The following is a 72,089-nucleotide window of genomic DNA, read 5'->3' as shown; positions in this document are numbered from 1 at the left end:
ACCATAGGGTGAGACAGAGTTACATACCCAGTTGAGTGTGTATGTTACTCCATTCTTAAGCCAATTCCATGGGAAGTAAAGTTAACTCATTCCCTCTCACCTCCCCTCCATTGTAAAAGTTTTTTCTGCCTCTTTTATGTGAGATAATTTACCCCATTCTACCTCTCCCTTTCTCCTTCTCCCAGTATATTCCTCTCTCACACCTTAATTTTATTTTTTAAGTATCTTCCCTTCATGTTCAACTCATCTTGTGCCCTCTGTCTGCTACCCTAATATTGAGAAAGGTCTCATGAGTTATAAATATTGTTATTTCCATGTAGAAATATAAACAGTTCAACTTAATAAGTCCCTTATGATTTCTATTTCCTGTTTATCTTTTCATGCTTCTCTTGATTCTTGTATTTGAAGGTCAGATTTTCTATTCAGCTCTGGTCTTTTCATCAAGAATGCTTGAAAGTCCTCTATTTCATTGAAGATTCATTTTTTCCTCTGAAGCATTATACTCAATTTTGCCGGGTAAGTGATTCTTAGTTTTAATCCTAGCTCCTTTGACCTCGGGAATATCATATTCCAGCCCCTCCAGTCCCTCAATGTAGGAGCCACTAAATCTTGTGCATCCTGAGTGTGTTTCCACAATACTTAAGTTATTTCTTTCTAAGTGCTTGCAAAATTTTCTCCTTAACTCGGAAACTCTGGAATTTGGCTACAATATTCCTAGGAGTTTTCCTTTTAAGATCTCTTTCAGGAGGTGATTGGTGGATTCTTCCCATTTTTCTTTTACCCTCTGATTCTAGAATATCAGGGTAGTTTTTATTGATAATTTCTTGAAAGATGATGTCTAGGCCCTTCTTTTTTTTAATCATGGCTTTCAAGTAGTCCCATAATTTTAAAATTTTCTCTCCTGGATCTATTTTCCAGGTCAGTTGTTTTTCCAATCAGGTATTTCACATTGTCTTCCATTTTTTCATTCTTTTGGTTTTGTTTTATAATTTCTTGATTTCTCATAGAGTTGTTAGCTTCCATTTGCTCCATTCTAATTTTTAAGGAATGATTTTCTTCGATGAGCTTTTGGATCTCTTTTTCCATTTGGCCAATTGCTTTTTAAGGCATTCTTCTCCTCATTGGCTTTTTGGACCTCTTTTGCCATTTGGATTAGTCTATTTTTAAGGTGTTATTTTCTTCAGTATTTTTGGGGTCTCCTTTAGCAAACTGTTGATTTGTTTTTCATGATTTTCTTGCATCACTCTCATTTCTCTTCCCAATTTCCCCTCTGCTTCTCTTACTTGATTTTCAAAATCCTTTTTGAGCTCTTCCATGATCTGAGACCAAATCAAATTTTTCTTGGAGGCTTTGGATGTAAAAGCTTTGACTTTGGTGTCTTCTTCCGGTTGTATGTTTTGATCTTCCTTGTCACCAAAGTAAAATTCTACAGTGTGATTTTTTTCCCACTGTTTGCTCATTTTTCTAGTCAATTATTTGAGTTGTTAGCTCTTTGTTAGGGTAAGACTCTGCTTCTAGCATGGAGGGTGTACTGTATCAAGCTTCATAGTTTTTGTGGAGTTGTTTTCAGAGATATTTCTAGGGACCTGTAAATTTTCAGTTCTTCCAAGGTTGTATGATCAAAAGAGAGGTGCTTACTCCTCTCCTGGCCTGTGCTCTGGTCTGTGAGTAACCATAAGCACTATTTTCTGCCTTGAAACTGTGAGGAGGATTCCCTCTCCCCTGCCACCACAAGCTCCCCCATGCCCATGCTCCTCCTTGCCCTAGGACTGCCACCCAGGATTGTGACCCAGATCCATGCTTGGGCAAAGTAAGAGAATCCTGCCCCAGTGTCAGCAAAGAGATTCCTGCAATCCCCTTCAAATCAGCTGCTCAATCCTTTCACCATTTGTGGGCTGTGCACTACAGAAGCAGCAGCTGCTGCTGCCACCATCACTACCTCTGCCTCCCCTGGACTGGGACGTGGACTTCGCTCCTTTCCTGCCCAGGTCCAACAGACCTTTCCTAATGACCTTCTAAGTTGTCTTTGGCATTTGTGGGTTTATAAGTCTGGAAAATGTCACAGCTGCCAGTGATTCAGTCCCCTGAGGCCTGCTCTGGCCCATCTGTGCCAGGATTGTGCTCTTTTCTCAGACTGGAGTACCAGACATTTCCTGTCGACCTTCTGGGTTGTTTTGGGCTGGGGACTTGTTTTGCTCTGTCATTTTTTGGGTTCTGTTGCTCTAGAATTTGTTTAGAGTAATATTTTATGGGTATTTGGAGGGGCTTGGCGGAGAGCTCAAGCAAGTCCCTGGTTTTTCTTCACCATCTTTGCTCTGCCCCCTAGACTGAGTCTCTTGATTCTGAGTCTAGCACTGTACTGTTGTCCCCTGTTGCTCCTTCTCTGAGATTTCTTTAAGGTTCTGGAACTGAGAGGAGCAGACTTACACATGCTCAGAGATATTGTTAACCTGACCATTGAGACTTGAATTTTAAAATGTCGTGGTCAATTGACTGCCTTCATGAGACAAACATTTTGTCTTGATTGTGCTCATACTTCCATGAAAATGTTCCTCCATATACACACAATTCAGTTCAATGATCATTCATTGAGCCCCTAGAAAAATTGAATAATAATACCTAACATTTAGATAGGCCTTTAAGGTTTATAAATCATTTTACAAATATTATCTCATTTTAGCTTCCCAACAAGTCTCTGAGGTGGATTCTATTATTATGCCCATCTTACAGTTGAGGAAACTGAGGCAAACAGAGATTAAGCGACTTGCCCAGGGTCACAGAGCTATTAAGTGTCCGAGGTTGGATTTGAACTCAACTCTTCCTGACTCTGGGTCCAGTGTTCTATCCTGTACATTTTTATAGAAACTTACAGTTTATAAATACTTTGTTTATAACACACAACAAGGAATGTAGTGCAAATATTGCTTTCTCCATTGTACAGGTGAGGAAACTGATGCTCAGAGAAGCTGTGACTTGCTCAGGCTCCCAGCTAGTCAATCTTAGAGCTGGCATTCAAACCCAGGCCTTCTGACTCTGTCTTATACACTTTCCACCATTCCAGGGAAGCAAACCTGTACTAACGGAGATTCCTGAAATATCCCAAAGGACTTGAAGGACAAAGGGGAGTATTTTTTCTAAAAACTGAGCCTTCTTATTGGTGGAAAGACAGCTGGGTTGTTGAGATGTGCTCTGAACACTCAGTAGTCATGATGGTGGGGTATGCATCCTTCTGGATAATGGCTGACATCACAGGCGGCAGCTGGTCTGGGCCCGGCCCTTGGCCCAGGTTCCCTAAAGCACTTACAAACACAGACAGAAGAATGTACTTGATATTTTTTATTAATTGCTTGGCATATGTTGCTGGTAACACATCCAGACTAACTACCATACGCCTAGTTTTAAAGAGAATGTCTTCCCCAGGGTGGGCTGGGATGATAGGTAAAAAAGGCTTGGTCCCTATTCCAAAATAGCTGCAAATGAGACCCAGGTTATTCTACTGCAACCCTTCCTTGACTTCTTATTACCCTTGTGATGTGGAAAATGGTATCCTTTTGTTGGTAGGGGAGGCTAGGGGAAATCTGGGAGGGTATGCTGTGTACCTAGCTGAAGAATGAATGGCATACATGTTTTTCTGTGGGGAAGAGCAATTGAGTACACATTGGATATACTATGCCTAAAATTTGGAGTTGGACAAAGTGAACCTTTGGAGATTCCTCACCCCCCACCCCATTTTCCTTTGTCGTGGTCATTTTTCCTTTCTCTTCCAGGTGCCTAAATCTTTCCCAGATCCATAAGAACTGTCCTCACAGCATGTGTTCTAGTACTGGTCCCTTAAAAAAATTCAACCAAACAAAAGCAAACCCCAATTCCTCCCTAGCCTAGTCCTCAGCCTGAGGAATCTCCTAGTACTAGTTCTCTGCCTTGGTGGTAAGAACTCCAGTCTCATCATCAGTCATAAACAAGACGAGGCAACCAGCACTTTGTCCCAGGGTGCTAGAATTTAGAGGACAGCATTTGTGCTTCTTTACTAGACAGAAACAAATGATATGAGCACCTTGTTAGCAAGGATAATGAATTAAAATGGGCATATGCAAAGAAAAAAATAAAATGGAAATATACAATGTGGCATGTTTTCCAACTTCCTCCTTTCCCTGTCTCCCTTAAACACCACTTAAGAGCTTCCTGGCCTGTCCCCACTTTGCTCTCTTTCCTGACAAAGACCTCCTTAGCAGCATCTTCACGGGTTCCTGAGGTCTTTTTCTCCCCTCACTCTTGCAAGGCAGTGCTCCTGGGTCTTTCTTCCCATGGGTTCTTATGTCTCAAGGTCAAAAGTCTTTCCCTGAGTTTAATCCCCATCTCAATGAATGTCTCAGGTATATTTTGTTGTGCCTCCCTTCCCCTCACTCCCTCCCCCTCCCAAGGAAACAGCATTAAGATCATAGATTTCAAGCTAGAAGGGACCTCAGAGGTTACCTGCTCCTATATCTTCAGTTCACAAATGAGAAATCTGAGTCTTGTGGAGGGGAAGTGACTTAAGTTCACATAAATAAGAAGGGTTCAAACTAGGATTTGAATTCAGGATCTTGGTGCTCTTTTCCTAATTATGACCTTGCCCATTTATCTCATGCTTGGATGACGCTGCTGCATCACCCCAGGCTTAATGCTATTTGACTTTGGTGGTGCCACAGCCTGTTAGCAGTAGTGGGGGTAAGTTGGCCCAGAAAGTGGGGTTAGTGTAGTTCTCCCAAAGAATTAAAGGCTTATTTTTCTCTTAAGTGATTAATTTTGCCTTTTCACTCATTTCGCTTGATTGTTTCCCATTTTTAGTTGCTAAAACTAGAGATGAGAGGGGTAAGACACTGGCTGTCTCTTTCCTATTCATGGCCATGAGAGGATATGTGCAACAGAACGGGGAAATCTGGCTCATTGTTCTGGCCAGTTATAACAACAATGCTTCTAGCAGCTGCTGTGGCTGTGTAAGACCAACAACAAGAGCACACAGAAGGGCTGCCAGCACAAGTTCTTTGATCTGCTTTTCTAAGGAAAGCAACTTTAAGGGGTTGACAATTTTACTTTAATTAAACATACATATATCATTCACTTAGTTCAGGGGGAAAAGATTGACCTCCTTCAACTTCAAATGCAAATACAAACAGAAGCTACAAGCATACATTATAAACAGAGCAAATAACACAAACTAGTCTATCCATAGCAATACATAGTTACCAGAGAACCACCAACATCTGTCTGTCTGGGTTATCAAAGCTGGGGGGTGGGGTGGCTTTTTCAAAGACTTCCCCAGAGTCTTGTCACGCTTTCAGTGAGCGTACCCCCAAAAGTCAAACGCTAACCTTCCAGTACATATATCCTGTTCAGGACCCTGAGGGCTGGGGCCAACTTAGCATTTATGGTGTGGGAAACCAGGGTATGGGAAAGCTCTTCAACCATCACAGACAAATCAATGACTCTCTACTGCCCCAGTGCTGAGAAGCATTCCAAGACAAAAAGATCCCACTTTACCTGCCCCATTCAGACAAAGGCCAGACTCATTAAAGGCACTTGATAGTCTTAGCATCCCAAAAGAGAACAGCAAAAAATCCTGCCATGATTACCATTACACCAATCAGTGTGAGACTGTCTCTTTGATGTTTCTTTTTCCTGTTTAATCCTCAGGTAGAACTTAGTGAAGAGCATTTGGAAGCAGAGCTGCCTCTGGAGCTTAAGGAGAAGTCTTCCAAGCAGAGGAGGGATGCCCACTTTGGAAAGACATTTTATAAGGGATTACTGTGCAAGGACTCTTAATTCATTAATAGTTCTAGTTTTCTGGGCCCTTAGAGGTCATTTAGTCCAAGTTCCTTCAATTAATAAAAAAAGGAACTGAGGGCAAAAGAGGCAGATATGACTTCCCTAAGGTACACTGCTGGCACTCTGTGGCCAGCTGGACCTCAAATGGAAGGGCTGGAAATAAAACCCAGGACTCTTAACAACTAATCCAGTGTCTTTTCTATTATATCACACTGCCTCCTTAGCCTGGACAAGCCCTTCCATCTGGATGGACTCTTCCATCTGAGAGATGTTATGATTTTGTATTATATTATTTTAGTTGACTTAGCTGAATTATTCACTTCTTTGCATTTGTGGAGACCTGAATAGGGGAATGTCAAAGGCTGCAATGAGCATAGCCATCAGTACAAGAACTTTTAGAAAATACTTCATCCTCAAGCACCCTCATCATGGATATCCAGAGGCTGCTGATATAAGAGGTAGTAATCAAACACTTACATCTTAAACTGTGGTAAAGTCAAAAATAAGATTTTTAAGTTAGAAGGAACTCTCCAGATCATAGAATCAGAATTGAAAGAATCCTTAGAGTTTGTCTAGTAGAACCTTGTTATTTTCAGATAAGGAAACTGAGGCCAAGAGAGGTTAAGTACCTTACCCAAGTTCACACAAGTGGAAAATGGCAGAATCTATACTCAGTCTCCTGTCCCCGACTTCAAATCCAGCTCTTTTCCCCTTGTTCCACACCATCACCTCATTCAGTCTGATCTCTTCTGTTTGTTTTAACTCCCCTTCCCCTAATCTCCTTTAGAGTTTATGAAAATAAAGCCTTGATGGGCCAATAAAACTGTTCAAGGTCACACAGTAAATAGAAGAATTATCATTTAAACTCTGTTTTTTTTTTAAATTTCAAATTCATTATACCACAATCTTTTTTTGTTAACCTTCTTAACCTAAGGCCACCCCCTTACAAAAGAACCACATCATAGAGTGACAAGGATTTTGAGGGGATCCAGGAAACCAATTTCCAAAGCTGAGGTAACCATGGAATACCAAGGTACATACCAGAACCATGGAGTTAGAAGACAGAAATAAGAAAAAAAAACCCAACAGAAACATCTGACTCTGCAAGAAAAGTATTTTTTATAAGACACGCAAATATGAATATGAGTGACTGATGCCATTTTTCCTATGTCTATGTTATTTTGGCTAAAGGCTAATTAATATAATTTATGGCTAGGAAAAATAATTAATTTCTATCTACTTGGTATAATCCCAAGAAGTCACATCCATCTGAATGCAGACAAGGGATATAAGATAACATGACTTCCTCTCTAGGTCAGTAATTCTCAATGTGGGGTCCTTCCTCTGATAGTGGATTTTAAAGCTTATGATATTAAGCTATTCATGGATTTATTCCAAACTCAAATGAATCATTCTCTAATTGGCCTATCCACCCACTTCTCTGTAGTGGGGAACAGAGTCAGGTGAGGAAGATCATCTGGAGCATATCTTGTCCCCAAAAGGCATCCCAGGCCAAGAAAGTTTCCAAATCAGTTACACATTCGAGTTTCATCTCAAGTGAATGCAAAGAGTACCCAGGATATTTTAATCTCCTCTCAGGCAGGAACTAGGGATGTTTAACCTCAATAAAAGACTTGGAGGGGGTGGGAAGAATGATAGTTATATGAAAGGTTTTCCTATTGAAAAGGTATTAAACCTGTTCTGCTTGGCCTTGGAAGGCAGAATTAGAAACAATGGAGAGAAGAGGAGGAGGACCAGATGTGAGCTCTAGGAAAGGGTAACCTTCATAACCATTAAGAGCTATTCAGAAGCAGCATGGGCTGTCTGGAGAAGGGAGCAATTTCCTTTTCAGTGGAGGCCTTTGGGTTCAGGACAGGCCAAGAATGACGTAGAGAGGATTTATGCTAAGATAGGGAGGTTGAACTAGCTACATTCCGAGGTTCCTTCTGCTGGAGAATGTGTGATTCTGTGGGCGTCACTGATTTAAACAATTATATTGGGGGTATGTGATAAATGAGAAGGAATAACACTTATAGCTACTTACTGAATTTAATAGTAGACTCTCAGAGTAGGGACAAACCTCAAAAGCTCCCTGGTCTAGTTCTCATCAGAAGCACAGAGTCCATCTGCAACTTGCTCACAAGAAGTGATCCAGCCTACGCTGGAGGATTCTTCTCTCTCCCTCACCATCTTATCAGTATCAACCTCTTTGATTTGAACTAAGGTTCCTGCTAGAACTCTTTGATGATTTTGTCGTGGGGCCATATTTCTCCCACGCAGTCCATTCTGTCCGATTCTAATAACAGCTAATGTTGAGGAGGTTATGTGGCCATGAAGTGTTCTGGAGGGTCCCCAGGACATGAGGATCCCAAGGGCACCAGCTGGGACTCAGCCAGCACCAAGTGGCTGCTTTCATCAGATATACTCTTTCGAGCCAACACTACTGGGCAGGCTAAAGGTCTGGAAAAAAAAATCACCAGGTTTATATATCAGTTAATATTCAGACATGGTGAATATTTGAAACTCACCCTTCAGCCTTAATCTTGTTCCTCTCCTCCCCACTGTAAAATAGCCAATTGATTTCAGTTTTGATTTTAAGAAGAATTTTTTCCCCCTGGGGCCAAGGCCTTGTATCACAAGCCAAGTTCCAGTCTGGATCAAATGTTTATAGCACAGCAATGAGCCCCAAAGGCCCTGCAAACCCTCAATGAAAAGAAAGAGGGCCATTCATTTCTAGGAGGGGAGTGGGAAGGTCTCATATTCTTTCCAAGGACTGCCAAACCTGCCTCTGCTTCTCATTCCATTCCTCCTGAAAGTACCACCCACCTTATCCTCTGAAGGGGCCTATGGAGGGAAGAAGCTGTTGAATTTGCCTTTTTATGGACCTTAAACTCTAGTACACACCTGCTTGTGTTTCTATGAGTTAGACCCCCCACCCAGGGGAGATGGGATTCTTGTGATCCTAAGGAAAAGCCTCAGCCCCCGAGGAGTTTCAAGGGGACTCCCAAGGCTTTCAAAGACTTTGCTTTTTTCACTTTAGGGCTTTGAGTTTGTGAGTTCAGTTCTGAAAAAAAATGGGCTATTTACCAAAATGAGCAAGATTTCAAAGTGAATTTTATGACAGTATCGTTTATTATTCTCCTTTTAAAAATGATTAGGTTTCCTCAGGAATCTCTTCATGGTCTTTATTCCAAAGTGATTTTAATGAATTAATTTCACTTAAAATAGAGACATCATGATATGATAGAAAGAACACTTAACTGGGAGTAAAAGGACTTGAGTTCAAATTCCAGCTCCAAAGTCCATCCTTTTTTCGAGGGGGCAGGAAGGGGGGAGATCCAGAAGTCTGATTTCATTGGTGTAGGGCAGTGGTCTTTAGTGATCAGAAAAGCAGCAATGCTAAGAGATTCATGCTGAAAATTATTTAATGGTGCCTTAAAGAGTAAATAATTTCCTAATTATGCTATAAATATTTTTCCTCAATATATATTTGGAACTTTTGGTGGTAGTTATGAAAAGGTCTTAATAAGATCTAAAGGAATATCATGAACAATATGCTAAGTTATTTTGGAAGTTCAAAAGGGTTTGTGGAACAAAATAATGTTGGGAACCAGTGTTGTAGAGAACTTGCTGTGAGGAGAACCTCTCTCTACTAATACCTCCCCTCATCAGACACTTACTAGCTGTGGGACCCTGGACAAGTCACTCAACTTCTGTCTGCCTCAGTTTCCTCAATTGCAAAATGGAGTTATTAGTGGCACCTATCTTCTAGGTGGGCAGCTAAGTGGTACAGTAGATAGAGTGTAGGGCCTGGAGTCAGGAAGACTCATCTTTGCAAGTTCAAATTTGGCCTCAGACACTTACTAGGCATGTGACCCTAGGCAAGTCACTTAACCCTGTTTACCTCAGTTCCTTATCTGTAAAATGAGCTGGAGAAGGAAATCACAAACCACTCCAATATCTTTTCCAAGAGAACCCCAAATGGGATCACACAGAGTCAGACACAACTGAAATGACTGAATAATAACTTTCACATCTATGTAGCTATGTAAAAATCTATGTAAAAGAGGGAAATTGAATCTGCCTGTATGTGATCCTGCACTTCTATATCATGTAAGAGTATTTAAATCTATACAGGTATTTGGCATCAGGTAAACTGAACATCTGGATGGCTGAATGAATCTTTCATTTCTTATCTTGATATTTATACTTGTGGAGATACAGGAGAGCCAATTAAAAAAAAAAACTTTCCATTGGACCTTCTAATTTGTACTTGGAACTGTGCACCTGTGAGATTTCCTCTTGGCTGATGGCACCATTGTGTTCCTCCTGTCGCTCTGAATTCCTAAGGTCATTTCTGGCCCCTTGGCTCTGAGCTCAATTATCTCTAGGAAACGTCAGCACCCAACTGCTCCCTCAGAAGCTTAGGTCAGACAGCTGACTGGTCCGACTGACTCTGTATTGCAATTATACTGGGGGAGGTTGAACACCTTCCCAAACTGCTTTTGCAGATATGTATATGGCTGGGAATTCACCTGTCACTGCAGGGCTCCTCTGTACTATGGCCTTGGCTCTTGTGGTTAGTCCTTCTTTCTCAAAGAGGGCCATGACATCAAGGAGGTGATGGCATGACCTTCAAGTGAACAGAATATTAAGTGAGGAAGGGCTGCGCAAAGTCATCAGGCTCACTTTCACCTCCAGAGCCATCTTGATCCGGTGACAAGATCTAGATCAAGACAACTGGAGATGGCTCCATGACCTTGGCAATGACCTTGAGGAAGGAATGCTTCTAAGGGCATCTCCCTTACATACACATATATATACATACACAATGTTATAATGAGAGGCTATATAGTATGGGGATAGATGACCAGTTGTGGAATTAGGAAGACCTGGGTTCAAAGTCTGTCTCTGACACATATAGCTGTGTAATTCTAGGCAGGTTTCTTAACCTCTCAGTGCCTACATCCCCTAATTAGTACACTAAGCAACTCTTTAAAACTGTATAGTGAGGAGGAGTTTCCCATTTCCATTAACTGCCTGTACTGATAAAATCATGGGTCAGCACCACACAAAAATAATAGAGATATTTGAATCAATGAATGAATATAACACTGCTAAATTTTGGAAAACACTTTATATATGTGATCTCATTTGATCCTTATGAGGTTCCTCACTTGAATCTTATGGTACATCCATTACACTTACTTTACAGATAAGGAAACTGAGGGACTGAGATGTAGTAGGAAAATGCTGGTTCTGGAGTCAGATGACCTGGATTCTAATTCTGTCACTTACTACCTGGGTGACCTTGCGCAAGTTCCTTTACTTCTCAGAGCCTTAATTTCTTCATCTGTAAAACAGGGGTTGGACTAGATGGCCTCTGGGGTCCCTTACAAATCTACATGACTCATCCATGGGTTGTAAAGTATCAGAAACATAATTTAAACCCAAGTCTGGCCTGACTCTAAATCCAGTGCCCTGCAGCCTTTAGTGATCCCACTCTTAGGGAGCCAAAGTGGGAAGTTATAGAGAGGCAGATTTAGGCTTGATATAAGGAAAAATTTCTTAATGGTAAGAGATGTCCAAAATGGAATGAGCTGCCTTGGGACTTTGTGGTTTCCCTCTCACTAGGGTTCTTCAAGAGGCTGTAAAAAGGTTATCCCACAGTCTCAGAGCAGGAAGAGGCCTCAGAAGCCTTTTAGTATAACCCAAATCTAAACAAAAACTCTTGCTAAAATATGCCTGACAAGTTGTCCTTAGATTTGGATTATACTAGAAGGCTTCTGAGACCTCTTCCTGCTCTGAGACTGTGGGATAGCCTTTTTATAGCCAGGTTGAAGTCATTGGATGGCCTTATACTCCCTTGAAGGATCCCATTTTCAAGAGAAACTAGGCACCCAGCTTGTCTCTGATGGCCTTCTTACTGAGTTGTGTGTCCCTTCCCATCTATGACTGTGATCTGAGATGAGTGCTGAGGACAGAGGTTGTGTCCGAGCGAGCCCTGCTCTTGCTACTTGCAGGTTTTCTTTGAAAGCTATGGAGTGGGTGGAATGAAAGAGGAGAAGGATGTTGGCCTCTTCTCATCCTCCTCCCTTTCCAGGGAAAAAAGGGAGGTTTCCAAACCCTCAGAGAACAGTGTGTTCTTGCTGGGTGGAGGCTGGGGGAGGGGGTCCAAGAGAAAACAGCCTTGATTTCTCAACCTCTGATAACACCACTTACAGGAGAACACTTGCTTATGGCGATGCTATCAGCAGTGCTGGGGTGTGTATGGCCTTCCCACCACCACTCCTGCTCCAGTGACTCACTATGGATCTTTCCCTCCTCTAGGCACACATAATCTCTCATGGAGGGAGGGAGAGTTGTGTTTATTTAGATAAAGATATATTGCTGTATTTGAATTACTAATTATGTCAAATGACTTTTTCCTTAAACAAAACATTCCACTGGTGAGGCTGGAAACCATTAGTGTGGGGGGTGGGGTGGGGAGGAGGAGGAGAGGGCAGAGAAGATGTGTTTTTCTTTCTTTTTGATTGATGATAGAGTGATAAACTTGGCATAAACACAAACCCTTCTTTTCCCGTGGATAACTGGAGCCCCCTGTGCCAGCCCTACTTTGAAGCAAATTCCACTTGAGCCCATGATCTCCTCCTCCACATGGATGTTTATTAAAAGTCAGCCCAGCACCGACAGATGCTTCCAACACCATCCCCCTCCGCTCTCCTCCCCACGCCCAATTCATGCTAGGTTACAGTGGGGGAGGTGGAAGCTCCTGCCTCTTTATTGCCTTGATAGAGCCTGTGCATGGCAGGATGATGTGAGGGGAGTCAACAGCTTGATAAGAAGTTTGCCAATGATACTAAATTGGGAGGTGTTGGTATTAAGGATGTCAAGTCAGGACGATGGAATAGCACAGATAGTCTTAAGGATCTAAACAGTTTTGGGAAATGGGAAGAGAACATTCAGGCAATTCTGTGTTTTATGAATGTCTCTTGCTGCCTGCTCTCATCAAGGGCTTAGCACAGTGCCTACCTCATGGCAGATGCTTAATAAATGCTAGTTGACTGCCTAACTCGTCTGCCCCACGTCTTGTTCTGAAAGTTGAGTTAGATGACCAGCTGCCATCATTGCAATGAGCTATTGCCACCAATTGTATTGGGATATATGTTGTGTGTGCTTGCATGTATTTGTGTGTGTGTGTGTGTGTGTGTGTGTGTTCTCTTTGAATGTCCATGATGCTTTGACCACAGAATCATAGATTTATAGCTAGAAGGGACCTTAGAAGTAATTTAATCCAGCCCCCTCATTTGATAAATGAAGAAACTGAGGCCTAGAGAAGGTATCACAGATGTAGAGTTTGATGGGACCTCTGAGATCATCTATATTTCCTCTAAACTGAGAATTAATCCCTTATACATCATCCGTATCAAGTGATTATTCAGCCTTTGAAGACCTCTGGTGATGCTACCTCTTCTGACAAATGATTTCATATTGGTAGGGCTCTGATTGTTAGTAAGTTTTAAATTTTGGACGCTATGATCTGTATTACTTTGGTCAAGCAACTCTGGACTCACGTGGCAATGCTAAATCTTGTGGGTCTCTGTCAACACCCTCTTGGGTTAGAGTACCTGTCCAGAATTTCCCTTAGGCACACTATAATTTGGCACTTATTTAAAAGAACATTCAGCTCCACTGTAAGCTCTCAGGCTAACAATGCATTAAAGATAGCATATTTAACACCCTCCTCTCCCTGCCCCCCCCCAAATGTAAAGGACTTGATTCAAGCCTATGATACGCAAGACATCTCCCCTTCTTTCTCTCTGATGAGGCTACATGTTCCCTAGGGACTTATATTGTCCTTCAAACTGGGGGTGGAGATGGACTTTACATTTGCTAGGGAGTCTAGAAACCTACCCTCTGATAAATTCCACCGTCCTTTGGGACTTACATAGTACATATGTCTCAGAGCACTAATGAAGGCCTTGGCCTGACTTGTTTCTTGTCACTATGACTCTCTGCTGATCTTTCTTCCCTTTTTTTTCCTGCCAATGGCTTTTTCTTTCCTTCTGTCTGTTGACCACACCTTCTATCCTTCAGCATCCCCATCTGGTGATGACTCCTTTTCTCTCTGTCCTGTTCATCAAGAGGAGCTTTGTAAAGATTTGAGGGCCCTTTCTTACAGGAGGACCTCTTAGACTTTCTCTCCCTTAAGAAAGCTTCTCTCCTCACTATTCCTTCTACGCCTCTGATACCAGTTTCTTGATGCATGTAGTTCCCTGGAGGGATGGGGGTGATCACATACCTTCCTGATGAGCCATTTCAGTTCTTAGGCCTGTCTCTTTAGGTAACTGAGTCCATATATGTGTGCAACCTCTCTCCCAGTTTCTCAGTGTGGCATATGTAAATACTACCTGGTTTCTTGTAAAACTGTTGGAGAGCAGGATAGAGGGGAATGAAGAACAGGGTGTCCATTGGGACTTTTCATTATAAAAAGGCTCACTTGTGAAGATGGCTTTGTGGCACCAAGATGTCTTGCCAATTCAATCAAACTGGTTGTATGTCATCGTTTTGTTAAATGACATATATGATTGAGCATTTGGTTGGATGTTTTCTTGTCCCATGGAATTGGTCTAAGAGCCTGACTCTGAAGAGAAGACCACGCCTCTCATTTTTCTGTTAGTTTGCATTGTAAAAGGTTTAAATGCCAGTTTGGCATGCTGCCTCCAGGATTTCTCTTTCTTTCTTTCCACTTCCATGACCACCACTGTAGCTCAAAGTCTCATCACTCTCGCCTGGGTGATTCTAATGGCCTCTTCGCTGGTCTCCCTCTCCACTTCTCCCTTCAAAAAGCCACCACCAAAATAATCATCCCAAGGCCTAAGTCTGGCAATACTGTGCACATGCTTAAACATCTTGAGCAGATCCCGATTTCCTTTCAGATACATTTTCTTATCCTAGCATTCAAGGCCCAACACAATTGGATTCCTATGTGCCTTTGCATCCTTTATTTCACATTATTCCCCTCAATGCACTCTACCTTCCAGCCAAATTAGACCACTAGAAGTTCCTTAATCTCATTATGTCCCCTCCTGCCTCTAAGCATTCTCCTAGGCCAAGCTCGCTGCCTAGAATATATTCTTTCCTCTCTTGTCTATAGAAATCCTTCTTTTCCTTCCAGGCTCAGCTCAGAGGAATTGAATACAGCAAATATTTATCTAATACCTACAGTGGGTTAGGTGCTGGGAACACAAAGATAGAGAACTCTATAGTCCTTACCCTCAAGTATCTTGCGATCTACTGTGGAGAATATAGCATGTGTGTGAATCCAAGCAAGGGCCTGAGGAAAATTGGTGACTGGAAAGAATGCTTTTGACTGGAGGGGAGTAAGGGGAAGCATGGTGAAGGATGGCATCTGAGCTGAGCCTTGAAGGAAGAGAGGGTCATACAGGGAAGTCTTTTGGCCAGTCTGCACTTCAGAGCCCTCATTAATAAAACAGGAGAATAACTTTTCCTCTTTTAATATTTTTTTTAATGAAAGAGGCAGAAAAGACCAATGGATTTGGGAACACGAGATCACAAGATAACGGATTTTAGAATAGGAAGGGACACTATAGGTTATGTTGTCTACCTGTCTCATTTTACAGGTGAGGAAACAAAGGCCCAGAGGTTAAGCAGCTTGGGTTTGGGTCCTGGCTTGGACACTTTACTTAGATGTATGACCTCAGGTTGGCTATTCTATTCCAAGTCTCAGTTTTTCCATTTGTTCAACAGGGATATTAATAGTCATACCATCTACGTCTTGGAGGTGATCTGATGAAAAGAATTTGTGCAGGGTAAAGCTCTGAAAGAATGGGAATTGTTATTCATATTATTAATTTACTCCCCAGCGAAGGCATGAGGCTAATGAAATTGTAAACACAATGCTTTGAACTTCTGAGGGGAAAAAAAAAAGATTCTCTGTGAATCCAAGGTATCACGCTTACAGACACCCACACCCACCCACCCACAGACATCCACACCCACACCCACACCCCCCCCACACACACATACACACACACACAAACTGTCATAGTTATTCAAAGTGTACCCAGCTTCATTTGGGAAGGGTACCATTAATGTCGGCTTCCATAATTAGCTGGTGCACATCAGCTGTCCTTGTAGCCCTTCATTTCTATGACTGGTCCATGGGCAAAAATCTTAAGTTCCTATGGCCCCAAAGAGAGGACATGACTGGACTTCTTTTCGTTGCTTTTTAAAATTCCACTAGTGTAACTAAGCCTTTCCTGACATCTCCTCCCCACCTTTTGCCCTGGGGCGCCCACTCAAGCACCATTTGATGCTGGGCAAAGCCAACGAGTCTGTTTCCTTGACCCATTAACAACCTTTACCTTGGCACAAACAGGCTCTGGCATAAGGTCATGTAATGTTGCAAAAAAAAAAAAACACCCACATGCAAAAAAAAAAAATTCCCTCTTTAGACATCTGTTCTGATGCCGCAGCCAAGAATGGGGTCTGTGTCGTGCCAGCTTAGCAGCCGCTCTCTCAGATTGCAGTCAGGTTGTGTTTGGTGCCAACGTTAATAATGCAGGCTTCCTGCTGAGGGACCTTCTCTGCCAGCTTACTCATTAGGATCTGCTGAAAGTGGCCTGGGCTTAGGTGGTCATTCCTCTTCTCTTCTCCATCCCCCCATCTCGTTTCTCCCTGTCCTCTCCCTCCTAATGCACACCTATCCTCCACTATGTTTGTTTGGTTTTGCTTGTTTTAGACAATTTTGCACAATGGGAAGAAAACAAATTCTACTCTCGCTCCCTGAGTAGTGCTAGGAAAACACCCGAAAAAGCTCAATCTGCTTCACCCAGGGTGAAAACAAGGCCTGCCAAGTCAGCTTCAGGGGGCACAGACCTGACAGACCTCATTTCACACCTCATCCGTCCTGGGCACACACTGCCCACTCAGCTCAGAGATCCCAGCTGGTGCTGCTGACAGCCCTACCTGGGCACCTCCTCCCCTCAGTCCAAGGGGAGGGATAACATGATGAATCACTAAGGCTGAAAATCCTAGAATCTCAAAGCCAAAAGGGACCTTAGAGGTCACTGGGGCCAACCTCCATGTGAGCAGAAACACTTCTCAATCATCCTTGACAAGTAGCTATCCATCCAGCTTCTGTCTGAAGACCTCCAATGATGGGACATTCATGATTTTCTGCCCATTTTACTTTTGAACAACCCTTGTTATATGGTTGATGTTTCACAGGATCTTGAGTGAGAAGACTTGGGTTCAAATCTATGATCTACCACTAACTGATTTCACTGCCTTAGACAAATTACCTTCTTGCTCTGACCCTGTTTCTTCATCTGTAAAGTGAGTTGAACTAGACAAGATCTAAGATCTTCTAAATCCCATGAATTTGTGACTAACACTCCATGAAGGATGAAGGGACTAGAGTGGGGAATGGAAATTTTCCTAGAATTCTGGGTATATATTATGCCCATGTTTTATTTCTAAATGAAGTGAATTGAGTGCACAAGAAAAAGAACATGCTAACTGTACTCATTTTGGACCTCAGTTTCTTATTCTGTCAATTGACCACCCTGACATTTTGTGTTCTAAGCTCTCTTCTGGCTCTGACACCAGATGTAGTCAGGCTTTTTCTAGGTCTGAATATTCTTTTAAAAGGTCCTTATAGGTCTGGCCTTCAGTATTCAAGAATTTCTCTCAAGGCTAGTATTCTAAGGTCCCTGCTGCCTCTGATATTCAATGTTCAAAAGGCCTTAAAGCCCCTATGTTTATTCATTGATCCTTACTGGATCTAATAATCTAAGAGCCCTCCAATATCCTGTGTGGCCTGTAGCCACCCAGTCGCTCTCTTCTGCCACATGCTTCTGTAGAATATAGGCTGAAAGATGCCAGTGAGACACACAAGCAAATATGATCTTCTCACTCCCAATCACTGAACATTAGCCCTATAATGCTGTTATGGTGCAGATTTGGGCTACGCTCCTCAAGAAAGATTCATCAGAGCTGGAGAATACCTAGAGAAGGGCATTTTAGATTGTTGGGGGTAGGAGGGCTTCGGAGTAAAGGAAGATTTTCAGTTGTGAAAGATGAAATTTGAGGAGGGGATGACAATTCATGCCCTTCATATGAGACCTATGTTCTCTGCCTAAAAATTACTTTGTATGTACTATAGGTTGTATTTGTGTATAATACAAAAGCATTTCTATGCATACATATATATTAAATGAGATAACATTTGTAAAGCATTTTGAAAATCTTTAAGCACTATATAAATGCTAGCTGTTATTATGCCTCCCCATAAAGTATAAGCTCCCTAAGGGGAGGGGTTATTTCATTTTATCTTCATATCCTCAGCATAAGGGCAGCTAGGTAACTCAGTGGATAGAGCACTGGGCCTGAGGTCAGGAAGACGTGAGTTCAAGTCTGTCCTCAGACACTTACTGGATATGATACTTACTGGTATGACCCTGGATAAGCCACTTAACCCTGTTTGCCTCAGTTTCCTCATCTGTAAAATGAGCTGGAGAAGGACATGGCAAAGCACTCCAGTATCTTCTTCAAGAAAAGCTCAAATGGGGTCACAAACAGTCAGACAGGACTGAGCAACAACAAAAATCCTCCCCTTATAGCAGTGCTCATGTTCAGTTAAGTACTTAATGCCCCATATTATCTTCCCCACTCTGTGCTTGTGGAGGAGAGAAGGGGGCAGATAATCACTCATCACTGGAGGGATTCCTAGTGTAGAGTTAAGATAACTAAAGGTGAGTACCTTAGACATACCTCACTCCTCCCTAATTATAATGGAGCCTCTCTGGGCTTATATGCTAGACTTGCTTAGCCTCAGAATTCTCACATTGAAAGTACCCTCTGACCTTGTGGCCTCACCCTTAGATGGCTCCTCCTAGGGTGTCCATTTAAACAGGGTCACTGGGCCAGCCAAATTTCATTCCTCTCTAGGTTTTACTCCAGACTTTCTCCATTATGCCTCTGGCAGGTACCTTCTTCTACCCCATCCTTCTCCAGCATCCTTTCTATGTATTTTCTTCTATTATCAGAATGTAAATTTCTTGAGGTCATGGATTGTTTTTCTACTTGTATTTGTATCCCTAGTCCTTCACACAGGGGCTGGCACATAAGTGCTTAATATATAATTGTTGACTGACTCCATATCGGACACATTGAGGTAGTAGTATTGACAAGGTGACAATTGATGATTTAGGAGGGACAAGGAAGAGGGACATGCTGAGGATGACTCCAAAGTTGTGAACCTGGGTAACTGGAAGGATGGTGGTGCCTTCAACAGAAATGTAGATGTTAAGAAGAGAAAAGGGTTTGGAAGGAAAGATTATGTGTTCTGTCTCAGACATGGTGAGGTTTAGATGCCTATGGAACATCTAGGTAGAGATGTCTACAGGTCCAGGCCGGGTTGGCCCCCTCCCCCTCTCCCAGGATCTGGCCCCCAAATAACCTCCTCACCTTTTTCAATCACTCCTCATTCGTCTCGATGCCCACGCTGTCCAGGATCTTTTTCAGGTCCTTGGAGTTGGGGGAGTTGTTGCTGCCAAGAACGGCCAGAAACTGGTGATGCGGAATTACAGTTCAGAAGAGGGATTGGGGCTAGATGTGTAGAGAGGATTGTTGAATCCTGGGAGCTACTGAGATGATGCAGAGAGTGTCTAAAGAAAAGAGAAGAGGACCCAGGAAAGAATTCTGCAGTATACTGAGACACAGGGAATGGGTCAAAGAGGATTCAGCAAAGGAGAGTGAGGTAGAGTGGCCAGATGGGCAGAAGGAAGACCAAGAGATAGGTGTCATAAGAATCCAGAGAGGAGGGGATAGTTAGCATTTCCAAAGGACCATAACTGAGAAAAGACCACTAGATTTAGCAATGAATAGATCATTTGTATCCTTGGAGAGAAGAATTTCATTTGAATGATGAGGACATAAACCAGACTGCAAGGGAGTAGGGAGTCAGGGAGTGGAAACAATGAATCTAGACAGCTTTCTAGGAGTTTGGTTGTAAAAAGAAGGAGAAATACAAAAGAGTAGTTTGGGGGGATGATGGAATCAAGAGAAGATTTAAAAGGGATGGATGAGATGAGGCTAAGTTTATAAGTAGTAGGGAAAGAGCCAGTACATAATGTGAAATTGAAAATTAGAGAAGTGACGAATTATCAGAGCTCTCAGAGGAAACAAAGGCAGGATAGGATAGAATCAAGGGCACAGATAGAATCCTTGAGATTCAACAACAAGGCTGGGAGAATGACAAAGCAGTCCAGCAGAAAATAGGTTTAGGCCACCAACTCTAATCATATACCTTTTGGTAATCTCATCAGTTCTTATGGATTCAATTTCTACATCTGTATAGAGGATTCCTAGATTGATATATCTAGCCCTAGTCTCTCTACTGAGCCACAGTCATACATCTCCAATTGCCTTTCAGTCACCCGGCCCACAGCCACCTCAAACTCAACACATCCAAAAAAGAACTTGCTATCTTCCTTCTCTCCCCAAACCCTTTTCTGTTCTTAACCTCCTTATTACTGTTGAGGGCATCACTGTCTTCCCAGGCAGGCTTTGGTAATGTCATTGACTTCTCTCTCACACTCACCCCACATAGCCATCTGTTGTCAGATCTTGTCATTTTCTACCTTTCCAACATGTCTTTTATACATCCCATTCCTTCCGCTCACACACCACCGCCCTTTCATAGGCCCTTGTTACTTCTCACATAGCCTTCTAACTGATCTCCTTGACTTATCTTTGCCCATTACAATCGATGGAGCTCAGCAGCTCGAGTGATCACAGGAGATCCTTCACTTAACAAACATCAATATATCTGTATGCAAAGAACAGAGAGGAAGACTGTATATAAAACTTCACTTCTATGCCATTAGGCTTTTTGAGTATATAGCTAGCATTTATATGTCTCTCTCTGCTAGTACCTTCTTCCCAAGATGAACTTCCGTCTATTCTGTATATATCTTTTATGTGCTTGCTTATTTACATGTTGTCTTCCCATTAGAATGTAAATTCCTTAACGGCAGGGACGTTGCTTTTGCATTTCCTGGTATTCTTATTGCTTAGCATGGGACCTGGCACATGAGAAGTGCATAATAAATGCTTATTGGCTGACTAACTGACATAGCCATGGAGTTGATTTGAAGCTGAGCTCCATGCTCAGGAAGTTATATGCATCAGACCTTGATGGAGACAGTGCAGGATCCTGAACCCAAGGCCTTGGAATAGGAGGGTGCACCAAGCCACCAGACCTACTTCTAGCCCAGCTTCTCTCTCCCCATTACTGAGGGGAAACTTATTGTGAAAGGGTGTCCACCTTCCTCATCACCAGCAGCAGCCATTAGCTAATCACCATGAATAGTGGAGAAGGGCATCCTCTGTAAAGGCAGTGCCCTGCAGACCACCAGTTCTACTTCCAGCTCAGCTATTATACCCATTGTCCAGGAAGGCAAATCCTGTGTTCGAGGGACCAGCTGCTGCCACTCCATAGGAAAGGCAAACCAGCCTTGTAGAAGCAGTAAGGCAACTTGAGGCAGCATCTGCCAGGTGAATGAACCTGCCACTTTGACCCCAACTTCCCCTCAGACACTGATGGAGAAGGCCCAGGACCTGAACCCAAGAGACTTTGGAATATCAATGCTCCCACCCAGTGTTAAACGGTCCATCATCAGAAACTGATATAATTTTATCAGTGGAAATGACATAAAAGAGGCATAAGCTTCTTGAAAGCAAGGACTATCTTTCTTTTTTTAATTTGTATCCTCAGTGCTTACCACAGAGCAGGGTATATTTATTATTGTTCAGTTGTTTCAGTCATGTCTAACTCTTTGTGATCCCATTTGAGGTTTTCTTGGCAAAGACACTTGAGTGGTTTGCCATTTCCTTCTCTAGCTCATTTTAAGAGATGGGGAAACTGAGGCAAACAAGGTGAAGTGACTTACCCAGGGTCACACAGGAAGTGTCTGAGGCCTGATTTGAACTCAGGAAGATAAGTCTTCTTGACTCCAGGCCCAGCACCCTATCCACTGTGCCACCTAACTGCCCTGATACATAGTAGGCACTTAATAAATGTTTATTGAATTGAACTGAATTGTGTTGCACCCTAAGGAGCAATGGAACTTTCCAACTGACTTGCTGCTGAAATTTAACATATGTGTTGGCTCCCATATTGGAATGTGAGATCCTTGAGAGCAGAGACTGTCTTACTTTGCTATTTGTATCTCCAGTGCCTAGTACGGTGCTTTGCACATAATAAGCACTTAAATGTTTCATTCATTTCTCATTCAGAAGTGCTGAGAAAATTTCAAATTATAGTTCTCAAAGAGCAGACGAGTTTTTATAGTGGCATGTAAATTACCTGGGACAAGCAATATTTTTGATAAGGCATAATTTTATGCTAGCAGTTGTCATGTATGTATATTTCTACTGACGTGGAGCGTTTGACCTCGACTAGATGAAATCAGATTGAGCTGGTTTCATCACCTTTAGTTAGTTCTCTGTCAATTAAATGATAGATTTCATGCCATATACTTGTGTTTTGTTGCTTTGTGTGTATGTTTTTAATTGTGTGGTTTCTTTTTTAAGAATGTATATTACTGCAAGGAAATGTGCAAAAGTTTTAGCTCTTAAAGAGCTTACTTCAGTGACTATGAGAGATATTGTAGTGGCTTTTGTTGTGGTATGGTCAAGTATTTCAAGAATCATTTAATCCCACAATACGTCAGGGTCTGTCCAAGCACAGAGGAAAATGCAGTAGAAAAGGAACAATAAGGCCAAGAAATCACAAACTATTGCTAGGAATTAATTCTCATAAAATAATTGAAGACCTTCAAAGGAATCTGGGAACTAGAATAATTATTATTGATTCCTCTACACTACTGTTTAGGCTTCTTGAAGTTGAAATAACAGTGAGAAGATCAGTTAAAAAAAAAAGCAGCTGCCAGCTTTAGCTATAAAGGGAAAAAAAAATACTTGTCATAGGTTATGGTTTGCCCTTCATTCTCTAAGAGGATCATGACATCAGGGAGATGATGATTTGACTTGAATTTGACTTTGATTTCAGTGAGGGAGGGCTGTGCAAAGTCACCAGCTTCACTTTCTCCTCCAGAGCCATCTACGTCCAGTGGCCTGATATCTATCAAGACAACTAGAGATGGCCCGGGATGCAGTGGGAGACCTTGGCCTTTTTAAGCTGAAGTCTTTCCAGGTTTTCACTTTGAGTGAAGCAACACCCATTCAGTGAACAGGTCTTTTTAAGAAGTGAGTCAAGGGAAGGCCTCTTAATTAAAAAAAAAAAAAATCAAACTGAGAGGAGAAGACCCTCAGGGTTGCTGGCCAAAAGAGAAACAGTTACTATTGATGTTCACTCTGAGCTGGGAAGCCCCCCAAAATAACCATTAAGCGGTGCTTGGGCAGAGACCTATTGTTGTCATAGGAAAGTCATATAAAGAATTGAGTAAAAAAAAATCAAAAAGGTTATTTCTTTGATGAAAGCCATTTTTTTTTCTGGTCAAGACTATTCCAAAACCATTGCTAAAAGAAGTCTAGGTAATCCTGTAAGATCGGTGCATCTTTTTAATACTGTAAAAAAAAAAAATCCCCTAACCATTTTTTTGAGAAGGAAATGGCAAACCCACCCCAGTATCTTTGCCAAGAAAAATCCCAAATGGGGTTATGGAGAGTCAGACACAACTGAAAAACAGCTGAACTACAACAACAAACCACTTTTTTTGCAGGGGGAATTTGACCTAGAAATCTTATCCTCATTGAGGGAATAATGAACTCTGATAAATGTATTTATACATTAAAAGAAGCAATATTATTCCAAGATTACAAAAAGTCCCAAACAGAGATGGAATACTGTGACATGATTTTGTATCATGCCACATGTCACAAAAGATTAAGAAATTTATCTAAGACATGGAGATTAACGTGTTTCAATAGTCTGGGAACTTGCCTAATTTAAACCCCATTGAAAACCTATGAACTGTAATCGAGGCCAGACTTGAAAAACTGGACCCTTTGTTGAAGGTATACTGGATAACTAAAGTGATAAAAATGGTTTCATCGTTTAGATCAAAAACTTTTGAACTCAGTTCCAAATCATGTAAAGCAAGTGACTGAAGCAAAAGAAGGACCTATTGCATGTGAAGAGTTTTCTAAGATGTAAAAATTTGTATATGTTAATAAATTTAATTATTTTACTAAGTCCCAAGTAATTGACATGTCACTGTAGCCTTCTGGGTCAGCAGTAGCTTGGGGCCTAAGGGGTATGGGCTATTGCCGATTTAGCCAATCAGAAATGAGCTTTCAAGTACCTATCAGACCCATTCTGCCTATTTGCTGAATTTGCTAAGTTTTTGGAACCTCAGTCATGTGGCCTTGTCATGATGGAATCATCTCTCCATAGATGCTGATTATTTATTTAGTTGTTTTTTTCTTTTTTTTACTCTTGGCAGCTGGAATACTAAAGCCGTACTGTGAGGGGCCAGATGATCTGAATCTGGCCAATTAAGACTCTATGATTTTGCTGTGAATTGTTCAGATGGTGCAGGCAGGTTTGAGTGAATGGGAAAGATCTATCTAGCAGTCGCTCAGTTATCTTCTGAGGGGAATCTAATGAGCTATCGGAGTGTGCTGCATTGCTATATTTATTCATAAGCTCCAGGGTATCTTATGCTTTTGATGCATTTTCTCTGGTGGGAGAAATAAAAAGCTCTCTCATATCTGATACCCATGTTGTGCATTGAGTTCCTCTGAGGGAGGGGACTGTATGACTTATAGTTGGAGAGAGCCAGATACAAACTGACTGGCAATGAGGCAGCCCAGGGGACAGAGTGCTGGCCTTGGAATCAGGAAGACTCATCTTCCTGAGGTCAAAACTGGCCTCAGACTTTTACTAGCTGTGGGACGCTGGGCAAGTCACTTAACTTTGTTTGCCTCGGTCTTCTCATCTGTAAAATGAGCTGGAGTGGGAAATAGCTAACCACTCCAGGATCTTTGCCAAGAAGACCTCAAATATTTAGTTGGACACAACTGAACAAAGACACAAACTGTATGCAAGCTACATTTTAAAGATTTCCCTGGCACTATACACGAAGAGGCAACACTAGTTAAAGATAAGGAGCTTCTTGGAGACCCACTACAGGATGATCCCAGCTCTCTATGAGCCCAGAGTCCTGGAGCAGTGTTCCAGGCTATGAGGGATAACATTTATTTGCATTCATGTTTTGTGTCTTTCCTCCCTAATCTCCAATTGACTGTTAGCTCCTTGAGGGAGGGACAGTTTTCAGTTTTCAGTTTTCAGCTTTATACCCCAAGAGCCTAGCCTAATGCCTCATACATGGTGGGATTAAAAAAAAAAGTTTGTTAAATAAATGCACCAAGGATGAGACCCATTCTTTTTCTAGTCTGGAACTCCTGGTGAGGAAATCCTCTCTACCAATGCAGACTGGCTACTCATCTGAAGCTTGTTGTCTGACTTGCCCAGCTTCACACAGCTAATGTGTGTCAGAGGAAGGACTCTAACCCTGGTCTTTCTAATTCCAAGGTCATTGTGAACATCCAGTTAAGGTTGACATTACATTCTAGTAGCTCTTCTTTATATAGTACTTCAAGGTTTCCAGAGCATTTCCATTACAAGGACCCTGCAGGTTGGTAATTGATGGCCTATTCCACTAGGGGACTGTGATGTGAATCTGACCAGCTGAGGATCTGCTGCCATACTATGTCTCACTACCTCAGGGTCGGAGCTGGAAATCAAAGGTAGGTTGGCCGATTCCAAATCTGGGGTTGCCTTGTCATGAAGGCCCCATAAGCAGATTGGGTGTTGTTCACCGCCGGCCACGGGTTCTATTCTTTTCATCCCAGGAATGATTCTTGGCAGGGGGTGAGCTTTCAGGAATTAAAGCGATAAGAGAGACATAGCTTCACTACCTTTGGGGAGCCATTAGGTTACTTCCTTTGGAACTGTAACTTCTTGCTAGGAGAAGCCCTAAACTACTTGCACTCTCCTCCCCCTCCTGCCCCACAGGGATGATGATAACTTGATAGCATCATTTATTTTTCCCCCAAAGCACATTCCTCTGCCAGCTACAGAAACTGAGATCATGTAATGAGCTGCAAGGGAAAGATTAAATGCCGTGCAAATTGTCTCAATATCTTTGACCAGGTTCTCATTTTTCGGCTTGGAATTCCTGGATAATCAGTTATCATCACCACTCTCCCTTATTTAAACAAGAGTCCTCTGCAGATAACAGACAATGATAGCCGATAATGAGTCATGCCATGTGGATCCCAGATCCAAGGCAAAGCAGCCTAAATAGCTCTTGAAAACCCCATGGGATTGGCAACTGGCATGGAGAGGTGAGCTCAGATTCATGAACATTTCAGATTGTTATCCCCAACAAGGGATGGGTCATCACAGGCTGGCTTCCCTTGGACTTATGCCTACCTTTCCTTTCAAGTGCAGAAGCATCATTCTTTTAAACGAGCTGAGGGTGGAGGCTAGTTTTCATATGTAGCACAGAGGAGTGCCACTCTCTTACAAGATCTGTATGGTGGGGGAAATGACTTAGCACCTGGGAAGAGGGACTAGTTTGGAGCTCAGTGACTAGCACATAGCAGGTGCTTAAGAAATACTTGTTGATTGATTAAATCATAGGATTTAGAGCTGAAAGAGACCTAATTCAACTCCTTCATTTTAGAGAAGGAAACCAAGTCTGGGACAAGGAAAGTGACTGCTCAAAGTCATACAGACCTTGAACTGGTTTGGAAACTCAGGCAGGATCAGCACTTCATAGTTTTACAGCTGGAAGAGACCTTGATGGTTGTCTCGTCTAACTCTTTCCTTTTTACAAGTGAGGAAATTGAGGCACAATGACCTCTGATCACATGGGTAGCACAAAGGTTTACAAAGAATGGAGGGAGTGGCAGAGTCTGGATTTGAACTCAGTTCCTTCAATTAAGTTCATTTTTTTTTTCCACCATAGAACGCTAGAGAGTTCTTTTGACTGACTCTAACGCTCTTTTGCCTGAACTATGGGTTCTTGCAGGGTCACCTTTTAGAAGTCATGAGGAAAAAAAGTTTGTTTTACCTTTTTAAGAAAAGAAGTAAAGTCATTTTCTTTGTAAACAATGAAAGCTGATTGAGTTTGCACCGTCTTGGGCAGAAAGAACCACTGGAGCTCAGTGGTAACTAAGAAATGCTGAGCTGGCATCCGGACCGATTTAGAAACTCATTCTCTATCTGTTTGTGATAATTTCAGGCCTGGCTTTCTACCAGGGACTTCTCCTAACAAGACTTGCTCCAGACATTCACCACCTCCCTTCCCTAACTCACCCAGAATAGATAGGCTTGGAATCAAGAGATTGTTTACACAGTCTTTATTGGGTTCTTTATATGTATCTCTCTATCTTACTGAATATATTTTCATTTCCATTGTTAGGAGCACTCTCTTCAGAGATTGGTTAGCATTCAAGCAAAGAACAATTCTGGGGAATTGGGGTAGGGTGAGAGTATTGTAAGGACCCCATGGAATTGGCACTTTATTAAATGACACCAAATTGGAAGACTCTAATAGATTTCCCACTTAGTACAGCTGAGTGGTCCATTAGAGGGAAACCCAACAATATGAAGGGCAGTCTGTCTCTGGGCCATGGGCAGCCAGCATTCATGAAAGCTGGTGAGAAGGGTGTGATAGAGCTCATCATTTTCCACCTCTCCCACCCCTACTCCTCACACTTAAGTCTCCTCTTCCCTCATACTGTCATTGTAAATTTAGAGACTCAGAGCTAGGAGGGACCTTAGAGGTCAGCCAGCCCACTCCTCTGAGATGAGAACAGTGAAGCCCACATAGGCAAAGTAAGCACTTCTCCATTTAAGTTCATGGCGCTACTATCTTCCCAGACCTCCAGGCTTATCAATTTAGAGTCATCTCTAATTTTTTTTTTGTCTCTCACCCTGAATAATCCACAGTTGCCAAGACTAGTCCCCAATATCTCTGCAATATGTATTTTTTTTTGGAGGCAGTTGGGGTTAAGTGACTCACCCAGGGTTACACAGCTAGTAAGTATCTGAGGCCAAATTTGAATTCAAGTCCTCCTGTCTCCAGGGCTGGTGCTCTATCCACTAAGCCACCTAGCTGCCCCTGCAATATGTCTTACAGCCAGTTCCCTTCCACACCCACTGATGATCTCCCATCCCCCAGTTTAGGTTCTTAACTCTTGTTTTTGCTAGATTATTGTGGTCTCCTCCTCTTCTTCCTTCTGGTTTATCCTATCTTCCTTAATCCATTCTCCACAGCCTAAGTAATTTGATGAATAATACATCATCATCGTCACGTCACTCTTCTAATAAAAAACAAAATAAAAACTAATAAATACAATCACCACAACAAACCAAACCTTTTATTGACTTCCTATTGCCTTCAAAATTAAGAATGAACTCCCGACTTTAGTATTCAAGGACTACCAAAGTCGGAGTCCAATCTGCTTGTCAGATTTTATCTAATATTCCTCCTGTAACCTCTTCTCATTCTGCCCTCTTCCATCTCTCTGACTTGACTCTTTCTGCCTTCCCTTCTCCTTTTCTATCTCCATTTATTTTGAAGTCCTTTTTTTTTTTTGCTTCAAGACCAACTCAGATGCCACCTCCTTCATAAAGCTTTCCCTGATCTATCCTTCCTCAGGTGTAAGTTTTTTCTTATTCCCCAAATTTTCTTATTGTTTTAACAGTTACCCCACACTTTGGGAATCACAACTCTATTAGGACTTAATTAGAGGCGATAGCTCATGCTTCCATCCAGTGCATGCTTTACTAACAGATCAGCCAGTAACTAGAAATGAAATAGCAGTGCTTAATAAAGAAGAGACAGGATAACAAAATAAATAAAGGAGTGGAATCGTTGTTGGCCTGCACTCTTATGGGTGTGCTTTCTCTGAGGTATGATCAGAGTCGGGGTGGCTGGAGCTTTGTACCAGGACACCAGATTTAGGATAGGGGATGGAGAAGTAGATTGGACCTGTGATTTTGTCAGTATGGGAAACTCTTGGATGAGAGAATTGCCTCAGCCCATGTAGTCTGGCATGTTTTCTCCAACTTATTTTAGAGCAGAGATCTCAAATATATGGCTAGGTCACAGGCTGCCTACTCCAAATCACGTTAAAATGTAATTGGGAAATATTTAATAAAATAAATACAAATCTATTAAAACGTAGATAATATTACATTTTAAAGCTATGTCAATATGCAGCCCATAGGGATCCTTATGTGCAGATTAGTAGCCCCTCTTTCTAGTTGAGTTTGAAACCTACGGCCTAGAGTTCTCAGAGGTTAAGCCTTGCCCAGGGTCATATAGCTAGTATATATCCAAAGTAGGATTAGATTTAGATGACATAAAATTCAGAGGGTACAGACCTTGTAGTCCTTTAGAAGCAGAGAAACAGTAGAGCTTAGCCCCTAGCATAGGACCTTAGCAAGAGTAATCAGGTAAAAGCTGCCAGACTGAAAAAGCTCAAGTGACCTTCTACCCAACCCCACCTTGTCTAGGAGACACCTCAAATCATGGTCTTGTGGTTCCTGTCCTCTTTCCCTTATGTATCAGTTTTTTCCCCTGCCCCCTTTTTCCCGTGTGTTGATCTTGCCTTGCACATGGTTTGTGGCACTTTTATACATGCAAAAATGTCTAATTATAGCTCTTCAATCTTCTACATACTCAGGCGCTACAGGGGGATGTGCAAACATTTCTGGAAAACTCAAATTCCAAATTCAAGAAAGATTTTGATCTCAGTGAAATCCTCAGTGCATCTTCCTTGTATCATGGCTGAAAAGTACCTTCTGTCTGAATGTCTCTGCCTTCCATAGCAACCTGATATTGTCTGGGGACTTCACTTTTTCTGGGCTCTGCCTCACATCCATGTCCGCTGAGGCTGAGAAACTCATGGCTTAGTGGATTTGCCACTATATCTGTCATTAGCCCAAGTGTTGCCCTCTGTTTCTGCTGACCACCCTTCTCTGCCACTGTTTTTGTTTGCAACAGTGCTAATGACGTAATTCAACAGACAGGCTTTGTCTGATCAAGACATTTATAGCCACAATTTGGCTAGCAGCTGTTGTGGTGTGTAAGACCCAACAAGACCAGCAACAAGAACTGCCAGCAGGTTCTTTGATCTGCTTTACTAAGGAAAGTAACTTTAAGGGGTTAAGAATCTCAGTTTAATTAAACGTACATATATCAATCTCTTAGTTCAGGTGGAAAAGCCAGCAACCTGAAATTCAGAGAAAATACAAATTACAAGCATCAACAGACAGACCTTGTCTGATTCAAATCTCAGTTCATAGTTACCAGGGTTTAACAAAGTCCCAACAAGTTTACAAGTGTGGGGTGGGGCTCTTAAGGGCTGCCCAGAGTCTCTTCAAGTCACAAGCTATTCTTCCAGTGAGTGAGAGCCCCAAAAGTCAATGCCAACCTTGGATCTAATATACCCAGTCTCAGGGCCCTGGGGCACTTGATTACCTCAGTGCTGAAAAGCACTCAAACAAAGAACAGTGAAAAATCCCATTTTGCTGGCTGTTGAGTTTGAAAGGCAAGACTCATCAAAGGTACTTAACTACCTCAGCATTCCAAAGGAGAAGACAACAAAAAGTTCTGCCCTGCTTACCATTACATTGTCTTAGAGCTGAGAAACACTCCAAGACAAAAAGATCCCACTTTACCAGCCCCATTCAAACAAAAGCCAGAATTATTAAAGGCACTTAAGAGAAGAACAGTAAAAAGTCCCACCTTAATTACTGATACAACATTACATACATAGTTACCAAAAAGAGAAGCACCGACATATCTGGGTTTTCTTCAAAGCTGAGGGGTTGGGGGGTGGTGGGGTGGGCAGGAGGCTCCTGTGGCTACCCAGAATCTCCACATCGATTCTCTTCCAGTGAGCGAGAGCCCCAAACAAAATGCTCACTTCTGAGTTTATATACCTGGTCAGGGCCCGAAGGCTTCACACCTAATCGGCAAAAGGGTGTGGGCCTGGGGTTTAGCACCTAGTAAGACTTAATCAAAGGCACTTGATTGCTTTAGAATTCTCAAAGAGAAAATAGTAAAAAAGTCACACCCTGCTTAATATTACACCCCTTCTCTAGAAACCAGAGCCATGTAAATTACCCTGGAGCTCCAGTATTTATTATATACTTCAGACTGCAGTCAACAAGCATTTATTAAGTGCCTAATATGTGTCAGGCATTGTTCTAAAATAAAAGGAAAAAAAACACACATGATATCTGCCTTCAAAGAGTTATCATTCAAATGGGGAGAGAGAATGCAAACAATGATGTATATATAAGATATATAAAGTTTAAGTGGAATTTTCTTTCAGAGGGAATGTCTAGCACTATTTGTGTGTAGTGGTGGAGGTGGTGGGTGGGTGGATAACTGGGAAAGTACCCTTGACAAAGGTGGGATTTGAGCTAAGGAAAGAGCTTAAAAGAAGCCAGGGAAGCCAGAAAGTAAAGACGAGAAAGAATAACATTTTAGTTACAGGAGACAATGAAAAGGCACAGAGTCGATAGAGGAAGTGCTTTCTGTGAGGAAGAACAAGAAGACGAGTACTGCTATATCACAGAGGAGTACAGTGTTAGATGACTGAAAAGGTCGGAAGGGGCTAGCTTATGAAGGACTTTTCAGGCCAAGCAGAGAACTTTATATTTGATCCTAGAGGTAACAGGGAACCTCTGGAGTTTCTTGGGGAGAGGTGACATGGTCAGACCTGTGCTTTAGAAAAATGATTTTGGCAGCCAAGTAGAGCATGGATTGGATTGGAATGGGGAGAGACCTAAGCTGGGAAGACCAATCAGCAGGCTAGTGCAATGGTCAAGGCTTGGACCAAGATGGCAACTGTGAGGAGTTTATATATACATATGCATACATATGTGTGTATGTATATATGTATACAGGCATACATATCCATACATATACATGTATATCTATATATGGACTATTTGCATAACTGTGGTAGAGCCTTCCAAACTCATATTAGTCTGATCAGTCACAGTCACACACACCATACCTTAACTTCATCATAGTCATGTCAGTTTGGTCCTCCTTGAGCACAAAGGACAATTAATTTGTCTATATATGAATATGGAAATAAGAAACTGGCAACAGACTGGATATTGGGGTAAGTGTGAATGAGAAGTTGAAGATGACACTGAGTTTTCAACCTTGGATCACTGGGAAGATGGTGGTTCCCAAAGCAAAAGAGATGTTCAAGAGACTGAAGTTTTCTGGGCAAGATATTGAGTTTTTCTTTGGCCATGTTAAAATTGAGAAGTCTACAGGACATTTATTTCGAGATGTTCAAGCAGCAGCTGGTGATGTAAGACTAGAGAGAAATCAGAGTTTGAGAAATAGGTCTAGATATTATTTGCATAGAGATGATAATGGAACCCAAGGAAATTAGTAAGATCTTTGAAGGAAATACAGGGTGTAACTAAAGTTTGGACACATAGGCAATTGATGGCAATGTGGAGTTATTGCATCGAGTTCACATGAATCTTGCAAAGTGTATCAACCTTTGCATCACAAATGAGTTGAAGATGTTATTTGTTAATATTCCAATTAAATAAAATGTTGAAAATTTCATTCATTTCATTTTTTAAAAAATATGCATTTTTGCCTATGTGTCCAGACTTTAGGAACACCCTGTAGTTTAGAGGAAGAAGAAAAAAGGTCCCAGGACAGAACCTTTGAGAAGACCCATAGTGGGCATGAGGTAGAAGAAGATCTAGCAAAGGGGACTGAAGAGGAGTAGTCAAACAGGAGGAGAACCAGGAGAGAAGAGGATCATGAAAACCTAGAAAGGAGAGAGTATCCAGGTGGAGACAAACAAACGTGTCAAAAGCTGCAGAGAGGTCAAGAAGGACGAGGATTGTACACTAGAAAGAATGAGAAACATTGGAGAGGGAGAGGCAGGAATGGTAGCTTCTGTCATTATTCCTTCCACTATAGCTCACTTCTGCTTTATCCAGCACTCTGTCCAGATAGCTCTATTGCCTTAATGAGGAAAAGCCAGCAACTAAGTGAACGATATTTTTATGTTGGATTAAAGTAAGATTGTTAACCCTTTAACATTGCTTTCCTTAGTAAAGCAGATCAAAGAACCTGTGCTGGCAGCTCTTGTTGCTGGTCTTGTTGGTTTTAAACGTCAACAGCTGCTGGCTGAATTGTTGCTACACCAGTACAGCTTGGTTGCTCAGTGGATAGAGTGGTCAGCCTGGAGTTAAGAAGACCTGAGTTTGAATCTGGCCCCAGATACTTACAAGCTGTATGATCCTGGGCAAGTCACCTAACTCTGTTTTCCTCACTTTCTTCATACATAAAATGAGCTGGAGAAGAAAATGGCAAACCACTTCAGTATCTGCCAAGAAAACCCCAAATAGAGCCGTGAAGAATTGGACACAAATGGCATTGATCAACCAATGAAGAATTTTACAGTGTTAAAGGATCAACCAATAACTAGAGAGATATATGACTGAAAAAAGGAGTTGGGTTGGTCACACAGAAAGAGAGAGATGTAACAAATCTTCCAGGATCCTCCTCTCCCGTATAGTCCGTCCACAGGTTTGCATTCCCAGAGGGTGGCTGCTCCCCCCACCCCTTCCATAGGTAGCCCTGTGGGGTTTATTCCCATTGCTGTAGGTATTGAGCATTTACGAACATGGCATAGTGTGCATAGTTGGTACAAATACATACAGCATCCACGGGAAGAGCGGGCTCCCTGAGATTAGCTCTATAAGACCCAGACCTTTTATATTTTGTACACACGTAGCTGTTCACATGTTGTCTCCCCTATTAGACTTTAAGCTCCTTCAGGACAAGGACTGTGTTTTTGGCTCTTCTTTTTCTTTTTTTTTTTTTTTAGGCCCTTATTAAATGCCTGTTGACTGACTTACTTAAAGTATAATGGCAGTAGGTATATTGTAGGCTGCATGTGTAGCAAAGGGTAGCTTATAGCTCATGATACTGAAAATATGCCTCAGGAACTTCCACCTCCCTCTCTTTGTAGAGTCCTCACCAGGCAGCTAGGTGGCACAGTGGACAGAATCCTGGGCCTGGAATCAGGAAGACCTAAGATCAAATTTGGCTTCGGACACTTACTGGCTGTCTGACTTAGTTTCCTCGTCTATGAAATGGGGAGAACAACAGCCCCTACGTCACAGGGTTGTTATGAGGATCAAACGAGAGAATAATTGTAAAATGCTTGGCACAGGGCCTGCACCTAAGGAGAGCTGTACAAAATGTTGACTATTATATCATTCCTTGCATGTTTCATCTCTGCTGAGTAGGGCTCAAGGCTGGACTCCCAGCTTCCACTTCTTCCTTGAGTCCACAGTTGTGGCTCTTGTCTGCCATGAGGGGCCACACATCTCCCTTGGGCATCTGTCTGAATCTGCTTTGACCCTTACTATGTTTCTCTGCTGCCAGATAGATGGATTGTCTCTACTAGCCCCGTAGTTCTGATGGCGTGGCCAGTAGAGGTACAGAAGTCTTGTCCTTCCCTCCTCCTGCCTGAAGTTCCCTCTGGAATAGGGGAAGGGGTCTGCCTCCATAAAGTGCTCCCAACCCTGCTTCCTTCCACTTCTGATGTGGCTCGATATTTTCATATGTAGGGCCAAGAGTCATGACTGAATCTCTCAACCAATCATATAACATTACCTTATTGACTCAATTAGAGAATCTGATTAAAAGATCAGGGTATAGATGAATCTTGTAATCTTGTTTATGCATTAAAACTTGATCATGTGTGACTACCTTGTTGTAGATTGCAGGAACATTTTTAATATGTAATTTACACTTTGTGCTTGCTTTCTGGCCTTTTGGTGGGTTGATCGATTCTGTTACTTCATTATTTGAGGGAGGTATGGAACTCCATCCATTTCAGAAGGATAAATAATGGAAAAGCCTTATGTTTTGTTACAATCTATGCAAAGCTAGGAGAGCATCCAGCATGTTGGGGAGACCTACCCTCCCTCCCCTTCCCCTCAGCCCCTGCCCCAGTGACAGTACATAGGCACATATAGACAAAAGTTGTACAAGAAGAGAAGGCATGGATGGATTCTTTTCTGCATGGTTAGAGGGAGTACCCTTATTTATGGAATGTAAGCTCCTTTAGGCAGGAACAATTTCACTTTTTTGTGGTGTCTCTAGCACCTAGCACAAGGCCTAGCACACAATGATTAATAGATGACTGCTGATGGGTAAATTGATCAATGAGATCACAAATTCATCAAATTCTAGAAGCGACACCTGCTGTTTCTTTGCCCCTTCCAATCTCTTTCCTTGGTGTCCGTTACTGGAGACTTTGGTGGCTATTTTTGTTTTGAATTTCATTTGCACTAAGAAATTATTTGACTGTATCTTAGAAGGTTATGGAGCTAACCCTGTGTCTTCTTAACCAATCTCTCCCTATTCAATGAAGTAGCGTACTGGCGAGCCCACTGGGAGTCAAAGGACTTTAGTTCAAATCCTGGTTCTGCCCTTTAGTAGCTATACTTCCTTTGCTAAATTTTCATTTCAACAAATGAAATTCCTATCCTGTGCAAAGACTGTGCTGGGGGCTAGAAAGAGAAAAGTGAAGTTGGCCTGGTTGTCCTCTCCCAAGGCCCTTTGCAGCTCTCGGTCTTTGAGTCTAAGCTTAGGTATCTTCATGAGACTTACAGTCACTCTGACTCTCAGAGCCTGGTATTTAAAAGAGAGGTGTGTACTAGTTAAGCCCCACAGACCATTACAACCTTAATATTCTGTACTTTAATTCCATTACTGTCAACTCAGAGGCAGCTAGGTGGTGTAGTGGATAAAGCTTGGGCTTGGAATCAGGAAGACTCATCTTCCTGAGTTCAAATCGAGTCTCAGACACTTACTAGCTGTGTGACCCTGGGCAAGTCACTTAACCCTATTTCCCTCAGTTTCCTCATCTGTCAAATGAATTGGAGAAGGAAATGGCAGATCACTCCAATATGTTTGAAAAGAAGACATGACTGAAATGACTGAACAAGAACAACTTGTCAACAAGCATAGACAACCACACAATTTCCTGTAACTTGACCTCTATAGGGGAAAAACCAGGGCCAATGGATAGGGATAGTGCAGGGAAACTCATCTCCCGTGGCTGGCTGGCTGCAGCAGGGGTTAGGGTAAAATTGACAGAATCTCAGATCAGGAAGGGATCTCAGAAGCCATTTTGTCCAACCCACACCTGATAAGAGTCTGTCTACACCATCTGCAATAAGTGGTCATGCAGCTTTGCTCCAGGACCATGAATGAGGAAGAATCCGCTCCCTCTCATGGGAGTCCATTCTGTATTTGACCTGCTCCAATTTTTAGGAAGTTTTTCCTTTTACCCAGTGAAAATCTGCCTTTTTTTTTAAGTTTTCCAATAGATTTCCCCTTTATTAATCCCCACATTATTGCTATACAAACCTTTACAAAGGTTCAGGAATCATAAAGACAGAGCCAAGGGGCCCAGGGCATTAGCTACATCCTCAAAGATAGTATCTGAGCCATAACAAGAACAATTAAATTCATGCAAACCTGGGGTGGAGTGACAGGAAGGTTGACTGACCCCTCCCCTCTCCTCTGTCTGCCTTCCCCTGGGGCTCTAATAAGGCTCAAATCTGGCTAGTTCTCCAAGACAAAGTCTATCATCCCTGGACTACCCTCCATAAATCAGGGATGGGGGTGAGGAGCAGGGCCCAAGCTCAAGAATAGACTATTTCCTTCCTTCCACCATAAGGGCAGGGGTATTCCTTGTAAACAATGCAGATACACTAGGTTATGGGAGTATTATCTTTCACAGGTGTCCTTGGCTCGCTCTTCCCCCAGACAGAGGATGTGGAGTTGAGCCATTTTCAGATGCAGCCCAGACCTGGTCTAATAGCTCAAAAATTCCTATTATAGATAGGCTTCTCCTACTATGGGCTGGGGACCAGGGAAAATGGGGAACTCCTATGATGGGAACAACAGGGAAAATGATATTACCGAAGACACTTGACTTCTGAAATCCAAACCTAGCCCTGGTCCCACTATACTAGGGAGAGTGGGGTAGCTGAGATACCTGACACCTTTTCTGCCTCAACTACCGCAGCTAAGGAAGCTGGATGGTGAAGATCAGACTAGCTTTGGTGCTGGCCCTGAGCTGGGCCTGTGGGGAGAGGGATCCCTCTTGTACTGGGCCCACCTGGAGCTGTATCAAGATGGGAAGAAGAGTTGGGTGGGAAGGGAAATAAGCCTGTATCCCAGCAAGGTAATGGAAATGAGGCTTTAGGAGGAGTCAAAAGGTAGAGGAAAATAGGTCTGATGTCCTGGGCAGTGGCAGAATTGGCTGGTGAAGATGGTATTATATGTAGTTCCAGGCTGGGAACCTGAATTTGCTTTGTTGGGAAGTTCTTTTATTCCTGAGGCCCCAGCAGTTCAGAGGCCTATGGTAAGACAGAGCCTGAACATCTACTCCTGTCTTTCCCCCAGAATCTCTTCTCTTGAAGAAGAGATCTCATATCAGAGATGGCTCACAGCTTGACTTGTGGGTGTTACTGTAGCAGGGTACACATGTCCAACAGGGGCCTTCTCTAGGTAGTAAGTGAGACAGGCAGTGTTGGTCTTGGCACAGCTGTTGTAGATAGAGATCACAAAGTTGATATGCTCAGCCATGGGGGTGGAGCAGACACCATAACCATCAGGGACCACCGGCCCAAGTCAGTCTTGGCAGGGACCTGGCTGGTAGAAAGGTTAAAGTGCAGTGGCATAGGATATGTCCATGAAGATCCCAGGGATGCTCACTAGATCCTCAATGACCCAAAGCTTTAGACCCAGTCTGTGGTGGTCAATGGCTTTCCTTCAGACAGCCTTGTCCAAGTATGATCTGTGTGTCATCACTCCCTTCCTCAGCTCTACCTTTGTGTGCTCCATCATGTCAATGTCATCCATGGCTTTGACAAAGTTGAAAGAATCAACAGAATTGAAATGGATGGTGTCAGTGAGGCCCAAGTGGAACATTTGGGGTGAGGCATTCTCACAGGTGGAACAGGTTTGTCCATAGACTCTGTAATAGGCCTTCTGGATGCAACTGCCTGGGCTTGTCTTCTCAGACTTGGGGTAATTCTTCCCAAAGTGATGGAATGCTAGCACTGTAAGGTCCAGGTCCCACACCATGATGCTGAGGTTCTGCTTGGCCTTTTCAATGTCATCTTTAATCTCAGAAGAGATGTTGAAGCACAGCTTCTTGGGCATAACTAGGGGAATCATGGGTGACCTCACTAGCTTTGTTTTCTTCCAGATATCCATGATGTGGTCCAGGAGTGCCACAATGGGGGAGCCCTCTACAGCAGCATGTTTATACATGAGACCGCAGGAATCATCTTCTGCCATGATGAATTGCAGGGTTTTAACAAACTGTTTTGCTTGCTGTCTCCACCATACAGCATTTGATCAGCCACCAGGCTTTTGTAATGCCCTCCAAGACCAGTGGCATGAGCTTATCCAGGCACACAGTGAAGATGCTCTTCTGTATCAAATGTACTGAAGCCTTGTTTGTTCTGTCTTTGATGAGGTTATTCTAAGTCTTAGCCCAGGTTTTTCAGTGATTGATGGTGAGGATACCAATGGGCTCCTTGTTGGTCTGCAGGGACCAGTTCCAGATCTTCTCCAGTTGTGGGAAGATCTGGTCTGTGGTGAAGGGTGACCCATCACTGTGGTACACATCCAATTCAAAAACCGGGCAATTGTGCACAACAGTGATATGTATAGGGGTCTTCATTGTCTTGCTATAGTTAGTGACCTAGTCTGGCTTGGGGCCTGGGATTTGGCAGGAAGAGAGGGTCTGGTAGTACTGGTTCATACACAGTGGCTTTCCTCCAAGATATTCCACTGGCAGTCTCATTGGCAACCGTGACCTTGAAATTCAAAGCTCATTCTATGAATTTGGCTGGCAACTGAAGCTGGGAATCCACAAAGTCTTGTTTCGGTAGCACCAGGCCTGGGTTAGAGTGGATCACCACAGGTGATCAGTACTGGGGGTAGGCAGTCTTTAGCCACCACTCAGCCAATTGTCTGTCTTCCTGGCTCTTCATTCCAGGCTCTTTTGTAGGTGCTCTCCTACCCCTCCTGAGCCCCAGAAGTCATCCACCAGCTGCTTGCTGTTATTCCATTCTGCCTCACTCACGATGGGCTGCAGGATCTGAAGGCAGCGGTCCATTATGTGCTGTAGTGGGGGCACTGGCAGTCGAGGCAAGGAGCTCTGATATGCCTGAAACCTGCTTGGCATCTTCCTCAAAGAGACTGGCTTGAGGAATCCCAAGGGCTTGATCATGGTTCTTGCCCCAAAGGCCAGCATCTTGGAGACCTGAGGACTACCCGCTCCACCCACTTCACTGAGACCAAAGTACGCTAGCCTCCAATAGATTTAGAAGCTGCTTTCCCCCTTTGCACTCACTACTGGTTTTGCTACCCAGGCCAAAGGCAGAGGATTGCAGGTCGCAGAGAGACCATCCCCTTCTACACTGCGGTCTCTGCCACTCTTCCCAGGCAGGTGAGGCATTCCCCGCATGTACCTGCAGTTGGGCAGGGGGTGGGGCATAAGGGAGGCATGAAGGATGGGGGACTGGGGGTGGGGCACTGGGACAGAGGGGAAAGGGCAGATGGAGTAAACTGGACTGGGGCCCAGAAGCCACAAATCTGCCTCTTTACAACTTCTACTCCTTCCCCATAGTTCTATCTCCTGGGCCTGGGGAGACAATCTAATCCACCTCACCCATACCCTATTGCCCCACCTTAAAGATCATCTAGATTGACTTCCTCATTTTACAGGGGGCAAAATTGAGGTAAGGTAACTTGCCCAAGGCCACAGAGCAGCTTGTGAACCTTTCCTGTTGTTGGTGGGTGAGTGGGGTCACATTTTGGTCCAAAAGGTCAAGTCTGTCATGTGAGAGCTATTTTGGGAGGAAAGCTGATAATGAAATGCTGAAAACAAGAGTCTAAAGATAGAGCTGGAGCAAAGGCAATTGCTCCCTCCTCCCCCATGCCAATTAAGCCCAGCCTTTATCCACCTGTACCTGGCATCTCTCCGGGCAGCAGGGAAGTTCAATGTATTAATCACACATGGATGGGCTCAGTTCCCCTGGATGGTGGGTAGCATCTGATGTATGAACCAGCCAGAGGCGAGGGGGAGAGGAGGGCTGAATGAGCCAGGTTGGGAGTAAGGGAAGGAGGGAGAGGGGGCCAAGTAAAGCAGACTGGGTGGGAAAGGGGGGAGGGGAAGAAAGGGAAGAAAACTGCCTGAACCGGGTCCCTAATGCAGGGGGAGGGGACAGAGAGGAGGAGGCTGAGCAAGCCAGGCTCAGGAGCATATGGGTGGCCATGTACTTGAAGACTCCATCCATATGCTCTATTTCATGGCCCATATGCCTTCTGTATTTTTCTTCCTGCATCTCCTTCCCACTTCCCCCTTTGCCACATTAGTCTAAGGTGTGATCACAGGCAGGACCAGTAGCCAGCTACCCATGTGTACCATGTGTTGGCCAGGAAGCATCTCCTTCCCCCAGACTATATCCCCTACCCACCTGACCCTGCACCCAAATCCTAGACATAGTCATTCTTTGAGGCAAGGTTTAGAAAAGCACCTACCGAATAGAGGGGTATGCAAAGTCATTATCAGCCATTAACATCTGGTCTGGGATTCCTTTCTCAGTCACTCAGTCTGAAGGGAATGGGATGCAGGATAAGCAAGTTTTAAGGAGAGTAAAAGGAGGAGCTACCTGAAGGCAGCAGATCTGAAGATAGGAAAGTCCTGAACAGCCAGGGGTCAAATTATCTATTCTGTGGGTTTCAAGGAAGCTTAGAGATCATCTAGTCCAAACTCCCACTCTATGCAGGAATCCTTTCTACAATATTCCTGACAGATGGTTATCTAGAGGTGCTTGCACACTTCTAGTAATGGGGAACTCACTATTTAAATTTTTTTAAATAGCCCTAATCTTTAGGAAGGGCTGACCTGGGCAAGTCACTTAATCCTGTTTGCCACAGTCTCCTCCTCTGTGAAGTGGACTGGAGAAGGAAATGGAAAACCACTCCAGTACCTTTGCCAAGAAAACCCCAAATGTTGCTGAAAAGTGACAGAATGACAATCACTAGGAAGGCCTTTATATTTTTGAGATAAGTGTCTATTCTCCAAGTTATTCCATTAACAACAACATAGATTTAGTTCTACCTCTCTTCCCCATGATAGACCTTCAGATATTTGAAAACTGTTAACACGTCTCCTCCCTACATGTTCCCCAGACTAAATGGCCCTGGATTTTTAAAGTGATCTTCATGTGATGTGGTTTTGTATCCCTCAACCATTCTAATCTGTTAATGTCTACCAGTTTGTCTATTGCCCTTGACCTGTCATAATATAACGGTGTCCCAAACACAATGCACTACTAGAGATACGATCTTACTGGTACAGATGGCAGTGAGACTATTCTCCCTTGTCCTGGGCACTGCCTGTCTAGGATCCTGGGGTTTTAGAGGTAGAAAGGACATTCAAAGCCATTTAAGCTACCTCTTTCATTTTACATATGGGGAAACTGAGAGCCAGAGAGGCCAAGTGACTTTCCGAAGATGACACAGATAGATAATGACAGAGCCAGGATTACAACCCAGATTTCTCAATTCTCTGACCACGTTTTTACAGTACGTCATGTGGCCTCACCCTAATGACTTGAGGTCAACTGAAATCCCCTAGCCTTTTTCAGATGAACCACTATTTAGTCCAGTCTCCCCATCCTATGTATGTGTAATTAACTTTGAAAAAAATTTCAAATTGCAGTACTTTTATATTTTTTCCTACTAAATTTCATCTTGTTAAATTTGGCTTATTATTCTATTCTGTATAGATATTAAAAATTTTTTTATCATCCAATGAATTAACCATATATTTCATTTTTGTGCCTCCTGGAAATTCATTAAGTAAACATTCTATATCTTCACCCAAGTTATTGTTAAAAATGTTCAACTGCATTTGATCCCAAAGAAAGAGACCTGTGGTCTTCCACTAGGGACATCATTCTAGATGGACATTGATCTATCAATAAGGATCACTTTGCTTCAACCGTCTACACCTGACTGTACTGCATTACTATTCCACAAGGATATCATAAAAGACTGTGAAATACCTTGCTGAAACCATATGGTACTATAATTATGATATCCTTTTGATCTATCATTCTAGTAACACTACTTAAAAATAGAATAAAGACAGTCTCTCACAATTTGTTCTTTCTAAACCCATGCTGGCTTCTAGTGATAACTATTTTCTTTTAAAAATACTCATAAGTCATCTATTTAATAATTTGTGCTGGCATTTTGCCAGAGGTCAAAGTAATGCTTATTGATCTGTAGTTTCTGGAATGCACCATTTTCCCATATTTATAAATTGGAGCAATTGACTGTCTCCAGACTGCTGGCACCTCTTTCCCTCTTTCCAATTTCTAAGAGAACATCAACAATGGCTCTGCAGCTATGTATTCATTTTCCCCCCTCTTAGTAAGCTAAGATGTAATTCATCTGAATCTAGATTCAGATTTAGATAGCCAAGTACTCAACTTACTAACTTCTTGCTTCCATCTTAACCATTAAATTTCCTTTTACCCTTTTCAGGCTAAAAAAAATTCTCCGTGAAGGAGGAGATAGATGCAGACTATGTAAATGCGCCGAAATTTATTAAAGGTATATCTGGAGGGAAGGTGTAAATTGATGTTGTTAGTTAAGAATTTAAATCACAATGTATTTTAACTAACCTCATTTGTTAATTTGTATAAATGAGAAATCATTAAGAGAAATCCATTTAGAGCAAGATTTAAAGAAATACATACTCTGTAGCATACTAATTAACTTAAATTGCTGCTTATCCCCACTGAACAAAAACATTGGTTGCAACCATATTCTGATTTACTTTCCCAGAGTCAGGGGTCCTCATAGGCTATGTTCCCTAGACTAACTTCCCATCATAGCCAAGAAGCTTGGATATGACACCACTGAACCAGTTTTCTGTCTATTCAAAGAGTCAGAGCTGTTGATGACCCAAGGTTCTCTCTGTCACTGCTTATTTCTAACTAAGGTAGTACAATGTAGTAGAAAAAAAACAATTGACTTGAAGCTAGTGGATATGGTTTCAGTCATGTCTCTGCTGTTCATTACCTATGTGACTGTGGTCAAGTAAAGCTCTGTTTATTCCTTGGTTTCCTTACTGTAAAACAAAGGTATTGGTCTGAGCTCCAAAATCTAGTCCTACTTACAAAGGCCCTCTAGCTCAACTTGTACCTATGAATCCCCCTAACAACATTTTCAACAAGGGGTCATCCAGTTATTTCTAACGAGGGAGAATCCATTGTCTCTTGAGGTGGTATGTTTCCTTTTTGGAGAGCTCTTTGGGAAAGTTTTCTAATATGAAGCCTAAATTTGCTTCTCTGCATCACTGACCTACTTTAACCCTTCTGGAGCTCAGCAGAAGTCTAAGCCTTCTTCAACCAAACAACCAGCAATCAATCAACAAGCATTTTATAAAGCTCTCACTATGCACCAGACACTGTTCTTGGTGCTGAGGATACAAAGGCTTGCCCTGTTTTGCTTTACACATTTCTACTATATTTTGCCTTTATATAGGAAATATTTGTAAAGTTCTTTAATTTACAAATATTTACTGTGTAAAAAAATCTACTATATAAAAATCTCTTTGCTTTAGAGATTTTACTATGTAAATACTAGCTATTATTATCATTAATATCCTAAAGGCAATAGGGAGCCATTGGAATTTATGATGTAGGAGAACGACTTTAGGAAAATTACTTTAGTAGCTGAGTAGAGGATGGATTGGAATAGGATGAGACTTAGGAGGCTATTGAAATAGTCCATGTAATAGGGGCCTGAATTAGGACAGTAACATTGTGAGTAGAAAAAAAGGAGACAGATATGAGAGGTGTAGTGGTTGAAGTTATAAGATTTGGCAACTGATTGGATATATGGTATGAGAGAGAGAGTGAGAAGCTAAAGATAGTAGTGAGTTTTAAACCTGGGTACCTATGCAAGTGGTAGTACCATCCAGATTTCTGGAGAAGAAAATTCCAAAAAAAGTGTGTTTTTTTGGGGGGGAAGGGGAAAGGTAATGGTTTTCTTTTGATCCTATGAAATTTGAGATACTTAGGAGGCATGCACTTTCAAATCTACAATAGGCAGTTGAAGATGTATGAGAGAGATTAGGGCTAGAGTTATAGATTTGGGAGTCATCTTCATAGAGATAATAATTGTACCCATGGAAGCTGATGAGACTACTAAGTGAGAGTATACAGAAGAAAAAGTGAAGAGGGTTCAGGTTAGATAGAGATACACCTGCAGTCAGTGATGTGAATGAAGAACCAACAAGTAAGAAAAATAAGGACCACTCGTACACGTGGGAGAGCCAGAGAGAACAGTGCAAAATGATCCCCAAAGGAGAGAATATTTAGGAGGAGAAGGTGTCAAACACTGTCAGATGATAGAGATTGAGAAGGATGAGTATTAAGAAAAGGCCAAGGCATTTAGCAAGTAAGAGATCATTAGTAACTTCAGAAACAGAGGTTTCCCTTGAGAGATGAGGTCAAAAGTCAGATTGCACAGGGCTGAGAGCAGGATAAAAGGAGAGGAAATGTAGGCAATGTAGAGTTTTTTTTCCCCTAGGGTTTGGGTTGTGAAAGGAAGGAGAGGTATAGGCTGAAAGCCTGAGGGGTGGTGAGGTATGGGGAGGGTTTTAAAGGAAAGGGAGGTGGACGTGTTTGTAGGCAGCAGGGAAGCAATCAGTAGATAGGGAGAAATTGAAGATTAGAGGAAAGAGGGATGGTTATGGAAGCAATTAGCTAGAGTATGGGAGAGGGGATGGGATAAAGGGTAAATGGGGAGGGGATGGGCTTGGCAAGGAGACTGGAGTAAAGAAGGAGGGAATAGGGTTTGATGCCAAGAGTCTATAAGCTATAGAGAAGGAGGAAGATGGAGATCATAGTGAACAGGATCCATAAATGGTCTCAGTAAAGTAGGAGGCAAGGTCCTCGGCTGAGAGAGTGGGAGGAGGAGGTGATATGGGAAATAAAAAGAGAAGAGAAGATCCTTTCTGGGGAATGAGATAGAGAATAAATTAGGAAAGAATAGAAGGATTACCAACATCAGTGGGGACCCACTTCAAATTCAGTGACAGATTTTTAGCAGAGCCTGTTGACTTAGAGTAACTCATGAGTAGGGGAAGAGGCTCAGATGGTGGGAGTGATCCAGGGTTGGGGCTTGGCAAGGTGTGAACAGGGCTAGGACAGCGGGACAAGGGATTTGAGAGTAGAGATCAGTGTAGAGGAGAACTGGACAACCATAAAACCTTCAGATGCTTAAAGACAGCTACTATGTTCCCCAACATCTCCTTCTCTAGGTTAAATCTTTGCAGTTACTTCAATTTGTCTTTGTACATATTTTCTAATAATCTTACCAATCTGGTCATCCTTCTCTGAATGCTCTTAAGCTTGTCAATATCCTTCCTAAAATATGGTGCCTAGAAGTGGCATGATACTCCAGCTGCAATCTGACCAAGGCAGAGTTAAAAAAAAATGACTATCTATTCTTGCATTCTGGATGCTCTTCCTTTCTTAATGCAGACTAAGACCATTATAGGTTATTTTGGCTGTTATGTTGTACTATTGATTCTTATCCAACCCTTGGTAACCCCAAGGATTTTTTTACATTGACTGTTTTCTAGCCATGCCTCCCCATCCTGGACTTGTGAAGTTGATTTTTTGAACCCCAGTGTAGGACTTTATATTAATTTTTTTTTTGCTATTTAATTTTGTTTCTATTGAAATTCAGATTTGGTTCATTGTTCTATCTCACCAAGAACTTTTTGGATCCTGAGCCTGTCATCCTACATGTTAGATATCGCTTCAGGTTTAAGCCTATGAAATTGCTAGAATCAGTAAGGTCTCAAACTATGTCTTTCCTTTATCTTTCCTCTCCCAAGGCAGAACAGAACAGAGACTATCCCTCTCTTATACCCGCTCTAAAACTCTATACTCATTTTCTTCCAATCAGGCTGTGGTTGCCTGGATGCCTGAGTTTCTGTGATGAGAAGCTCCTATTCTGGATAAATTCTAGGCTGCTTGACTAAAGCAGACACTCCCAACTCCCAGGAGATTTAAGCTTCCTTTTATCAAAGACCTCTTTTCCACCCCATTGAAAATCTTGGTTTCTTAAAAGAGCTGAGCTCTCCACCCCACCCCAATCCTTTAAAAATACCTTGAACATAATGTAGAAGAGTTTTAAATGCAGTGTTTGCCTCATGCCTGCTCATAAGAGATAGGCAAATGGGTCTCCCTGGATGATCAAACACTTAAATCACAATTCCCTTTTGTTTTAATGAAGAACAGGTATGTTTATATTTCTTACTTTTCCTTTTTTTTCCTTTCCCAGATTCTGTTTCTGCCTACATAATGATAACAGCCATATTTGTCTAGGTGTTTAAGAATGGCAAAGCATTTTGTTTAAGTGATCTCTTTGAATTCTCCCCGTAACCCTGTGTTGTTGTTGTTCAGTCCTTTCAGGCATGTCCAACCCTTTATGACCCCATTTGAGGTTTTCTCAGTAAAGATACTGGAGTGGCTTGCATTTCCTTCTCCAAATAGCCCTATGAGGTGAGTACTATTATTAATGACATTTAAAAAGTGAGGAAACTGAGGCTCAGATAAATTTTTAGAATCATATATTTAGGGACTTCAGAAGCCACCAAGAAAGAGTCACCAAGTTCAGTCCTCTCATTTTACCGATGAAGAAACTGAGACTCAAAGAGGTTAAGTGACTTTCCTTGGGTGATACAGCTAATAAGTGTTTAAGACAAGATTTGAACCCAGATTTTTGTGACTTATTCAGGGTCACATAGCTAGTCAAAGGAGATATTTAAACCTGGGCCTTCCTGTCTCCAAGTTCAATACTGTCCACTATGCTATGTTGTTTATGTGCTGCGCTGTATAGGGAATCAAAAAGTCCCTGGTTAGGAGAATTGGGACCTTAGTCAGTAGAGGAAATAGATATTTTAGAACATGAGTTACAAAGAGAGACTTTGGGTGGAGATGGGAAGATGGCAGGATTCATTCCTGACCTAAAAGGAGCAGTTTGGCTGCTTATGCACCAGAAGTTTTGTACTTTATGGGCAGGTTAGAACACTGGAAGGTTCTACATTTAGAGTCTATAAGCCTGGCTAGATGGTGCAATGGATAGAGTAGTGGGCCTGAAGTCAGGAAAACCTGAGTTCAAATGTGACCTCACATACCTGCTAGCTGTGTCATCCTGAGCAAGTTGTTTATCTCCTATTTGCCTCAGTTTCTTTATCTGTAAAATAGGATAAAAATAGCATCTGCCTCCTAGAGTTATTGTGAGGTTCAAATGAGAAAATCATTATAAAGTGCTTAGCACAGTTCCTGGTACACAGTAAGTGCTATATAAATGCTAGCTATCATTATTATTATTATTAGGCAGGCCAAGGGGAGTTCTTATCTAGATTATCTACTCCATCTCTTTCATTTTTCAAAAGATAAAACTGAGGCCCAGCAAGATTTCTACCATTTATTTGCCTTTTGCTGTTTAAGTGGGTCTGAAACCTGAATGTGAGATGTAACGGTCGACTGGAATAAGCCATATCCAGTCCTGATTCTAACTCGTTTTAATTCACTGCGGTGAAAAATGGGCTTGTGTCCTACTGTGAATTTAAATACTTGCAAGCTAGGGATAAATGGATCCAATGACTCATTTATCTTTCAGCCATTAATTAATAGTGGTTAATTGTAGTTATGAACTGCTCTATTCTGGGATCCAGCATCCATACATTCTCTTTAATGCATTTGGAGGAAGATAGAATCAGTGTGTTATAGAATAAGAAAAATAGAGCTCAAGCTCCGGGGCCCTACTCCCTCCCCAATATGGAAATAAGAGGCACCATATTTCCAGGCAAACACTGAGCCTAGGTGAGGTGAGCCCAAAGTAGGGAACGGGGGATCCCATAATGCCTTGCTACACAGGTCATTTCCCATGAACACTGATTTTGGGATACCATACATCTAACTCTCATCTAACTCTTAAGGCTAAATCTATTGTAAGAACCTAGCAGCAGAGAAGGTAAATAGGATGTATTTGATTTTTAGATAGTGCTCTGGGAAACTCTCTAATACTATAAATTGCACAGAAGGTATTGACCTGTATGGGTAGAGGGAACTCCCCATGCCTGAGAAATCATAGTTCAAGGCCCTAACCTTTTCATTAAAAAAAAAAAAAAGTGGAACCACAGATTTCCAGAGCTGGAAGAAACCATCTAGTCCATTCTAATAATTTTACTGAAGAGAAGATTGAAACGTTGAGAGAGGGGAGTGGCTTCTCTTTGATTTACCTGGTTTGTCATAGTAGAAAATTTGATTGATCTTCCTTATTTTTCTTAGGATCATAGATTTAGAACTGGGCTGGACCTAGAGATGATCATATAATCCAACCCTCTCACAATACAGAAGGGGAAACTGAGACCCAATAAGGTCAAGTGACTTTCCCGTAGTCACACAAGTAGTAAGTGACAAGAGTCAGAATTTGGACCCATGTCCTATGACTTCAAATCTAGGACTCTTCCCACTGTTCTGCAGTGCTTCTTGATGCCTACATATGACCATGTCTTCTCTCTGTTTACAAGCTATAGAGATTCAGACATGCCTATTAACATTAGGAATAAAACAGCCATCAGGTGCTAAAATTTTTGGCCACAGTGACTCAAGAAAAACTGACTGTTAGTGTATGGAAAACACTATAACTTGCATGGGTAATGGGAGTGTGTTTTCACTGATGGAATCATGGATGGTTTGAAGTATCAAAGAATCAGCAGAATATCGGCAGACCTGTTCATTTGTCTTAGAATGGTTTTAATCTTCCTAGAGCAGAAGTTTCTGAAGTTGTCACTTCTTGATCTTGTGAATGAAGAAACATGATAGGTAGGTAATTTTGGTGAGAATTTGTCATTGGAGGGAGCCATGACCACTCATAGGGAAGCTGGGTGGCGCCATAGAGCACTGAGTACTGTGCCTGGAGTCAGGAAGACTCATTTTTCTGAATTCAGCTCTGGCCTCAGATACTTTTCTAGCTGTGTGACCTTGGGCAAGTCACTTCACCCTGTTTACCTCAGTTTCCTCATCTGGAAAATGAGCTGGAGAAGGAAATGGCGAATCACTCCATCATCTCTGCCAAGAAAACCCCAAATGGGGTCATGAGGAGTGAGACATGACTGAAAATGACTAAACAACAATAAAAAATGGCCATTACTGATAAAGGAGCAAACAGAAAGAAAATGCAACCCACAAGCACTTTCTGACCATCTTCACCCTATGATACCTTCATATACTTGGATCATCCTCATCTCCTCTTCTCTCCCCCCACACATTCTTTCCCCCCTTCCCGCTAAGAACATGAGAGAGAGCTTTGACCATATCTTGCTTGGGACCAGAGCTCTATGTCATTTCTCCATAACATATTGCCTATATTCAGGCCATCATCCTTTACTTCTCCCCTTTTCCCTGCTTCTCACCAGAGGTCTCTGCCCCTGGGACTGGGAGATACTGTCATGTCTTTCCCAGAACCATCATCACACCCTGCTTCCCTATCCTCTTTCCACTTTGTGCATTTTCCTTCGTTAGAATGTACACTATTTAAGGGCCGGTCCTATCTTGTTTGTATTTCTATTCCCAGCATTTAAAGCAGTGCCTGGTACCTGGCAAATGCATTATACATCTCTGTCTATCTGTCTGCCTGTCTCTGTCTTATAGAAGGAAAACGGTGAGTGAAGACATTAAAAAAAATAAAGTAAAATAAGAGACAGGGGACTCAGAGGAAGATGTATGTCTCAAACTTTTTTGTATGACCTGGTTATAGTACATGACTCTGGGCCATACACAGTCAGTAGCTATAAGGTCTGTGTCTGCCCTTCATTCCCCCATCCCTTTAGAGAGAGAGAGAGAGAGAGAGAGAGAGAGAGAGAGAGAAAGCATTATGGAGAGAGAGAGATGGGCTTGCTGCTCAGGAGAAGAAGAAGAGAGTGGTTAAGAACTGCCTCCACTCAGCAAGGGTTTTGTTAAAACAACACTGGGAAAACATTATTCCCCCCTGCCAAGCACAGAGAGATCTCTGCCAAGGTTCATGACAAGGGGGAGTTGAAGCAAATCAGTCCAGAAACATGAAAAAGTCCAAGATTGGGAGTCATGATTATTCCTTGAGGCAAGCCAAGCCAGAATCTATATAGGGGACTAGGAATGAGTAGACAGACAATGAAAAGTTAACAGCAGATAACAGCAGGAGCGGTGTAATAGAGAGAGATGACGGACTTGTTCTCAAGAAGAGTTAGATTTAAAGAGCACTTCAACCACTTACAAACTGGGTGACCTTGAGCAAGTCACCAGTCACGTGGACTTCAGCTCCTCATTGATAAATGAGGGAATTGGAGTAGATAGCTTCTGAGGTCACTTGCAACTCCAAATCTATGATCTTCTGACCATGGCTGTGACCCTGAAATTTCTGCTCTTTCTCTATCACTCTGGCCACAGAGGAAAATTGCCCTTCTTGGGTCATGAGTCAGGTTTTCAAACTATCCTGAGTTGGGGGTGGAGAAGGGACAGATTAGAACAACATGCTAGGCATTCAGAAATGCCTCCTGTTGTCCTTTGTGTTCTTTTACTGGCCTTTTTTTTCTTCCCTGAATATTTTATTGTTTCAGTATTGTTTCTTGATCAAGTCGGTTAGAATGGTAAACGGTTGAATACTGAGGCCTGAGTTAACTTCAGAAGTTCCTAGTTTCTGATCCAGTTGGAGAATAAGTCAACCAAAATAGATAAAATGAGAGTCAGAGCTACTATGACCTAAATCCCAATCATGGTGCCAGTGGGCTACCATATGAATTTGGTCATTTCCTCCCTAGTACTCTGGCAAGGAGGAAAAGGCAGAGCTCTATCACTAGCCAAAAACATTCCGTACCTTCCCAGTCTTAGTATTCCAAGTATGAGGGCATCTGTGGTCACTTTGAAAAAGAATGTATTTATAAGATGATAAACTTGAATCAAATATCTGGAAGTGTTAGACAATAAAAAACAGGGGAATTTGTAAGTAACACTCTAACCTTCTTCTATATACTTTGCCCATAGCGTTTGGAGCTCTGTGGGACCCCAAAGACAGGCTACACAAAGAATAGGAGTGTTAGAAAGGACCCTGAGGGCCTTCTAGTCCTACTTACACCCCAAAGAATCCTTATTTTAACGTAGCTGACAAGTAGTCGTAGCTCCTCTTTGAGGGGGAACCTACAATCTCCTAAAACAACCCATTGCCATTACATTTTGGGATAGCCTGTATTGTTAGGGAGATTTTTGGATTACAACTACATTTTCCTCTTTCTAGCTTTTACCTATTCATTCTGGTTCTGCAATCTGAGGCCAAACAAAATAAATGTTGGTGTTGTTGGTTTTTTTCCTGTTCTTCACAAAACTCCTTTAAATTCTTGAAGACAGCTTTCATTCCTACCTCTTTCTCTTCTCAAGTTTTCTCTTTTTTTCAGGCTAAAAATCCATAGTTCCTTTAAATGACCCTTATACGACCTCATCTCAAGGCACTTCATCAACTTGGTTGCCCTCTCTTGGTTGCTTGGATGCTGTCTACCTTATCTATGTTGTTCTTTAGCGGTGGCACCTGGGATTGAGCCCAGTGCCACCCAAGTGGGTCTGACCAGGGCAGAATACTGAACTCATATCCTTTTATTTTACAAATGAAGAAAATAAGTTCCAGGGAGCCTGTGATTTTCCCATAATAGTTAACTCTGATGAATGCTTTTCAAATTTACCTGAGATAGGTGAACATATGCAGCTGGTGAGTCTCATGGAAGAGACAGTGTACCTGACTTTTCTGGACAATGAATTGAATGTTCCTTTGGGTTTTCCATTGGGTGTCTTGGGGTTCTTTTTGGCCTATTGAGACAGGGTGATTCAGTCTATCCCATACCAGCTAACCAGTTCACAGGCTGTTTCCACTTAGGGAAGCTGCTCACAGACTTTACCCAAATCCCCAGAGGAGTCCTCTTTTGGCAATGTTAGCCTAATTGTTTCTAGATTGAGTATTTTCATGGAATAGCAGTCCCTGTGTTCCCTGAATTAGCATGCTCACTGAAGGATTGAAGATGGTGATTAGGCCCGACAGTGTCAGTGTTACAGGGACTGTCGACAGTGCCGCGGAACTATGCTGGGATGGACGCTAGATTTATTTATGCGGAATGGAGACATATGGCCAGAATCATCCGCTCTCTTTCCTCAGTAATTAAAACATCTGGGATCACCAAAGGGCTTTAAAAGCAGAAGAAAACAACCAAAAGTCCCTCTCCCACCTAATTAGTCCAGGAGCTGTGGCTTTTACCTACATTCCCAGGATTACCAAGTACAGGGCATGACCCTCTGTCCCTCTCAGGCTTGAGTGAAAGTTGCCCCTGGTGCTACCCAGAAGGGACGCAAATCCAAGAAATTTGTTTTTGTGGGATTTTTTTTACCGAAGACAGATGACTTGAGCTTCTATCTGGAAAGGAGTTTGGAGTGATTTAAAGTGAAAGAGCCAACCTACCAAGGCTAAATATTCAAGATTGCTTGGGGCCTGGGGAATGGATTGCATAGGGGATTGGTAATAGGATATGAAATTTTTTGTCATTGGGATGCAGGCTTGACCTTGGCTCCCGTCAGGGATGATGAAAGTTGTTTTCTTCTGACAGATGCTCCATGGTTTGTGAGGAAGGAGGTGTTGGCTTTCTGCTACTTCTTCTGGTCAGGTGTCCCTATCCCAACACCTCTGAGACAAATGGGGTTAATTGGCCCTGTCTCAGCTACCTCCTTAGAGATGTCAAGGTTTAAAGGGCTGGCCCCTGGGAGGAAGTTCATTCTTCAGAGGAGTGAGGCCTCGAACTACTGGGGCCTAGGAAGCTATTACCTCAGCTCCTGCCCCTGGCATGGTAGACAAGGCCTCTCCTTACAGCTGGAAACCTATCATGTGTCTCAAGTTCTGTATACTTTGCCTGTCCTTATGAAGAAGGATCCCATTTCCCAGAAGATCCCTTGTCCCAGGGGATCACTGATTACACAGTACCACAAAGCAAATGAAGCTGATCTGGTGTTTGGCTCCAAGATTCAATTAAGTCCAATCCAGTTTTAAGCATAGCTCCTGATTAAAGTATCTGACATGAGTTTAAGTATAAATATTTATGCTTGATAGAATCTCTCCTTAACAGCAAAACAATCTGCAGTGACAACATAAAAAAAATGCATACATTCTTGGTGATAACTCCATTATCTGTACTAATAATAACTTAACAGTTTCAGCATGTGTCAGAGTGAAATGTATGCAGATTGGGAGTCCATCTGTCAGAGGCATTTGGGAGTGGGCTAGCATAGCTGTCAAGTGCTTGAGCTCCAGCTGGAGACCTCATTTGGTGTAAGAAGGTGCCCTGGCTGAGTCTAGGGTGATTGTGCCTTGTGTTTGGGTAGGACTCATCATTCAAAGGTCTCACCTGAGCTTAGTGGGTACTAGTTGGAGCTGCATGAAGCCAAAATATCCAGTCCCTCCATTTATCCCAGTCAACCATTTTCTTGACATGCACCCATTGAATGCTGACTGTTCTACAAAGAAAGTCTTCATCTATGGATTGCCAAACATCCAGATTGGACCAAAGAACCAGATGTTTGGGATTATGTATACCACCCCTCTGGGTGAAGTTCTGAGTTGTTCATGTTCATTCTGCATCCAGATGTGTGAACACCAGGGAGACCCAAGTCGACTCATCTTCTTACATAATATTTATGACATTTTCTCCTGATTGTTTTTCTCTTTTTTTGGTAAATAGTATTTTTTTCAATTACATGTAAATATAGTTTTCAATATTCATTTTTTATAAGATTTTGAGTTCCAAATTTTTCTCCCTCCCTCCCTCTGCTCTCCCCTTCCCAAGACAGCAAACAGACTGATATAGGTTATACATGTGCATTCATGTTAAACATATTTCCACATTAGTCATGTTGTGAAAGAAACAGAACAAAAGGGAAAAACCACACACACACACACACACACACACACACACACACCCAACAAAGAAAGTGAAATAGTATTCTTCGATCTGCATCCAGACTTCATCAGTTCTTTCTCTGGAAGTGGATAGCATTTTCCATCACGAGTCTTTTGGAATTGTCTTAGATCATTGTATTGCTGAGAAAAGCTAAGTCTAGCATAGCTGATCACCGTACCATATTGCTGTTACTGTGCACAATGTTCTCCTGGTTCTGCTCACTTCACTCAGTATCAGTTTCTCCTGATTGTTTGTCTGTAATTAGGATAAACTGCCACCATGTTTTGGTTATGGTCTGAACAACCAGGTTTTTACATAGTTACAGTTGATTTAATTAAAGACAATAGCATGCTTTTATGTTATTATATTATTAATGGGAGAATGTTTTTTTCTCAGGAAAATGACTTGAACCTCTATATTAGAGTGAAAAAGTCCACCAACTAAGGGTGAATAAATATTCAAGAATTCTGGGGGCTTTAGAAATGGGTGACATAAGAATGGATTACATCATTCCTCCTGCTTTAACTTCGGACCCCTGGGCATTGCCTTCTGCTCTACCCCTGTAGCCTTGGCTTTGCCAACAAACCCTAAGGACGCTTGGCTTTTCCATCTGCCTCTAAGCTGAATCGTCCTTTATGTATTGTCTCCTCCAATTAGAATATGAACTTTTCTATCTGCACTCCCAGTTCTTAGCACAGTGTTTGGCACACGGTAAGCACTTAATAAATGTGTTTCCCCCGTTCTGTTAATATAAGCATAAACATTTAAATCGGGAAGCGTGTGGCTAAGCAGAAAGAGCTCTGATTCTGGAGTCAGAAGGCCTGGGTTCAAATTTTACTTCCCGTGCTTTCTATTTCTGTGGCAGCTAGGAAGCGCTGTGGCCAGAGAGCTGGACCTGGAGTCAGGACGACCTGAGTTCAAATCTGGCTTCAGACACTTACTAGATGTATGACCTTGGGCGGATCACTTAATCCACCTCAGTTTCATTAGCTATAAAATGGGGATAATAATAGCATCTACCCCCACCCTCCAGGTTGTTGTGAAGACCTAAAAAGGCAATATTTGTAAAGCACTTAGTGCAGTATCTGTAGCAGGCACTCAATAAATGCTTATTCTATTCCATTCTGGGAAAGTCACTTAACCTGTCTGGGCTGATGTTTCCTTCTTTATCAAAGGAAGGGGCTGGAATAGATGGCCTCTGTGGTCCCTTTCAGTTCTAGATATAGGATTCGATGAAATAGAAGGTATAATGGAGAAAAACGTTTTAAACAATGCAAGGACTTGTAGCCAATTGGGCACCATAATGATCCTTTTAATGAGACTCTGCCTTAACTCTGTCTTTTTCCATCACAGGTTTAGAGGGAAACCTGCATTCTTCCTTTTCCCTCCTTAAGCTCTCTTAGCTTCCTTAGAGTGGCTTCAGTAATGTTTCATCTTCTCCTCTGCTAAGCACCTGAATCATTTCTCCAGAGGTCTTTAGTCCCCTTTTCTTCAGAGATCAAAATTCCCTTTTCATGCCACTTAACAGAAAGTCCAAGATGGAGAGGATCATGGCCCTCGAGTTGTGTCTGCAAGATGGCTAGCTTGAAACCCCTTAATTGTCTTTTTCCTAATCAATGGTTTCTCCATCACATGAATGATAAATTACAGAGTTTTGAAAACTGCAAGAGACCTTAGCAAGATGGTTATACAGATGGGAAAACTGAGGCCCAGAGATGAGAGCTGACTAGGTCAAAGTGAATTAGCGGTAGAGCTGGGAGTCAAAGCCAGATCTCTCTTCCCCCTCTACCACACTGTGGCTCCCTTCCCTTTGGGCATCTAGATAATAGGAAACAAGAACAACAAACAAATCCAGTTAGTGTGGCCCTTTAAGGTTTTACAAAGTGCTTTCTTAACAACAACCTGTAGCCAGAATGGCCTTTGTTTTCTTTGAATGACTCAGCTTACCTCATTGAGCCTCTGGACACTGTGGCTTGCTCTTCCGGGGCAGGAAGCCCAAAGAGCATTCCAGGAAGCAGACAACTTCCTGTGTGATGAGTCATGGGGCTGGCTGAGGGGAGGTGTTAACGGCTACGCTAGGGGGAGGGGCCAAGTCAAGAACCAATCGGCCCTGGTCGTTCAGGCGGTGCTTGATGATGTCAAAAACTCTATAAGAGGGGAGAGGACAGCTTGAAGATTCTCTTTTCCTTTTCCGGTTGGAGCCAGAGACAGTTACAGCGACAGTTACAGCGACAGTTACAGCGACAGTTACAGCGACAGTTACAGCGACAGTTACAGCTACAGTTACAGCCACAGCCACAGCTGAAGCAGGAGCTGCCAGTAGCAGAGCTGACCTACGGGAGAAAGCTGAACAAAGACTTCAGGCCAGTGGGTAATCTTATTACCATAGAGGGGGAAACATGATTTTGCTTTACGCAATCATGCTTCTCTGTAGCCTCCTGGTTACTCTTTCAAGGCGTACTTATTGGGCCTGGAAGCTTTTGATCAATATATCAAAATGGGGTTGCTGGTTCATGGGTTGGTTACTGTGGAGCCTAAATAAATGTTTTGATTCTTCTGCCTTCTACTTTGAGAGTTTCTTATATCCGGCGGTTCCGAACGTTTCAGACATGTTTATGATCCTCTTTGAGATTATAAACTCTGCCCTCCTAATACACAACCCAGTAAAATAAATAGCATAAAATATTATTGTCCTTATTTTACAGGTGAGGAGACTGAAGTTCAGAGCAGTTGCATTAGCAAGCACCCCAGCACACCCAGGATGGCCTGCTAGAACAGGATCTTTGATCTGCTTTTATAAAGGAAAGGCTGCTTCAAAAGGGATTAACAATCCTACTTTAATTGAACAATGCAGGCTTTATTCTATCTAACCTCACAAGGGCTGCTGAGCACCAACTCCTACAGCATTCCCTAATCACCCTTATCACAGGCGCCCCAGCGAGAAGGGGGGCAACTCCCCCTACATCTTGATGGGGCCAATTCAGATCGGCACAACTTGTGCATTCCCCTAAATCCACTCAAGCCTCAATGGGGGCCAGTTGAGGCAAACATAGATTTCCCCCAAGCTTTGATGGGGGCTGATCAAGGCACACAGAGCATCCTAGCTTGTGCGTTTCAACTCTAAAGGTTCCCCACTTACTGACCAGTGCCCACCTTTATACTTACACTCCTGGGACCTGACATTTATACTCTACACAGGTGACATCTGGCCTTTACAATCTACACAATGGAGATGTTTTTCAGTGGAGATGTTTTGAACCATAGAACTCATATCTAACACCTGGGGATGAGAGATTGTTATGGCCTTGGATCCCGGAAAACCAAACTCCTTATGTTTACAGTAATATTCATTGATTGATTTGATTCAATTGGGTTCATTTTTTTTAGTAGCGTTTTCTAGCAGAGAATTAGATGCTGGACTAATTTTTTTTTTGTTGTTGTTGAAGGGCTGAGTTACCACAAATGAATGTCTGCATAGGGGACGTACTTCTTTAAAGAAAACTCAAACTCAATCTTCCAAAGGCTTAAAAAGGGACACATACAGTGGTTTCTTCACAGTAGCCTTACAAGAACTACAATGAGTCCTCATTGTCATTCTGAATTACATTTTGTGCCATCTGACCCAGAAGGCCCATTTTATGCCAGTGAAATCCAGTTTTTATGTGCCCCAATGCCCCACTTCAGTGGCTCAAAATTTCCTCATAGCCTGCTGCCTTTATCTATTGACTACCTCCCAGAATCGAGGCCCTGGTCATATTACCTCCTTGCCTTTTTCACACTTCACTCATGTCTAACTCTGCTATTCTACCTCTCCAATGTTTCTTATTGAAAAGTCTTTATAGAGGAGTATCATTTCTTGGCTAAAGGAAAGCAGAAGGTGCTGAACAATTCTGGATAGTTTGTATTCAGGTAACAGTATCTTGAGGAGATGGAGGAAATGGGGCGGCCATCCTTGGGTCAATCCATGATCTTATATCTGTAGGTACTTACTCCTACCGTACAGATGATAGGCTCCTAGATTTAGAGCCAGAAAGGATCTTAGAAGTCATCAATTCCAGGCCCCTCATTTTACAGATGAAGAAGCTAAGGATGAGATAAATGATTTTTCTAAGGGCACACAGGGCATTCATAGAAGAGATAGGATTTGAACTCAGGTTCTCTGGCTCCAAATCCAGCTCTCTAACCACTAAATCATACTGATTTTCTTGGCTGGTTTAATCCATTCACATTTACAGCTATAATTATTGACCTTATGTTTTCCTCCATTTTATTACAATCTCTCATGATGTCCTTCCTTTCCTGAATCATCACAATGTGAGTTCCATATTATGCCTACATAAAACCAAAACACCCAATTGTATATCTATGTCTTTCTACATCTTTATCATCAATATCTATAGCAGTATTGTATTTACTACCTCCAACGACTGAAATATATATGTATACATACATATATATGTATATGTACATAAATGTGTATACACAGATATATTTGGTGACTTGGGGATGTTGGGAGGAAATCAGTCCAACAGCTTGTTATTTTCCAGTCATCACTAGGTGTCAAGTAGAGAAAACCCCTCAGGTTTTATTTTATTTTTACTTAACTTACTCAATATGCCTTTTGGGAAAACATTTGACAAGGTCTCCCATGATGGGTAAATTAGTGAAAGAAAGGCTGGATGCTGCACTTTCCTTCTTTAGCTTCTGAAGCCAGCAACATGTAGTGAGGTCCCCCGAAACACAAGAACTGCTCCTTATTAGATTATTTTTATTAAAAATATTCCCATTACGAAAGCATTTGGAAGCCTAGAAAGCACACATTATTCCCACTTTGCAGAGATAGAAACTGGGGCTCAGAGGTGAACAGCGATTAGTGATTTGTTGAGCATCAGAGGAAAGATTCAGACTCATGTTTCCTGATTCCTGGTCCATTCATCGTTCTTTCCAGTGCACAACTTTGCTTGTCCTGGAATATACTAAGGCTGCATGCTATAGTAACAACTATACTGGATTTGGTGCCAGGAGTTCAAATCTCAACGGACATCTTACCATCTATGTAACCAGGGCTAATCATTTTGCTTTTTTGGATTTCTCTTTCCTTATTTATAAAATGAGAGATCTGGACCTCTATGACCCTTTTTCAGTAGAAGACCTCTGACTTACGAAAGCCCTTCTCCTGTTCCTCCACTTGAGGAATCCCACCTGCCCACCAAGACCAGCTCCAATGCCATTTCTTCCACAAACCCTTCTTTGATTTCTTCATTAATTATACTCTTTACCCACTTTGGACATTACATACCACTTTGTAGCTTTTCTTATGCTCTTGTCATATGTCATTATGTATTCTTTCTCTTTGTGCTTTTATCCTCTTTGCTTTGATTTTCTAACAGGTTGAATTGTCCAATGACAGAATGAGCTGCCTTATAAAGGTAAGAAGTTCTCCATCACTTGAGTTGTTCAAGCAGTCCTGTTAGAGATGTGTATTCATGGATTCCTAGACTGGGTGGGAGACCAAAATGAATCGCCTCTGAGATTCTTTTTCTGCTCCAAGATTGAACTTAGCAAATACATATTAAGCACTTACTACATGCCAAGCACTATGTTAGGTGCTGGTGATACAAAAACAAAAGTTAAACACTTAACCACCCTCAGAGAGGCAATGCCATCAATTCTACTGTGTGTGGATGCGGCTTTACAATAAACACCCACGTAAGAAAATGTAAAGAGCATCCAGGAAGGAAAGAGTGTGATTGACAAGCAGGAGGAAGAAGAGAGATCAGGAATAGTCTAGCTGAAGTGTTGGTATAGAAATGTGGGCAGTCCATATTGCCTTCTTTAAAGATTGGGTGACTTAGTTGAGACACTCCCTTTTCTGACATATCAGTAAGATGTCTGCCTGCACTTGTTCTTGGTCTCCTGGCCCTGAATAACTCCTTTTCCATCTCCACGTCACCCTATTTATTTGGCTCAGTAAGAAACCCATTCATGCTAACAGGCTAGCAGAGCAGTAGCCCTTTCAGGTTATCCAACACACTTCCATGTATTGGTTTCATTTGCTTAGAAACTTGACTATTTGTTTTTTTAAATGGCTGTCCCTTTGCTTGCCAAGTTCCCCTCCAGGGGAGCTCCTGTCTACATCTAACCTGGCTGGCTCCAGCCAGTTCAATGGCTGTGGTGGTTTTTCCATTTGCTTCCTTTTCCTAGAGGAGCTTCTGTTGGGCTTTAGTGACCTAACAGACAGCCCCTTTCCCCTTTTCCTTCCTCCAGGTCTACCCCCTTTCCTTTTCCTCACCTCCATTCCCTCCCCCTTTGCCCTTACCTGCCTCTGCTTGCCAAGTATATCCCTACCCTACCTCCCTGCTTGAAGCGCCCCCTCCCCCTTCTCTTCCTGGATACAAAATCTTTTGTCACAATCAAGCTACTGGGGGAGGTTTACAGGATGCAGCACCTTCTTCCTAACATGCTTTGTTAGGTTACTGCAGAGCCCAGGGAGGGCACAGCTATAGGGAAGCTGCTGCTCCTCCAATTCCTGCCCTACCCCACCCTTACTACTTCTGTGTCCCTCTCTCCTGATTCCCAGAACAATCCTTGTGAGGAGTACCAGACATTTATTAGCCCTTTATAGTTTACAGAACTCTTTACGTACATTATTATGTGAGGGAAAACAAACACACTCTGTGAGGTAGACAGGGAAAGTGTAATGTCCATTTTACAGATGAAGAAACTGAGGCAAATAGACTAGGTTTTTTGGGTTGACAGGTGGGAGGGAATTAACAGGATACAGTTTTTCTAGTATAGTGTAGAGACCAGAAAAAACACATTTGGAAGTCACTGCAGGGGAAGAAGAAGAGAAAGAAGAAAGGAAAGGAGAAGAGAAGAAGGAGAAGAAGAAGAAGAAGAAGAAGAAGAAGAAGAAGAAGAAGAAGAAGAAGAAGAAGAAGAAGAAGAGAAGAAGAAGAAGAAGAAGAAGAAGAAGAAGGAGGAGGAGGAGGAGGAGGAGGAGGAGGAGGAGGAGGAGGAGGAGGAGGAGGAGGAGGAGGAGGAGGAGGAGGAGGAGCAGGAGGAGGAGGAGGAGAGGAGATATGTTCTTCAGCTCTTGATGGTTTGGACAGCTACTTGGCATGTATTTTTATCTCTCTGAGCATGACGGTAACCTGGTCAGGTGTTACTATTATTTACAGAGGAGAAAGCTGCGGCTCAGATAGCATGTGGGCGAAGGCAACAGGAATGGGCTTTTCTAGTTTACATTAGAATCCTGAGGGAGTACAGCAGAAAGTCATTACGGGGACACTCCTGGTCTTCTGTTTTTGACTCTCTCTTTATCCCCTTATCTTTCACCACCCAGAGAAGGCCCCAAGAAGAATAGCTAGCATTTATGTAGCACTTTATGGTTTACAAAGCACCCTGCATTGACATTTTCACTTACCACCACAATTCTAAGTATGAACTAAATAGAGCTGCTGTCATCCCCATTTTGCAGATTAGGAAACTGAGGTCCAAACAGCATGCTTCTGTGGGAGAATACCAGGATATCCTTGTCTCACATTACTCCTTACTTAGTACTTTAGCCAAGTGACCTAAACATACCTGAGCTCCCCTTGGGTCTGGAATGACCTCTCTCCTCATCTTCAGCTATCGAATCCTTTCTCGTCCTTTAAATCCCAATTCAAATGCAGTTCTTCCAGGAAGCCTTCCCTGATTTCCATCTAATCCTTCCCTGCCAATAAGTACTTTCCCTTCAGGATCTCATACAACATTTTGTTCACCTTCCCCATATACGCAGTAGAAAAGGGCATAGTTTCAGCCCAGGTGCCAACCTGCCTGGGTGGAAGGAGTTCTCTGTTCCAATGAAATAGCAGGTCCAGTCTCTATACCTGTCTCATGTATTGTATTTGTGAAATAAAGGTTTTTGAACCCAATTTCCCTATTCTAATTCATATCACAAACCTCATTACTATCAACCAACATGAGCATTTTGGTATGCAAAGAACACCTTCTCTGGAACTTACATTTTACGATTGCTGCCCAGAGCACCAGAGTTGTGATTTGTTCGGGGTTGCACAACCAGGATGTATCAGAGATGGGTTGTGAACAAAGTCCTTCCTGCCTTTGAGGCCAGATGTCAATCATGATAACCACAATGCCTCTGTAAGTTCATAGTAAGAAAGAAAATTTGAAAAACAAAGATTACATAGGAAGGAATGCCTTCTTCATCCTCAAATCCAGAGAAGGATAAAGTGTTCTAGAAGAATAGTGAGTAATTAGGGTTCTGGAGATCTGAAGACCCCCCTAGGGAAGCCTTTGGGGAAAGATTGATACCATAGAAGCAGGAAAATAACAGATGATAGGATCCAGGCAAACCAATTCAATACATGTAGCATTTCTGAAAATGTAATTCCTTGGTAATAATCTAGACTCTTCAGCTCCTATCTCTTCAGAGTCCTTCGTCCTCTCTGATAGTTTTCTCTTCTTTTCACAAGAGCAGATAGCTACTCACCTGGAGATGCTTGCTCTCTGACCTAGACTGTTAGGCAAACATTGGCAGAGTGCTTGCTATGTGAAAACCCTTGTGCTAGACACTCAGGAAACAAAAAAGATATAAGTTATAGGCTCTACCCTCAAAACCCTTACAGTGAGATGAGGGAAACGAGATACGTACATACATAAAATATAAATGACTACGATAATAGCCCATGTTTCCATAGCCTTTTACAGTTGACAGAGTATTTCCACATACATCATTTCATCTTCACACCAATCCTGTGGGGTTGGAAGGCAAGGCAGCACAGAGCATATGTTATCCCTGCTTCACAGAGAAGTAATTGAGACCTGAGATGACTTGGCCAAGGTAATACAGTAAGTGAAAGTCAGAGACAGCGACTGAACCCAGGTCTTCCAATACAAAATCAAAATATCGTAATGAAAAGTAAAAATTCAGACCCTCATCCAGATGTTCAGCCCATAGAGTGGCTCAATAAGCCAGCGTCTGGGTATGGATTGAACTATTCACACTTCACTTAAATGCTTAGATACTATGAAGGCAGCCAGAGTCATCAAATTCAGCCTTGCAATGAAAGGTCTCATATCTTAAAATATTATACCCTAAAGATGGAGAAATAGAGGTGGGGGGGAAGGTTCATAGATTTAGTGCCAGAAGGGACCTCAGAAGTCACTTAATCCCGCTGTCTCTGTGTCTCTGACTCTGACTCTCTGTCTCTGCTTCTCTCTGTCTCTTTCTGTCTCTTATTTTATATGCTACAGAGGTTATGTGACTTGCTTAAAGTTGCACATGGAAAAGTTGGGATTAGAACCCAGATCTGTTGATTCCCAACCTAATTCTCTTTCTACTGTACTGTGCTGTCTCCACATTCACCTTACTTGAACATTGACACCCAACGATTATGAGCACTTAGTAATTTGGTCTGTCATTTTCAAATAAATAATGCTTTGAAAAAAACCCCAAACAACAGCAAAAACAATCCTGCCCTGAACCAGGGTAAGGTAATGTCACTATTTTCTGCCCTGATTAAACCACATCTGGGGTGGTATATTCAATGCTGGGCACTGAATTTTAGGAAGGACATTGACAAACTGGAACGTGTCCAGAGAATGGTGCCTAGGATGATGAGGGGACTTAAAACCATGTCATAAAGAGAATCAGTTGAAGGGCCTGGGAATGTTTAGCCTGGAGAAGATTTATGGGGGACATGACTGCTGTCTTTAAATATCTAAAAGGCTGTCTGTCATGTAGAAGAGGGAGCACACTTTGCCTGTGTAGCCCCAGAGGGCAGAACCAGGACCAGTGTGGTGTGTGGTGGAGGTACAGGGAGGCAGATTTCAGCTCAATAGAAGGAAGGATTTTCTAACACTCTGACCTGCCAAACAATGGAAGGGGCTGCCCCATGATGTAGTGAGTTTCCTGTACCTGAAAATGTTCAGTAGAGGCTAGATAACCACTCTTCTAGTGAGTCGTAGAGGGGATTTCTGTAATCATTGGAAGATTGAGCCAAATAATGTCTCAAGCTCCTTCCAGCTCTAAGATTCTCTGGTTCTAGGTTTCTATGAACCCAAATTCCCAAACATATTAACTAAAAGAACCCAAACACATATCTAGGCATACTTGATACATATACATTCAGGATCCTAATAGCAATTCACATTTCCTTAGCACTCCAAGGTTCAGAAAGTACCTTCTTCACTTACCACAGCCCTGTGAGATAAATACAGAAAGTATTCTTATCTCTATTTCATAGACGAGAAAGAGTGAGGCTTAGTAAGGTAGTGAGACTTAGAAAGGTCACAGTGACAAATCCATGCACAGCTGTGTACCACCCACAACACACACACACACACACACACACGACCTCAAAAATATTTTATAGATCATGGAATTTAGTTAGTAAATTCAGCAGCCCTGATTTTGAAAGCAGCTGTTCCCAGCCAGTGATGTCAGCCCAGCCACCTGCATTTCTCCCTTCTTTCCTGTCCTCAGTGGAGCCAGACACAACCAGACTGAGCAAAGAAGAACCAACTCCACTATTCCTCCCCCCATCAAATTAAATTGTTTAAGCAAAATGAGCCCGGGAACACAAAACTTATAAATTACCTATGAAGTTCTGTAAACATCAGATTGCTATTTTAAAAATGTAATTGCCCCTTTAAATGTTTAATTCAGAGGCTGGTGCTGCCAAGACAGGGAGGAGGTGTACGGGCTTACTCCAGCACAGTTTCCCGTCTGTCAAATGGACAGCACTCCCAGATAGAATAACCCAGTTTCCCCCAAAGAAATCTGTGTCAAATTGATGCTGAGTTGGTCTGGCATTTAAGAAGGATCTTGAGATGACAGGATTAACCCCCAAAGTGCCCTGGGACTCACAGAGGAAGCCTTTCAAAGGGGTCCACCCCAAGAGGGCTGCAGAAGGTAAAATACTGTGGGGTCTTCTGTGACACTGACGAGGCTGAGAAATGAGAAAGGAGAGGAGGGTTAGTCCTCCAGGGGGAGTTTGCTACCTGTTTTCTGCTGCATTTGTCACCAGATACTTTGGATCAGGTTTTTTACTTCTATTGTGTTTTGCCAGGGAGAGGAGACCCCTAACAGACTGGGCCACTCCAGCAGTCAGCCCTCCTTTCTACGTTCCTACTAAATGAATCATTTGTCATCCATTCTCTTTAGCACTGGTAAAGTATTTCATTTTAATGCCAAAGATTTTTTTTTCTAGAGATGGCTTAGAATAATAATAGTCACAAAAATGTTTCCAATGAAAGATATGCCTCAACCCTCGAGTGCTAATATGGAATCACCAGGACGAGTCGGTTGCTAGAGTTTGGGAGACAGATCTTTCTGAATGTGGGTAATGAATAGGGGTGAGTGGAAGCAGAGAAATCTGGATGTGTCCCTGGAATCTAGCTTTTATCAGCCTGGACTCAAAAGGAAGTAGATTGGACAGCTTTGAGAGGTTCTGAACTGCTTGTCACTGGAGCCTAGATGACTACCTGATGGGGATATTGTCAAAAGGCATTCCTGGTTAGACAAGGAGCAGACTAGATAGCTATTGGTAGATCCATTCGAGCTCTAAGAGTCGGTGCTTTCAAGCTTTTGCTATGCTATATATTCCTTGCTCAGTCACACACTGGTTTATAATATTCCCTAACTGGTTCATGTTCATTGTCCTATCTTCCCATCTAAGTGGTGAAGGAAGGTGTCTGAGTTCTGAGTATCTGTGGACAATGGAGTTCTAATCTGGAGAGTGACTGCTGGCTTCCTATTGTCTAGTCTCTTAGATTATCTGACCTGAATTTGTGTTGTGAGACCAAATAAATCCTTAGAAAACATCCTTGATGTCCCATTCTCTGTTTCTGTCATGGACTGATCACCTTGTTCCTGTCCCTTAACTGTGAGTATTTCCCCAATGCTTTCTTCGACTTTCTTTTCCTGTCTTGGCACTTTCTCCCCTAGTGATATCATTCTAGACCATGGTTTCAAAACTACCTTTCTGCACATGGCTACTGAATCTCTATCTTTGTTTTTCCCTTAGAACTGTAGTCCTAGATTTTTAGCTGCCTGGTAGCTATCTCTACCTACATGACATGCTAATACTTCAAATTTAGCAATCCCAAAACAGAACTCATCATCTTCCCCAAACAACACATCTATATTTCTCCTACTTCTCTATCTCTGCTATTCTGCTCGACACTTGCTTTTCTCTTTATATCCAGGCAATTGCCAAGATCTATTGATTCTGCTTTCTCAAAATTGCTCACATCTGTGATAATTTCAGAGAAACCTGGGAAGACTTGTTTGAACTGATGCAGAGTGAAATGAGTGGGGGGCATGAAGAACAATTTATACAATAACAAAATTTGTACAATAGCAACATTGAAAAGATAAACAACTTTGAATGACTTAAGAACTATGTTCAAATGCAATGATTGACCATGATTCCAGAGGACTGATGTTGAAAATACTGCTTTCCTTTTGATGGAGAGATGATTGACTTACTGAAGATGAAGAATGAGGGATATATTTTTGGATTTGACTAATGTGGGAATTTGTTTTGCTTGACAGTGCATATTTGTTACAATTTTTTTCTTTTTCTTTTCAATGGAATGGGGAGTTAGAAGGGAAGAAAAAATGAATGTTTAATTGAGAAAAAATTAAAGCCCCTCAAAATAATAAAAAAAATTGCTCAATCTATGTCCTCCTTCACTGCAACTACCCTAGTTCAGGTTTTTATCAACTCATGCTTGACCTATTGTAATAGTTTCCTAATTTTCCTTCCCCAAATCCAGACTCTCACCAGCTCAAAATTCATCAATGGCTCCCAAAGGGCCTCCCAGATGAAATTCAAACTCCTTACATTTATGTTCAAGGCCCTTTATATCGTGATTCAAAATAACCTTTACAATCTTATCCTGAGCAGTGGAAAGTTATGCTTTGTTAAAAAAAAAAAACAACAACAACAGATCTACTAGAAGGAGGCAAGGCTGATGAGCACTGTACATCAAGAAAGAATACACTTGTATGTATGTTTACAGAACTGAAGGTGGAAACATGGTGGAAAGTATTTGAGCAAAGATGATGGCAGAGGGAGAATGCAGGAATGAGAAGCAAGGATCATGCCAATACCTCTTCCTGGCCCTACATGTCAAAGGATGTTAGAGAAGAAGCTGCCAGTCTTGAAGAGGCTATAACAGATGTGGCTTCTTCAGGAGAAGATGAAACTTCAATGATCACCAGAAGATTCATCAATCACAAAAAAACATTTCTTAAACACTGACTTGCTAGGCACTATGCAATAGATGGTGGGATGATAGGATAAAAAGATGACACATGGAAAATGGAAAATGGAATGACTGTATGAGAGAAGGATATAAGATGAATAGTTTGATATCATGGTGAAAATCTACTACAAGTAGGCTAGATGGAAAATACAGATGATTATCATCAACCTAGCAGAGAAGTAAAATGGTAGGGCATTTGCTGGAAGTTCTGTTCTGCTAAAAGCAGAGCATACGTAACAATAATAAGAGGAAACCATCACTAAGCATCTACTATGTGCCAGGCACTGTTCTAGGTACTGGATATATAAAGACAAAATGAAACAGTGCCTGGCCTCAAGGAGCTTACCTTCTCTGGAAGAGAAACAATATGTGCAGGGAAATTTGAATACAAAGTCTGTACTAAGTAATTTCTGGTGTGGGCATTAGCAACTGACAGGCTTTGGAGAGGGTTCTTAGAGGACAGGCATTATTAACCTGGAGTCTATGAACTTGTTAATTTTTTTGCTAACCTTGTATCAATATAATTGGTTTCTTTGTAATGTGTAGATTTTTATATATTTAAGAACATTATCCTGGGAAGGGGTCCATAGGGATTCAGCAGGCACAAAGAAGGCAAGGGACTTGCTAGGATCACTCGATAGAAAATTCCTGACCAGCATTTAGGTATCTCTTCTCACTCCAGTATGCTTTCAGCTTTTCTCACAATGCCAACCCCCATACAATGGAGAATAGTGAAATCTGGCATCAGATGAGAGGACCCAGGTTCAAATTCTGCCTCTCACTTATTCCCTATGTGACCTTGGGGAGATCACTTAACCACACTGACCTTAGCTTCCTCATCTAAAACAACAAGTGATTTAGAGTAGCTGGTTTCTAAGGGTCCTTTTGATTCTAAATCTATGATCCTATGAAAATAAAAGGAATAAATTGATACTTAATTCAGCCTCAGCACAGTAGAGTCAGAGGCCAGTACATAGAATTTGAACATTGTACTTGGATTTAGGCAGCTGGTACTTTCCTCCAAATGTCAAGATCTCAGGTGAGGAGGTTTTTCTTCCTTCCCAATAGAAAGCTAGGCACTAGAAGACTCCAATCTTATGCCTTGCTCCTGGGCTTCATTCAGAGTCTCATGGTCATCACGTCTATCTCCAAAGGCCTGCCTTCTTATCAGGGTGGACTATCCTTTATTTGCTGCCCCGCCAGAGTAGCTATTCCTGGCAGGATGCCAGAGATGATCACATGATAAGTGGGAGGCTCAGTTGTCAAGGTGGTACATTCTGGTTGCTGCAGTCCTACTAATAACCTCAGCTTTATCCTTTTCCAGGACTTATCCTGCCTCTTTCTCACTGTGCTCCCTGGAACTCTTGCCTATTCCTTCCAACCTTCTATTCATCTTATATCCTTCTCTCACACAGTCCTTCCATCTTCCATTTTCCATGTTCCATCTTTCCATCCTATCATCCCATCATCTATTGCATAGTGCCTAGCAAGTCAGTGTTTGATAAATGTTTTTTTTTTTGTGATTGATGAATCTTCTGGTGATCATTGAAGTTTCATCTTCTCCTGAAGAAGCCACATCTGTTATATCCTCTTCAAGACTGGCAGCTCCTTCTCTAAGACCCTTTGACATGTAGGGCCAGGAAGAGGTGTTGGCATGATCCTTGCTTCTCATTGTTATCGTTCCCACATTCTCCCTCTGCCATCATCATCCAAAAAACAACTTCACATTTAAAGTCCACTCCATTCTGTCTAGAATCTTTTATGGTGTCATTTCTGGACCTCCAAGAAAATTTGTCAATTACCCAATAAGACTAAAACCTAGCTCACAATTTTTTTCTTCAATCTGTTTCTTTCTAATTACTTTGTTTCTCAATTCCTTATCCTCTTCAGCTCTTAGGAGCCACATCTCCAAGAAACCTCAACTAAAGCCAAGAGTGGTCATGCATTAGAAACCCTACCCTGCTCCTTCCCTCAACTTGAATCATAGTCAACTGAATTTGCCCCAAATTCAAGAATCTAGTTATGGCTGTGTGGGCAATGAGAAAATGCATTGATATTTGATGCTGTTTCTGTTAGCATGTTGACCAACTGTTTGGAAAGTGAAAAATGGAGCCAATCAAGGCCACTCTTCCCCACCCCCACCCCACTTTAAGGTTCTATGGGAAAGCGCTTTAGAAGTCATGCATGTTAATCTTTACATTTTAGAGGTGAGTTAACTGAGGCTAAGAGAGGTTTAGTAACTTGCCTGAGGTCACACAGTTAGCAAAAATCAAAGTTGCCATTTGACTGAAGGTTTCCTCTGCCTCAAGTCCTGCATTTTATATGTCATCATAAACTGCTTAAGGGGTTGGCTGATTGCTGAACTGACCCATTAGTTTTATCAAAATGGTTAAACCGGTTGGGGCACATAGCCATAGGTTGAGCCAGAGCCACCACAAATCCCCCTCTCCATCCTGACATAATGATCAATGCCCCTTTCTTGTGATTTAAGCAGCACATGGACAGGGGGCTGATTAATCTCCCTGGCAGTGATCTTGCTCACTGTGAAGTCAATGTTTCTCCCCCTTCTGTTTTTCATGAATATGTTGAACTTCTCAATTGGCATTGGATAGAAGAGTTTATAGCAAATGAATTAGATATCAATTAATTTCTAAAGAAAACCTAATGAGCATTTAAGGGGAGAATTTAATGTCTCATTTACTCTCTATGGCTATCTTGTTAAATGCCAATTAAGTCTCTAAATATTTCCTACAAGCTTAATGAATTATAATAAGTAATAAGTGATGACCATTTTTTTTGCTAAGACACTGGAAATTATCAACTTTTGGTACAGGGAATCAAATGTGATGTTTCCTTTCTTCTTTTTTTATGATCCATTTAAGACTGAGTCAAGCCATACTAATTAACACAGGCTACCCTGCTTAATAGCAGAGAACAAAATTTGTGGTCAGCTCCAAATATGAATGAGGATTGCACTATTTCTGTATTCACAAGGCTTATAGCCAGAGCATACTTATGGGTCTAACCTTGTATATGTGTTTCTCAGGCTTTGTCCTTGGAAAGTGGATTGGCATCCTTTAAAAATGTCACCCATAGCTTTGGGATTGTTGTGACAAGTCCCCTAGCCATGTCTTGACAGTTTAAATATTTAAAGGGACCATCCATCAAGGCAAGAGGTCAGCAAAGCCAGTGCTCCCTTCTCGAACATTTCAAATGTCATGTGTGATGGTGGATGCCATTCAGACCAGTTACTCATGAGTCCTCTAAACAGTGCACCTCCCCTCACTCCACCCCCAGGTTGGGAGGCACAGAGACATATATGCTGCTGCCCTCCCTCCCCCTTTTTTCTTTTGTCTCTCTGGGAATGAATGTCTGTCACACATAGTTAAAAGGTAGGGCTCTGATGAACCTTGGGACCATGGACAGCGAGCCTGTGAAATGAGATGCTGAACTTTTGTTTTCAGATGACCTAGCTACGAAGTTCACCAAAAGAATACAAAAAGAATATACCTCTGTTAATGACAGTATGCTTTCCTGGGCAGGCAGTACTAGAACCCTCTTTGTCCTCTGACCCCTAGCTACTACAAAGAGGCATTGTGTGACTATGAAAAAAGTCATGGATTTAGAGCCAAAGGACCTGCATTCCAATCCCACTTCTGACTCTCACTACCTATGTGACTGGGGCAAATCCTTTAACTTCTTTGGGCTTCAATTTCCTCAACTGTAAAATGAGAAGATAAGAGGGGTGAACTAGCTGTGCCCTAAGATCTTTCCCAAGAGAATCTTTAATTTTATTTTCTCTTTCTCCTTTAGACTAGTTGTCCCCTAAGGTCCTTCCCTAGAGAATCTTTAATCTTTCTCTTCTATCTCTTTCTATCTCTGTCTCACTCTTACTCACTCTCTTCCCCCTCCCACTCTTCTGCTTGTGCAGGACTCACCTATTTACACATAAAACAACACTTTCGAATAACCTTACTTTCTCTTCTCGGTAGTTTATTCTTCATTTCATGGCTAAACTTCTCTAATGAATGGTCTATGTCTTCTGCTTTCACTTTCTTATCACCCACCCTCAGCTTATCCTGCAATCACCTTTCCTGTAATCTGGTTCCAACTTACAGCACCACTAAGTTTGTTCTTTTTAAGGTTATTACTGGTCTCAGTAGGACACAATCCTTTTCGGAGTCTTCCCCCTTAACCCCACATAGCACAGGACACAGTTGACAGCTCTCTTATTTTGGAAATTATTTCCTCCCTTGGCTTTCAAGACATTGCTGATGATCTCCTACCTCTCAGACTTTCCCTTTCTTTACTCCTTTATTAGCATCTCCTCAACCTCCCACAACCTTAATGTAGGTATTCCTCCAGGCTGTTGCCTTGCAAACCTGTTCTTCTTGCTTACCAACCAGTAGCCTTGGAAGGATTCATCTTTATTTATCTTACAGGGATTTATTTTGCCACATAGTTCTAAGAGGATTTCCAGTTATGTTCCGGGTCAGTCTTGTCAATATACCTTTGGCCCACTATGTTCATAGAGTTAGAAGGAACCTCAAAGGACAATTAATCTAATCATCTTGTTCTACAGAAGAGGAAACTGAGGCCAAAAGATATAAAGGGACTTGCCTATGGTCACATAAGGCCTAATGACTAAGCTTGAATTGGATCCCTGGCCTTTTTTTTTTTTTTTGTTTTTGAGACTAGGTCTTTTTATCTTGCTCAAGCTAGAAGTACAGTATCCCCTGACAGGCTTGATACCACTACTGATC

At 42.1% G+C, this 72,089-nt stretch overlaps 1 pseudogene; it reads right to left on the bottom strand.

Annotated features, from left to right (window-relative positions):
- Positions 1-37,405: 37,405 nt before the first annotated feature.
- Positions 37,406-39,228, bottom strand: LOC118844867 (annotated as a pseudogene).
- Between the last annotated feature and the right edge of the window lie 32,861 nt (positions 39,229-72,089).

This window comes from Trichosurus vulpecula, chromosome 3, assembly GCF_011100635.1.
Source record: "Trichosurus vulpecula isolate mTriVul1 chromosome 3, mTriVul1.pri, whole genome shotgun sequence".
NCBI classification, from domain to species: Eukaryota; Metazoa; Chordata; class Mammalia; order Diprotodontia; family Phalangeridae; genus Trichosurus; species Trichosurus vulpecula.
This window is presented reverse-complemented; position numbering and strand designations above follow the sequence as displayed.